The 72,089-nt window shown below is 39.7% G+C and overlaps 2 pseudogenes and 1 gene segment (V, D, J or C); all 3 read left to right on the top strand.

Annotated features, from left to right (window-relative positions):
• Positions 1-21,143: 21,143 nt before the first annotated feature.
• Positions 21,144-38,119, top strand: LOC138602570 (immunoglobulin gamma-1 heavy chain-like; annotated as a pseudogene).
• Positions 38,120-42,627: 4,508 nt separating this feature from the next.
• Positions 42,628-62,866, top strand: LOC138602568 (immunoglobulin gamma-1 heavy chain-like; annotated as a pseudogene).
• LOC138602925 (immunoglobulin gamma-1 heavy chain-like) lies at positions 46,836-52,229 on the top strand. The segment is given in 8 exon segments: positions 46,836-47,182; positions 47,930-47,990; positions 49,034-49,315; positions 49,483-49,764; positions 49,798-50,109; positions 50,217-50,513; positions 50,976-51,109; positions 51,909-52,229. Coding segments are annotated over 8 exon segments (1,722 nt in total).
• Positions 62,867-72,089: the final 9,223 nt, after the last annotated feature.

The raw sequence follows: 72,089 nt of genomic DNA, 5'->3' as shown, positions 1-72,089 counted from the left end.
CGACACATTACTGCTTATGTTGGCATTAGAGTATTTGTCAACTAGCTACCATGCATTTTGGCCTGCAGGCAGATAGCATTGTTCACTATTATAGACTCATTACACTCTATTTAAACAGTTTTACTCAGACCCTAAACATTACATGTAGAACCGTGCACATGCTCTCAGAGATGGAGAATGCAGTAAACACAGCACTGATCATTGGTCACATGACTCTTTATACATATATCAAGCCTGTAATCTTGGTTGTTGAAATAAAATCTATGAATCCAGGATCCTTTTAAGCATTTCTATGTTTTTAACATAGACACCAAAAGCAATCTCACTAGCTGGCTTTTATCAAACCAGCTAGCTTGACCCACCTGGCCTTACCTTTGTGCCCTTAAAGGTCAGCTTTGTTGCAGAAGAACAGTGGTAGAAATTCACTACAATTTGATAATGATGATGTATAATTGATGTAAACACAGTTTACACCAGAGGAGGAGCCCTCAGACCACCAATGATTTCAACATCAGTTTAGTATTATAGCAGAAAGAAAAACTTCAGACTTCTTCTGTTTTTATTTGGGAGCAGATCTTCAGTTCAAGTTAGTGAATTTAAAACAGTGAAAGAAGGAACGAGTGGTATCTTATTCAAATAGTTGTCGCCCTCCTGTGAGGAGGAGTCAATGCAAACTGTGATGTCTTCCTCCTCTACTTATGTGACTGCAGAGAGGAGGACAGAGAACAGTGGACACACAGTTTAACATGATGGACTACAGGACAGGACTGCTGCTGTTAACTGTCTGCTGGGCAGGTGAAGATCATCACTATATTCATGTTACATAGCGTATATATCTGTCAGCAGCTGATTTCACTTGATGTTTTTATCCTCTCTCCAGGTGTTGATGGTCAGACTCTGACACAATCTGGACCAGTGGTTAAACGTCCTGGAGAATCCCACAGACTGACCTGTACAGGCTCTGGATTCACACTCAGCAGCTACAGCATGAACTGGATCAGACAGGCTCCTGGAAAAGGACTGGAGTGGATCGCTACTGATGGTGGTAGCAGCAGCAAATTCTACTCTCAGTCAGTTCAAGGCCGGTTCACCGTCTCAAGAGACAACAGCAGACAGCAGCTGTATGTGCAGATGAACAGTCTGAAGACTGAAGACACTGCTGTGTATTACTGTGCCAGAGAGACACAGTCAGAGACAATAACAGGAGAGTCGTACAAAAACTACTTCCTCTATTTGCCAGCACCACATGGGACACTTGGAACACATTTTTGCAATACTGATTGTGCTTAACTGTCATGTTCATTCTAACGGTGCCCCAATTGGTCGGCCACCGATCGTGATCAGCCGATATACATACTAACTGCTTTGATCAGTGGCCTGTATTAAAGGCCGATCATAAGAGCTGATCAGATGATGCAAAAAACCAATTTCTCTAAGCGACACTAAAATGGCGTCACTGGTCTGGCGGTTTTACTTGGTGTCTGAAGAAGATAATAAATTAGTCATTTGCAAGGTGTGTTCCAAGTTAGTACCTCGTGGGGGAACGCAAACGATAACATTCAACACCACAAATCTCAGACGTTTGAGGTTGAGTCACGTCAAAGAATATGACGAGTATTCAAAGCGAGCTTGTAGCACTAAGGAGAGAGAGCAGCTGGCATCAGCAACACTGCCACGACTCACTCAAACATCTGCAGCAGAGACATTTCAATGACAGCAACCAGAGAGCAAGGTCAGAAAGAAATCCACCAAAATAATGGTATTGATCACCAGCCGCTGTCAGTTGTGAAAGATGAGGGGCTCAGATGACTCATGTCATACATGGATCTACGTTACTCTCTGCCGGGGCGTAAATATTTCACAGATGTACGCCAGCCGCAGTTATACCAAACAATCTATACGCTTATCGACAGCCTTATGAAGAACAAGATCACTTTGATAAGTTTCACAAGTGACATCTGGAGTTCGAGTGTGTGTCTCATGTCCATGTTGAGCCTAACTGGGCAGTTTATTGATCAAAACTTCAAACTAAACAAAGTTGTTCTTTATCCTCAAGAGTTCTGCAGGTCACACACCACAGTTGCATTCAGTGACATGTTACGAGCAACGGGGATACCGAAGGAAAAAGTGCACGTTATTCTAAGAGATAATGCCAAGAACATGGAAAAGGCCATGAGGGATACGGATTTACCCAGCCTGCCGTACATGGAGCGTACACTCCAGCTTCCCGTTGCCGAAGGAGTTTCGTCACAATGAAGCATCACATTTGAAGCATTTAATAGCCTCTGAAAGACGCATCGTTGGCCATTTCGAACACTCCAAGTATCCAGAAACAACTGGGTCAGCCTATCAACAGGCTTTGAAGAGCTCACACAACAGATCCGCTCATTAACGGCATCTGCTGCAGATGGGATAACATTCATCAGAGCTTTAACTCGTCTTGAGAAAAACAGCAGATTCTGACCATGAAGTAAAAACATCGAGAGCCACATTGTTGGAAGCAGTCCAGAGGAGATTTAGGGACATTGAATCTGAGCGCCTGTATACCATCGCTACAGTCCTAGATCCGAGGTGAGAAAACCTCATGAGCGCATGTGCGTTTGTGTGTGTCCAGTGCTTATGTCGCTCTGAGCGAATTAAAGAACAGGAAAGAAAGCAAGCAAAATGAGTAGGCTATTGAAAATGTTTAGATTCAGAAGCAATGTAAATTAAAACGTATTCATTGCTTTGATAAAAATATGACAAATCAAAACGAGACTTATGAACAATCTTCAAAATTCATAAAATTATTGTTTACATTTATTTTTTTAAATAAAAAGGTCTAAAGAGATATTTTCCCGACACACTAAAGCCAAAGATACGTGGGCTGTTTCCTGAAGTCCTAGCTGCCCAAACGGAGCAACAGAATAGTCAGGCGAGTTCAGAAGCAAGTGGCTCCAAGCCCCCAGAGAAAGTACCACGAGCTAGGTCCTAGCATGCTATGTATGCTGAATTGTTGGATGAAGATGGGGAACATGGTGGCGGCGGCATCGTCAGCCCAACATCATCACAGATGAACCTCTGCCTATTGGAACAAGTTATCCCACGAAGCCGGCAGCCACTTGTTTTTTGGCAGGACAATAAAAGTCGCTTCCCTGCTCTTGCACAAGCAGCACGAGCCTACCTCGGTGCACCATGCACAAGTGTAGATAGCAAAAGACTTTTCAGCACAGCAGGGGATAGTGTTGATGACAAGAGGAAGAAGCGGTCTGCCAAAAATGCAGAGATGCTTATATTTATAAAGAAACATTTGCCATTGATGTCAAATAAATAAGCTTAGAGAGACACTGATCTCCACCCCCCACCACCACCACCTTTCACCCTCTAAACATGCACCAAACTGCCTCAGCTTTACAGAACAAAAGAACAGGACTGTATTATTTACTTGTGATGCCAAAGTCATCATAATGTGGGAAACATGTTTGAAACTTTATAATCAAATGTTTTAGAGTTGAAGTTATATATCCATAAGATTTATAAATTAAATGTTTTAAAAGTTAAAGGTCTTATAGTCTAATGCCTTAAAATTAACTTTCCTATAGTCTAATGCCTTTATAGTTAAAATGTCTTAAAGTTAACTTTTCTATAGTCTAAAGCCTTAAAGTTTTACAGTCAAATGTCTTAAAGTTAAAGTTTTAAAGTCAAATGTTTTATAGTTAAGGTTTTTTTAGTCAAATGTTTTAAAATAAGTTTTTACAATCTAAAGTGTTAAAACTTTAAAAATCCTAAGCTGAGAAACTCGCTGGGCTCAGTATAAAAGCCAGGTGCAGGGTGGGCAGCTGGCCAAGAAAAACAGGTGTCCCCCCGAGCCCCCCCCCCCTTATCTGTTGTACAGTGCATGAACGTGCCTAATTTATTTATTTATTTATTTATTTATTTATTTATTCCTTCCTTCCTTTCATGAAAAATGCACAACATACCACAAAACCGGTACACAAATCCACAATACACATTTCAAATAAAAAATCCATGCCCTTCATGTCTGAAAAGGAAAGGAAAGGAAAGGAGCAGAAAGAAGAATATAATTCTTGTTATTTATCTGCCCCTTATTAGAACACAATACATCTTAGATGGTCTGTCATTTCCAATAACCTACACCATTATCTACACCCTTGGTTACAACATCATTAAACAAAATAACCTATAAAGTAAAAAAATTACAGGCACAAAAGAAATAAAGTTAAGTTTCATTTGCATATTGTCTAATTTGTAAATTTTTTTAAACTGAAAGATATTTATACAACCTTTTAAATCCTTCTATTGAGAATTCCAAAGTTTCACACCAACAACAGAAACACACATTTGTTTTAAAGTGGTCCGAGCAACTTGATGCTTAAAATCAAATCTCCTTCTGTGATGATCATCATCTGAGGCAAACACAAACAGTTTTTGCATGTTCTCTGGCAATACTCTGTTTTTAGCCTTGAACACAACTAATAATGTCTGCAATTCTATTATTTCTTTGAATTTCAATCATCTTGACTCAATAAATAATCTATTAGTGTGCTCTCTATATTCAACTTAATGCATAATTCTAAGTGCTCTTTTCTGTAATAAAAACAATGGCGTTATATTGCTTATATACGTGTTACCCCACACTTCTACACAGTAAATAAAGTAAGGCAGTATAAGTGAACAGTACAACATTGTCATTGTGTTACAATCTAAAACATGCTTAGCTTTGTTGAAAATAAAAATATTCTTAGACATTTTTTAACATATGATATATGGGATTTCCATGTCAGTTTTTCATCTACTATAACTCCCAAAAATCTAAACTCAGGTACTTTCTCAATGTTAACTCCATCAATAGATAATAAGACTTCATCCTTTCTTTTATTAGCCAAAATCATGAACTTAGTTTTTTTTTATTTAACAAGAACTTATTTTCATCAAACCAAGATTTTAGTTTAACCATTTCATTTTCAATATTTTCAGATAACATTTTTAAATTATCTCCTGAACAGAAGAAATTTGTGTCATCTGCAAATAAAACAAAATGCAATAACTTTGAAACTTCACAAATGTCATTAATATATAAAATAAAAAGTTTCGGCCCCAAAACCGAACCTTGTGGAACCCCACATTTTATTTTCATACAGTTTGACGTTTTACCAGCAAATTGCACATATTGTTGTCTGTTGTTTAAATAACTAGTTAACCAGTTTAGAGCAACCCCTCTCACACCATATGTATTTAACTTAGAGATTAAAATTGAATGATCTATTGTGTCGAATGCTTTCTTTAAATCAATGAATACCCCTATTGTAAATTTATGTCTATCAATTGCTGTTGTGATTCTTTCTAATATTTTCATTATTGCTAGACCTGTAGACCGGTTTTTCCGAAAACTATATTGACTCTCACTCAATAAATTATTGTTTTCCATAAAACTATCAAATTTTTGAACAAACAATTTTCCTAGTACTTTTGAAAATTGTGATAGCATTGATACTGGTCTATAATTGTCAAAACTGTGTTTATCTCCTGCTTTAAAAAGTGGAATGACCCTAGCTATTTTCATGCTATCCGGAAAAACACCAGTTCTAAATGAAAGATTACAAACATAACTTAATGGTTTAATTATACAATCAATAGTCTTTTTTACTATGTTCATGTCAATTCCATCACTATCAGTTGATGTCTTGTTTTTTGTTTTAGCTACCACAGATAGTATTTCACTTTCACTCACCTATCCTAGAAACATTGACTGCAGCACCTTATTTTCCCCTTTCCAACTACTTCCTGTTTGTCCATGTTTTTTTGTAATGTCATTTGCCAAGCTAGGCCCAATGTTTACAAAAAAAGAATTAAATTCATTAGCCACTTCATTCATGTTTTTAATCACCTTATTGTCTTTTACAAAATGACTGGGTAGATCTGTTGATCTAATTTTGTTCCCTATTACATTATTTAGAATGTTCCATGTACCCTTAATGTTATTTTTATTTACATGTAAAATCTTATTATAATATTCCTTTTTTCGCTTTTCTCAATATGTTGGTTAACTTATTTTTGTACAATTTGTATCGTTTTCCAGCAGTCTCTGTTCTAGATTTTATAAAGTCCCTATACAGTTTGTTTTTCTTTTTACATGCATTTTGTAAACCTTTTGTTATCCAGGGTTTTTTATTATATCTATGTTTATGCTTACATAAAACTGTTGGACACTGTTTGTCATAGAGAGCCAAATAACAATTTAAGAATGAATCATAAGCAGTATTTACCTCATCTGTATAAACCCCTCTCCAGTCTTGTTTTAAGAGGTCATTTCTGAAGGTATTAATTGCCTCATCAGTCCATACCCTTATATATCTGTGACAATCTTCTGCTTTCTTTCTCTGTAATCGATAATTAAATGTTGCAAATACAGGTAAATGGTCACTTATATCATTTATTATTAGCCCACTAGTTATACTGTTATCCAAGACATTTGTGAATATATCGTCAATTAATGTTGCACTAGTTGTGGTTACTCTACTGGACTTTGTAATTAGTGGGTACAGCCCTCTACTATATAATGCATCCAGAAAATCAGAAGTTTGTTTATGTGTAGATACCTTGAAGAGGTCGATGTTCAAATCGACACAAATTATAAGTGTTTTGTTGTCATTTAAGCTATTCATTAATTCTTCTAAAGTGTCCTTAAAAGTTTCCACATTTGACCCTGGTTTCCTGTAAACACATGTAACAACGATATTTCTCATTCTTTCTAATTGATTTCCACAGAAATACAATCCATTAGATCATCAATTACAGCTGTCATGCATTCTACTGGTCTGCCTTTTAAGTCACTGTCCACATAGATAGCCACACCCCCTCCTCTCATGTTAGCTCTACTGCTGACATATAAATCATAACCATTAATATGCAAATCAATATCTTTCTCTTCATTTATCCATGTCTCTGATAAAGCTATCAACTTAAATTTACTTTTAAACATGTCTAAATATTCATTGATTTTAGCAAAATCTTAAGGTAGGCTTCTACAATTGAAATTAATTACTGAGAATGTCTTATCAAGTTCAACAATATCATTAATTGGCCGGAGTGAGGAAGAGTCCTGCGGAAAAGTTGGAAATGGGTTGGGCAAAACTGAAAGGAAACAAACTGAGGGCAGAGAGCCAGAGCGAGGGGGGGTCTCCAACAGGTGTTGATACATGCTGAAGGCCAGCGACGGGGGGGGGGGCTTAAGAGTATATAAGACCCGAGCGGCTGAGCTGTGGGCAGTCTCATCCGGATGGACCCGGGTTTTTTTCGTTGTATTTATACGAGAATAGGAGTGCTTCTAAGAGCAGGACCAATATGTGGGGCATGTTACCTGCCTGTTTAAATAAACAGTTGGCAGTACACGGTTCTCTCTCATCTCTTAATTTTAAGACATTATATACAATGTTGTCAAATAAAAGAATAGATCATGTTAAAACAATAAATAGAGCTACACAATCCATCCAGGGCTTCAAAAAGACCCTGTGATCGGCATCGGCAGATCCTGCATCCGGTGATTGGCCTGAAAACTCAGGATCGGAGCACCCCTCTTAAATCCATACTATAGATTCAATGTTGAAGTCTTGTTTCATCTCATTCGTCTGAATGTTAAAGTCGTTTCCATCAAGAATTCAACATCATTCATTTGTCATTGCACAACAGAGTTCCACAATGATTCAATGTTTTAGCCCATTCCTGCAACACACAGAACAAAAGGACACATTTTGTAAAGTAGAATAGAAAAAGAAAAAATAAATTGTTATATCCAAGTTATTTAGATACTAATACACTGTTTCATTTGCACGCATAAAATTATAATTCTGTTGCATTCTTTTTGGATTTGCTGTTTGGGGGAATGTAAACGGCAGCAACAAGATAGTGCTGATAACTTTATGCTGAAATCTGAACTTTAAAAACTTGACATCTGGGAAATATTAACTTTTATTATTATTTATTATTATTTAACAATATTTGAGCACCAAGTATCATCGATAAAAACAGTTTCTCCCCTTGTGAACACTAACATGAAGCCACCACAGGAGGAGCCCTCAGACCACCAATGATGTCAACATCAGTTCACTGTTACAGCAGCAAGAAAAACTTGAGACTTCATGAAAGAACTCTTCTGTTTCCATCAATAGAACTGATCATTATCAGAATCATGTGAGCATTGGAAACTGAACCAGAAGTCACCTTTATTATTCAAACTACAACAAATGAAGCTTTCAATACCAATCTAAACTCTGGGCAGATACCCAGAAACAAAGGAGACAAAACCTCCCACACATGTCGACAGTGAGATCTATAATGAAAGAACATCACGGGCAGTTAACACCTGATAGAGGTTTATATGGGAGCAGATCTTCTGGTGTCAATCAAGAGAAGAACTTACTGCTTCAGTCAGATGAACTGAAAATAACAGAGATAAAAGTCAAATGATATTCCTCCCTGAGGAGGAGTCAATGCAAACTGTGATGTCTTCCTCCTCTACTTATGTGACTGCAGAGAGGAGGACAGAGAACAGTGGACACACAGTTTAACATGATGGACTACAGGACAGGACTGCTGCTGTTAACTGTCTGCTGGGCAGGTGAAGATCATCACTATATTCATGTTACATAGCGTATATATCTGTCAGCAGCTGATTTCACTTGATGTTTTTCTCCTCTCTCCAGGTGTTGATGCTCAGACTCTGACAGAATCTGAACCAGTGGTTAAACGTCCTGGAGAATCCCACAGACTGACCTGTACAGGCTCTGGATTCACATTCAGCAACTACTGGATGAACTGGATCAGACAGGCTCCTGGAAAAGGACTGGAGTGGATCGCTTACATCAGGGGTGACAGTAGCCACAAATCCTACTCTCAGTCAGTTCAAGGCCGGTTCACCATCTCCAGAGACAACAGCAGACAGCAGGTGTATCTGCAGATGAACAGTCTGAAGACTGAAGACACTGCTGTGTATTACTGTGCCAGAGAGCCACAATAACACAAACCATCAGCAGAGCTGAACAAAAACCCCTCAGTGCCTGAACACTTGTAACATGAAGCCACCAGAGGAGGAGCCCTCAGACCACTAATGATTATAACAACAGTTCACTGTTAAGAACAGAACAGACATATTTAGAAACAGGAAAAGTCAAAGATTATAATGTATAAAAAGATATTTAATATACAGTGAAGTGTCAACATGTGAAATAGTGACATTATTTCTCTTCACAACTCTGTCTCAAAAAGGTTTCCATGAAACAAATGAAACATTAAAGATGGAATTTCTGTCTTTGACTAAATAACATGGGGTTAAATGGCATCTATGTTCTGAGGGCTTACACACGTTTCCTCACTTTGTTGTTAAAGCTTCATTAATATCCACAAATGTTTTCTACACATTTATTCCTGCTGTTTTTTTCCTAATGATGTTCTGAAAAATAAAACTGATGAGAACTCAGTGAGAAAATAAACAACAGAAAGAAAAACTCTGAAGGTTTGATTTGTTGGAAAAACTCACTTTGGCAAAACTTTAAAACTGATTAATTGTTGTCAAAGTCGTCACATCATGCAGCCTGAGCTCCAGAACGTAGAGCAGGGGTGTCCAAACTACGGCCCGTGGGCCAACTGCGGCCTGTGGTCCATTTTTAATTTGCAGCAATTCCTAAACACAGAATGGAATATGGCCCGCATGAGAAAATAAAGCTTGTGCTTGACTGTATTGTACGTCTTAGTTTTGACACTAGGCGGCGCTGCTGTCTTGAACAAGGCAGCTTCTCTGTCCTCACAAAACAGGTGCAATCACTCAGAGAAGATTTTGCCACGGGTGATTAAACATGAAAACCAAAGAAACACAAATTAGCAAGTGAGTGCAGAAAGTTTCAGACACGGTGGGAAAATGAATATTTCTTCATGGAAGTCAAGGGGAAGTGTGTCTGTTGGATTTGCATTGAAACTGCTGCAGTGATGAAAGACTACAATGTTCAACGACACGATGAAACCAAGCATCAGTCCGACACGTCCTACACTGGTGCCGAGCCACAACAGAAAGTTAAGCAAATGGCAGCTAGCCTGTTAGCTCAACAACAGTATTTTTTCCATCCTAACAAAACACAAGAAGATGCCACAGTCACCAGATACGAGGTAGTTCAACTCATTGCCCGACACGGATAACCTTCCTCAGAGGGTGACTTCATGAAACAGTGCCTCACTAAAGTGGCAGGAATAATGTGACCAGAGAAAATGCAGGAATTCAACGTCAGCACGTCCAGAAACACAGTCGCCCAGCGAATCCAAGACTTGTCAGCTGACTTAAAGCATCAAGTGTCAGATGAAGCTCGTGCTTTTGATTTCTACTTGATTGCATGTGATGAGAGCACAGAGGCCACTTTGTTCTTTTTTTGTTTGCAGGAATTGACGAGAACGTTTGACAATAACTCTGTGCCAAGAAGGTCCAGCTTGGCGACGTGATGAACACTTCTGAAAACATATTTCGAGCTCGAGGGCTCTATCACAGAGAATTCCAGGCTCTCCTGAAATCGATGCTGAATACGGGGACCTAATCTTCCAATGTCCAAAGAGCAGTTTGTGCCACAGCTTTACACACACATGAAAGCCTTCTGTGTGAAGCTCCGTCTCTTTGAGACACAATGAGGCAACTTCAATGCTGCACACTTCCCCACGCTTTGTGAAATTTAATCTGCTTTTCCAAAGGCCAACTTCTCTGCTAAGAAAGGGAAATATGTGTCTGGGATCATTTTTCTGCTATTGACAAAGACATCCAGCTGTTCTCTACCTCCTTCTTGATGGATGCAGAAGAAGTGGATGAGAGTCTGCAATTAGAACTGATGGAAATGCAGTGTGAAGACTCTGAAGAATCAACATCAGCTTCTCTTTGTACCCGACTTCTACTGGATCTTGGAAGAGGCCAAGTTTCCTCTGATGAGGTGCCAAAAAGAATGATCACTCTTTTTGTCTCTTCATACAAATGTGAGCAAACTTTAACACACGAGAGGTGAGGTAAATTAAAGTGGGCCAGTTTCTCTCTGTGAGGAGGAGTCAATGCAAACTGTGATGTCTTCCTCCTCTACTTATGTGACTGCAGAGAGGAGGACAGAGAACAGTGGACACACAGTTTAACATGATGGACTACAGGACAGGACTGCTGCTGTTAACTGTCTGCTGGGCAGGTGAAGATCATCACTATATTCATGTTACATAGCGTATATATCTGTCAGCAGCTGATTTCACTTGATGTTTTTATCCTCTCTCCAGGTGTTGATGCTCAGACTCTGACACAATCTGAACCAGTGGTTAAACGTCCTGGAGAATCCCACAGACTGACCTGTACAGCCTCTGGATTCACATTCAGCAGCTTGTTTTTGAACTGGATCAGACAGGCTCCTGGAAAAGGACTGGAGTGGATCGCTCAAATTCAAACTCCCAGCATCTACTACTCTCAAACATTTCAAGGCCAGTTCACCATCTCCAGAGACAACAGCAGACAGCAGGTGTATCTGCAGATGAACATTCTGAAGACTGAAGATTCGGCTATTTATTATTGTGCTGGAGACACACACTCACACAGTGACTGGAGGAGGCTGAGCAGCTGTACAAAATCCTACATGACTCATCTTTTAAGCTGGAGCAAAAGCATGAAGGATTATTTTAAAAAAAATACATATTTTTTAATATATTGCATTTTAACATGCTTCATATTCTCTATTTTCCTTCAGAAAGATTTTTAAAATAATAAACAAAATATCCATCCATCCATCAATACATGATCTTTCGCTTGTCCAGGCTAGGTCACGAGGGTAGCAGGCTCAGCAAGGTGACCCTGGCGACCTCCCTCCAGCGAACTCTGGGTCTACCCCGGGGTCTCCTCCCAGTTTTACGTGCCTGGAAAACCTCCAAAGGAAGGGGCCCAGGAGGCATCCTAACCAGATGCCTGAACCACCCCAACTGGCTCCTTTCGATGCGAAGGAGAAGCGGCTCTACTCCGAGCTCCCCCCGGATCTCCGAGCTCCATACGCTATCTCTAAGGCTGAGCCCAGACACCCTCTGAAGGAAACTCATTTTGGCCGCTTGTATCCGCAATCTCATTCTTTCGGTCACTACCCACAGCTGATGACCATGGGTAAGGGTTGGAACGTAGATCGACTGGTAAATCGAAAGCTTTTCCCTCAGGCTCAGCTCCCTCTTCACCACAACGGTCCGGTACAACGCCCGCATTATTGCTGATGCTGCACCTATCCCCCTGTCAATCTTACGATCCATTTTACCCTCACTTGTGAACAAGACCCCAAGATACTTAAACTCCTACGCTTGAGGCAAAGACTCGCTCCCTACCCGGAGAGGGCAATCCATCGTTTTCCGGCAGAGAACCATGGCCTCAGACTTGGAGGTGCTGACTCTCATCCCAACCGTGTCACACTCGGCTACAAACCGCCCCAATGCCTGCTGGAGGTCCCAGCTTGATGAAGCCAACAGGTCAACATCATCGGCAAAAAGCAGAGATTAAATCCTGAGGTCCCCAATCTGTAAACCCTCCTCCCCCCAGCTGCGCCTTGAGATCATGTCCATGAAAATCACAAACAGCATCGGTGACAAGGGACCACCCTGGCGGAGGCCAACACGCACCGGGAACGTACTTGACTTTGTGCCAACTAGTCTACGTTGCCTGCTGCCCGGTTTGCAATGCACCCGACCCCTATGCCTATCCTTGCAGGTGGTGGGCCCACAAGGCGGCGGCTCCACTTAGCTCGTTAGGGCTGAGTCCGGCCGGGCCCCATCAAAAAAAAAGATAAAACAATGTACAATATGTTTCAATATTGAACTGTGGTCAACACAATACATTTAAGCATTAATAGTTAATATATAAAAGCAGTGAACAGACTCTTCTATTGGCTCCACTTAAACCAACACTGACACTTCATATATATGATTCTATGCAAACTCAGTGAGCTTCCTTGTTACTTGGCTATAAAAGCTTCACATCAGGCTGTCAGTGGAGTTCACAGCACGTCACTTTAACATAAAGCATGTTTTCTGTAGCTCTGCTGCTGCTGTTGGCAGCTGGATGTGAGTCTCTCTGGATTTGTCAAAGTCAACAGTTCTTCTTTTGCACTTTAACTTGATCATTTCTTACAAAACATGTTCTTTGTTTTAACAGGTGTGAAGTGTGAACAGTTGACACAGCCAGCCTCTGTGACTGTGCAGCCAGGTCAACGTCTGACCATCACCTGTCAGGTCTCTTATTCTGTTAGCGACTACTACACAGCCTGGATCAGACAGCCTGCAGGAAAAGCACTGGAGTGGATTCTAGCTGCACGTGTGGGATACACAACATACTCAACAAAGATTCACTGAAGAACAAGTTCAGTATCAACTTAGACTCTTCCAGAAACACAGCGACTCTAAACGGACAGAATGTGCAGCCTGAAGACACTGCTGTGTATTACTGTGCCAGAGAGACACAATAACACAAACCATCAGCAGAGCTGAACATAAAACCCACAGTGCCTCAGCCTCTTGATTCACACTCAGTAGCTCCACTATGGTCTTGGTCAGACAGGCTCCAGGAAAAGGACTGGAGTGGATCGCTCTCATAGGCACATCTAGTTCTCCAATTCGTTACTCGAGTTCAGTCCAGGGCAGGTACACCATCTCCAGAGATGACTCCAGCAGTAAGCTCTATCTGAAGACACTGCTGTGTATTACTGTGCAAGAGAGCCACAGTGAGAGACAATAAAAGGAGAGTCGTACAAAAACTACTTCCTCTATTTACAACCATCACTGGGGACATTCAGTTGTTTCAGCATCACTCTATTAAAACCTGATTGTGATTATCTGTCAGTGGTTAAAATTCCAAGTAGTGATTGACTGAATATTGGAATCATGAACCATGGTCAGGCTGAATACTTGACTCTGATTGGTTGCAGGTTGTCACTTAATTTCTCACTTTGGATGGTTCTGGCCTCCAAGTCATCCATAATTTCCTGATAATGGAAACATCATCAGGGGGGTGTCCCTTATTGATTTTATTCTCAGGCTTCCTTTAATAATTGGTCTGTTTTCATGTCAGAAATTCATGTTGTCTCTGTTTCAATCATCAGAAAAATACACTGATACACATTTGAACACAGAGAACATGAAAAAAAGACAAATAATAGGAGTGACTCCTGTTAAAATAAAATGTCAGTAAATATTTGATTCTAGATTAAACGCTGAGATCCATATTGTTCAACACGTAGTGAAAAATTAAGTGTTTTATATTCAGGAATAAAAGAAGGAAGCTTTCTTTTATGTTCCAGAGAATAAGAACACTAAAAAATCATTTTCTACATGAAGTTTTCTTGCTTTGCCCGACCACACTGCAGTTAGAACAGAGGAAACATGATGATCAAATATGACTAAATATGTCGAGGCCACACAAAGAAAATCTCCCACCTGCCCCCAAAACACTCCTTTTCTCTCTGTGAGGAGGAGTCAATGCAAACTGTGATGTCTTCCTCCTCTACTTATGTGACTGCAGAGAGGAGGACAGAGAACAGTGGACACACAGTTTAACATGATGGACTACAGGACAGGACTGCTGCTGTTAACTGTCTGCTGGGCAGGTGAAGATCATCACTATATTCATGTTACATAGCGTATATATCTGTCAGCAGCTGATTTCACTTGATGTTTTTATCCTCTCTCCAGGTGTTGATGCTCAGACTCTGACACAATCTGAACCAGTGGTTAAACGTCCTGGAGAATCCCACAGACTGACCTGTACAGGCTCTGGATTCACATTCAGCAGCTATCCGATGCACAGGGTCAGACAGGCTCCTGGAAAAGGACTGGAGTGGATCACTGCTATAAGCAGTGGTGGTAGCGACAAATACTACTCTCAGTCAGTTCAAGGCCGTTTCACCGTCTCCAGAGACAACAGCAGACAGCAGCTGTATCTGCAGATGAACAGTCTGAAGACTGAAGACACTGCTGTGTATTACTGTGCCAGAAGAGACACAATAACACAAACCATCAGCAGAGCTGAACAAAAACCCCTCAGTGCCTGAACACTTGTAACATGAAGCCACCAGAGGAGGAGCCCTCAGACCACTAATGATTATAACAACAGTCTCAGTGGGACAAACAGGCTTTAAGTGTATTTAGGTGTTAAACACTGCAAAATAGTTCATAGTGGTAGTATCAGACCCTCCCATCAAAATCAGAGTTTCTGCATGTATAAAATGTAAGTCATAAAATTTGCACAAATTACCATAAAAATGGTGCATGTAGTTGAAAATTGTGCTTCTGAAACATCCTTTAGCTGAATCCTTGTTCTTGTAAAACGTCTTCACTTAACCTCAGTGAGATGTGAACCAAAACTACAAGTTAACGTGTCTTCATGATTCAATAAAAATAAAAACAAAAATAAAGATTAAGTTCATGTGAATAAACTTAATCTTTATTTCGTCACCTGTCACCTGTCAACACTTGACTCTGATTGGTTGCAGGGTGTCACTTCTTTTCTCACTTTGGATTGTTCTGGCCTCTAAGTCGTCCATAAGTTCCTCATAATGGAAACATCATCAGAGAATGTCCCTTTCTTAGTTTTTTAAGAGAACAGTGTTTATTCTTTTCTCTCGATTATAAGCATTATTAACAGGCAATATAAAAAGTCTATCTCTGTTTCTAACTATGCTGATTAAATCATTTGTATTTCTGTCATGAAACAGTATAATAAACAAGTCTTACTGCAGCAAAGAAATCAGTAGCAATGAAGTTCTTATTCTCAGGCTTCCTTTAATAATTGGTCTATTTTCATGTCAGAAATTCATGTTGTCTGTGATTCAATCATCAGAAAAATACACTGATAGACATTTGAACACAGAGAACATGAAAAACAGCAGACAAGTTACAGCCGCAAGCGGCGATGAACGGGCCCTCGCACCCATGGCCACGTTGGGGAGTGTCGCGGCTACGGGGTGTGAGGCAGCCTCGGGACGTGCTGCAGCAGCAGGGTGTGCATGAGCCACAGCATGTGCTGCAGCCAGGGGCTGTTAACCAGTAGGTGGTGCTATCAGCATGACCCAAATTCCTTTGTAGATCTGTTCAGGCCGAGACTTTAATCAAGTAAATGAAATTTGAAGCTGATTGAAAATTGTATATGCGAGTTACTACTGCCTCTTTCCACTAGGTGGCGCCAAGAGTATGAGTGAAAATGTATATGCAGATCTATTCAGGGCAGTACCCCCATGAAAAATCACCAGTGCGTGGCACTATAGCTATCATGAAAAAATGACTCTGTTCAGGGCGGGACTCAAGCATATGAAATTTGATGCAGAGATGATGAAGTACAGCCACGTTATCAAAGCCTTGATGTTAGGCGACGCATCATGGCGAAGGTTATCTTCGCCACGGCACCAGGGTCACGACGTCTGTTGAAACCTCACCGTGTTTTTTCACAAACCTTGATCAAGGTCTTAAGGCTTTCCTGGCCAAAGTTTGATGTTGATGTGTCTTACCACCTTGGAGGAGAAGCTTGGAGAGTAAAACATGTAATTTCCTGTTTCCAGTAGGGGGCGCTAGGCCCGATGGGAAATGTTTTCATGTAGTTGTGTTCAGGCAGGGGCTGTTATTATACATGTAAAATATAAAGAACATTGAACATTGTGTATGGGAGTTACAATGATTTCCTGTTTTTGTCCTTTGACCCCGACGCCAAGGCCCCGCCCTTTGATGAAAACTCAACCTTGTAATAACTTTGAATGTCCAGTGTGTTGTCAATACACTGACTGAGTTTGAAAAGGATCAGATGAAGTCCCTACGAGGAATTCGTTAAAGTATGACCACTGTAAATCACCAAAAACAAGCCTTATTTTGAAATTCAAAGCAAAATGGATGACTTCCTGTTGGGTTTGAGGTATGGGTGCAAGAGGCTGTTTTGTGCATCTTGACCTGCTATATATACCTACCAAAATTCACACGTGTAGGTCAAAGTAACCTATATGGGGACCCCTTTTTTAAATTTTCTAGGGGGCGCTATGGAGCCATTTTGCCACGCCCATGTGCATAACCCACAAAATATCAAACTTTTCGTCACACCTGATGCACAATCCAAATGTGGTGAGTTTTTCGGCATGTTTAAGCTGCGAAATTTGCGCTTCATTTGGGGTAAAAAGAAAGGGTCTCTGCACCCATCGGTGCTCGGGCACCAATAATACGAGTGACTCTGGTTCAATTAAAAATGTCAGTAAATATTAGATTCTAGATCAAATTCTGAAAGCTATGTTATTCAACACAGTGAAATATGAGGTGTTTCATATTCAGGAATAAAAGAAGGAAGATTTCTTTTATGTTCCAAAGAATGAGGAAACTGTACATGATCATTTTCTACGTGAAGTTTTCTTGCTTTGCCCGACCACACTGCAGTTAGAACAGAGGAAACATGATGATCAAATATGATGAAATATGTCGAGGCCACACAAAGAAAATCTCCCACCTGCCCCCAAAACACTCCTTTTCTCCCTGTGAGGAGGAGTCAATGCAAACTGTGATGTCTTCCTCCTCTACTTATGTGACTGCAGAGAGGAGGACAGAGAACAGTGGACACACAGTTTAACATGATGGACTACAGGACAGGACTGCTGCTGTTAACTGTCTGCTGGGCAGGTGAAGATCATCACTATATTCATGTTACATAGCGTATATATCTGTCAGCAGCTGATTTCACTTGATGTTTTTATCCTCTCTCCAGGTGTTGATGGTCAGACTCTGACACAATCTGGACCAGTGGTTAAACGTCCTGGAGAATCCCACAGACTGACCTGTACAGCCTCTGGATTCACATTAAGTAGCTACCACATGGGTTGGGTCAGACAGGCTCCTGGAAAAGGACTGGAGTGGATCGCTCTCATCTTCACTGATGGTAGCAACAAATACTACTCTCAGTCAGTTCAAGGCTGGTTCACCGTCTCCAGAGACAACAGCATACAGCAGCTGTATCTGCAGATGAACAGTCTGAAGACTGAAGACACTGCTGTGTATTACTGTGCCAGAGAGACACAATAACACAAACCATCAGCAGAGCTGAACAAAAACCCCTCAGTGCCTGAACACTTGTAACATGAAGCCACCAGAGGAGGAGCCCTCAGACCACTAATGATTATAACAACAGTCTCACTGTTAAGAACAGAACAGACATATTTAGAAACAGGAAAAGTCAAAGATTATAATGTATAAAAATATATTTAAAGTGAAGTGTCAACATGTGAAATAGTGACATTATTTCTCTTCACAACTCTGTCTCAAAAAGGTTTCCATGAAACAAATGAAACATTAAAGATGGAATTTCTGTCTTTGACTAAATAACATGGGGTTAAATGGCATCTATGTTCTGAGGGCTTACACACGTTTCCTCACTTTGTTGTTAAAGCTTCATTAATATCCACAAATGTTTTCTACACATTTATTCCTGCTGTTTTTTTCCTAATGATGTTCTGAGAAATAAAACTGATGAGAACTCAGTGAGAAAATAAACAACAGAAAGAAAAACTCTGAAGGTTTGATTTGTTGGAAAAACTCACTTTGGCAAAACTTTAAAACTGATTAATTGTTGTCAAAGTCGTCACATCATGCAGCCTGAGCTCCAGAACGTGAAGTTTAGTTTAGTTCATTTCGGTCATTATCTGACTTCTAATAGTACAATGCACTGGTAGATAAATAATAAATAGACAAAACAAAAACTGAATGAGTCGATGCTCCTGGCATTGACAACATATGGTAAACAAACAAAACAGGACTGAAAAGGTGTAGGTTGAAGCCTTAGCTTATGACACCTACCCTTTTAACATTCATTATTTTTCTTGTCAGCTTCCATTAAATTCTACCAAGTAATAAAAAAAAAGTAACAAGCTAAATATAGAGCTAAGTTATGTAATCCTATTGTCTACCCAAGATCCCAAACACATTTTGGGCCGGTTTCACAGACAAGGCTTAAGCCTAGTCCCAGACTAAAATGCCTGTTTGAGCTGTCTTAACCAAAAGCGACTTGCACAGACCTATTTTAAAATAGTCATAGACTTAGCCTGTTCTGGATTAAACTAAGCTGATTGCAAGAGGGAAGGTTAGAGCTACTCTAGGCCTAAATTGAAGCTTAAATTAATCCTTCAAAGAGGCAGGTTTAACTTCTGCTTAGTCCTGTTTGTGAAGAAGCATGGACTATTTGGAATATCTAAATGAAGACCAACATGCACTACAGAGGCCAGCCAGACGAGTACTTGTGGATAAGTGTAATCGGAGTGCTGCACAACTACCTGAAAAAGCGCTACTGTCCTGATCCTCCAATGGAAAATCAGGATCAAGCAGTTGTGCCCATGGCTCAGGCCAGCAATGACAAACAAGGACTTGCATACAGAGATGCTTTTACATTGAAGCACAACCAGATGAGATGCATTTAAATATGTAGTGTATTTATTATGGCTTTTTTAATTTTATTTTTTTATTTAAATATTGTGCACGGAAAATCAAATGAGAAAATCAAGGCCGTCTTAAGATATTGTTTGCGGTGATTAAAATACTCCATTAGAAGCAATAAACTCATTTGGTCCTTGGTATGAAAAAAGAATAAAGATTGACGCAGACAGTGGAATATATTGACCAAAAACACTGACCAATTTACTTTCGGTCATCATGAGGTGTACAATTCACCAGTATTAATTCGCTCTCTTCCAATCTCTGCATTCTCTATTTGTTTACACCAGTTTAAGGTTCTTCCACAGAGTCTATAAAGGCAGATATCATTCTAAAGTGTATGTCACAAAAATAGAAATATGAGAAAAGTAAAACACTGAAAACAATAAAGATATCTCACAAGAACTTTTCTTGTTATATTTTAATTTGTGTTGGATTTACTGCAAATTGCAGCCCAACCACTCTTCTTCTCTTGCTCAGTGAAAGCAGTCTGGCTTTTACTTTCAGTTACTGGAGTGTTTGACACAGTTTTGTTTTAGTTTTTTCAGACTTTTTTCAGACTCACTAAAGTATTTTGAACAAATTATCTTTGCTTCTGCCGTTGTTTTATCTCCAGGTTCACACCAGTCATTGTGTTTTTCAATTCCATTCCGGGTTTTTATGAGCACCATTAGACCAACAGCATGTGCTCATACTTAACCCAATGAGGCTTAACCCTGGTGTTCTCTTTTAGGCTTACTTACCTTACTCCAGGACTCCATAGTCACCGACTAACTAAGCTAAACTTAGGCCACGTCCATGAAAGCCACTTAAATTTCCTGGTTTAACTAGTACACATTAAGGCCTACTCCTGGCTTAATTAAAGCCTTGTCTGTGAAACCGGCCCTATATGTTCACTCTGATACTCTAACTTCATTTTGATATTTGTTGATCATCTTGCTTTGAAATATTTTTTTAATATTACACACTTTCATTTCCATTTCTACGCCATTCCACACATTTACTCCATATACTGAAACACATCTTTGTTTTACATTTGTTCTGTTCTTGTTGTTGTGAACATACAGGTCCCTCTCAGTTCAAACTGACATTCTCTTGTTTGGAACAGCCTCCGGATACAGTCTGGTGACGTGTTATTGAATGCTTTGTACACGAGTGATGCTATTGTAAAGTCTACAAGCTCACTGAATTTAAGTGCCTGTGAATTAATAATTTATTTGTTGGTTCTCGATAATCAGCTCTGTTTATAATTCTGATCACTCTCTTCTGCAGCAAGAACATCGGTTTTTCCCCAAACCTCCACACAATATGTAACGTATGGAAGTATGAAAGAACGACACAATATATGTAATGAATTTACGTTGAGAACATCTTTTGTCTTATGTAATATTGCAATGGACTTTGATATTTTGGTTTTAATATGACTTTAGAGCAACCAATTAAAAATGCTTTAGTCAACATATCACACAAATTAAACTGAAACATGAGAGGAACGACTCATCACACTGAACATTCATTCTCCTGTTTCATTAAACAGTAACTGAGATCCAAGTTAAACCCAGTTTCTCTCTGTGAGGAGGAGTCAATGCAAACTGTGATGTCTTCCTCCTCTACTTATGTGACTGCAGAGAGGAGGACAGAGAACAGTGGACACACAGTTTAACATGATGGACTACAGGACAGGACTGCTGCTGTTAACTGTCTGCTGGGCAGGTGAAGATCATCACTATATTCATGTTACATAGCGTATATATCTGTCAGCAGCTGATTTCACTTGATGTTTTTATCCTCTCTCCAGGTGTTGATGGTCAGACTCTGACACAATCTGAACCAGTGGTTAAACGTCCTGGAGAATCCCACAGACTGACCTGTACAGGCTCTGGATTCACACTCAGCAGCCACTGGATGCACTGGGTCAGACAGGCTCCTGGAAAAGGACTAGAGTGGATCGCTCTCATCTACACTGATAGTAGCGGCAAACACTACTCTCAGTCAGTTCAAGGCCGGTTCACCGTCTCCAGAGACAACAGCAGACAGCAGCTGTATCTGCAGATGAACAGTCTGAAGACTGAAGACACTGCTGTGTATTACTGTGCCAGAGAGCCACAATAACACAAAGCATCAGCAGAGCTGAACAAAAACCCCTCAGTGCCTGAACACTTGTAACATGAAGCCACCAGAGGAGGAGCCCTCAGACCACTAATGATTATAACAACAGTTCACTGTTAAGAACAGAACAGACATATTTAGAAACAGGAAAAGTCAAAGATTATAATGTATAAAAAGATATTTAATATACAGTGAAGTGTCAACATGTGAAATAGTGACATTATTTCTCTTCACAACTCTGTCTCAAAAAGGTTTCCATGAAACAAATGAAACATTAAAGATGGAATTTCTGTCTTTGACTAAATAACATGGGGTTAAATGGCATCTATGTTCTGAGGGCTTACACACGTTTCCTCACTTTGTTGTTAAAGCTTCATTAATATCCACAAATGTTTTCTACACATTTATTCCTGCTGTTTTTTTCCTAATGATGTTCTGAGAAATAAAACTGATGAGAACTCAGTGAGAAAATAAACAACAGAAAGAAAAACTCTGAAGGTTTGATTTGTTGGAAAAACTCACTTTGGCAAAACTTTAAAACTGATTAATTGTTGTCAAAGTCGTCACATCATGCAGCCTGAGCTCCAGAACGTAGAGCAGGGGTGTCCAAACTACGGCCCGTGGGCCAACTGCGGCCTGTGGTCCATTTCTAATTTGCAGCAATTCCTAAACACAGAATGGAATATGGCCCGCATGAGAAAATAAAGCTTGTGCTTGACTGTATTGTACGTCTTAGTTTTGACACTAGGCGGCGCTGCTGTCTTGAACAAGGCAGCTTCTCCGTCCTCACAAAACAGGTGCAATCACTCAGAGAAGATTTTGCCACGGGTGATTAAACATGAAAACCAAAGAAACACAAATTAGCAAGTGAGTGCAGAAAGTTTCAGACACGGTGGGAAAATGAATATTTCTTCATGGAAGTCAAGGGGAAGTGTGTCTGTTGGATTTGCATTGAAACTGCTGCAGTGATGAAAGACTACAATGTTCAACGACACGATGAAACCAAGCATCAGTCCGACACGTCCTACACTGGTGCCGAGCCACAACAGAAAGTTAAGCAAATGGCAGCTAGCCTGTTAGCTCAACAACAGTATTTTTTCCATCCTAACAAAACACAAGAAGATGCCACAGTCACCAGATACGAGGTAGCTCAACTCATTGCCCGACACGGGAAACCTTCCTCAGAGGGTGACTTCATCAAACAGTATCTCACTAAAGTGGCAGGAATAATGTGACCAGAGAAAATGCAGGAATTCAACGTCAGCACGTCCAGAAACACAGTCGCCCAGCGAATCCAAGACTTGTCAGCTGACTTAAAGCATCAAGTGTCAGATGAAGCTCGTGCTTTTGATTTCTACTTGATTGCATGTGATGAGAGCACAGAGGCCACTTTGTTCATTGTTTGTTTGCAGGAATTGACGAGAATGTTTGACAATAACTCTGTGCCAAGAAGGTCCAGCTTGGCGACGTGATGAACACTTCTGAAAACATATTTCGAGCTCGAGGGCTCTATCACAGAGAATTTCAGGCTCTCCTGAAATCGATGCTGAATACGGGGACCTAATCTTCCAGTGTCCAAAGAGCAGTTTGTGCCACAGCTTTACACACACATGAAAGCCTTCTGTGTGAAGCTCCGTCTCTTTGAGACACAATGAGGCAACTTCAATGCTGCACACTTCCCCACGCTGTGTGAAATTAAGTCTGCTTTTCCAAAGGCCAACTTCTCTGCTAAGAAAGGGAAATATGTGTCTGGGATCATTTTTCTGCTATTGACAAAGACATGCAGCTGTTCTCTACCTCCTTCTTGATGGATGCAGAAGAAGTGGATGAGAGTCTGCAATTAGAACTGATGGAAATGCAGTGTGAAGACTCTGAAGAATCAACATCAGCTTCTCTTTGTACCCGACTTCTACTGGAGCTTAGAAGAGGCCAAGTTTCCTCTGATGAGGCGCCAAAAAGAATGATCAATCTTTTTGTCTCTTCATACAAATGTGAGCAAACTTCAATACACGAGAGGTGAGGTAAATTAAAGTGGCCCAGTTTCTCTCTGTGAGGAGGAGTCAATGCAAACTGTGATGTCTTCCTCCTCTACTTATGTGACTGCAGAGAGGAGGACAGAGAACAGTGGACACACAGTTTAACATGATGGACTACAGGACAGGACTGCTGCTGTTAACTGTCTGCTGGGCAGGTGAAGATCATCACTATATTCATGTTACATAGCGTATATATCTGTCAGCAGCTGATTTCACTTGATGTTTTTATCCTCTCTCCAGGTGTTGATGCTCAGACTCTGACACAATCTGAACCAGTGGTTAAACGTCCTGGAGAATCCCACAGACTGACCTGTACAGGCTCTGGATTCTCACTCAGCAGCTACTGGATGCACTGGGTCAGACAGGCTCCTGGAAAAGGACTGGAGTGGATCGCTGCTGATGCTGGTGGTAGCACCAAATACTACTCTCAGTCAGTTCAAGGCCGGTTCACCATCTCCAGAGACAACAGCAGACAGCAGCTGTATCTGCAGATGAACAGTCTGAAGACTGAAGACACTGCTGTGTATTACTGTGCCAGAGACCCACAGTGAGAGACAATAACAGGAGAGTCGTACAAAAACTACTTCCTCTATTTACAACCATCAACTTTCAGCTGTCTCAGCATCACTTTGTAAAAAGGCCTCTACAACTTATATTGGACCAAATGTAAAATCTAAAAGTAAATAAAAATGTAATAATGATCGCAGAGTTGAAGTTCATAGAAAAAGAAAAACAGCTGATCGGTCTGCGGCTAAGCAGCCCCATACACAACAATGTGATGCTCTGTGTGTTCTGACACCTGTCTATCAGAACCAGCATCAACTCTTTCAGCTCTTTCAGCTACAGTAGCTCTTCTGTTGGATCAGACCACACGGGCCAGCCTTATCTCCACACGAGCATCAATGAACCTCGGCTGCCCATGACCCTGTCAGCAGTTCACCTGTTTTCCTTCCTTGGACCACTTTTGGTCGGTACTGACCGCTGCAGACCGGGAACACCCCACAAGAGCTGCAGTTCTGGAGATGCTCTGACCCAGTCATCCAGCCATCACAATTTGGTCCTTGTCAAACTCGCTCACATTCTTACACTTGACCATGTTTTTCTGTTTCCATTACATCAACTTTGAGGACAAAATGTTCTCTGGCCGCCTAACATATCCCACCCACTGACAGGAGCCATTGTAACGAGATCATCAATGTTATTCACTTCACCTGTCAGTGGTCATAATGTTTTGGCTGATTGGTGAATATTAAATGACCCTTGGCTGCTTGATCTCGAGGAACTTGAGTTACAGATCAAGTCTGTTCCAGCTGTACGTTCTGGTGAGGAGGAGTCAATGCAAAACTCAGATGTATCATATGTAAAGCAGAGGTGATTTACAGTCATGCTTTCATATAGTCAGAGCAACACTGATGCTTCATATGTTTGACTCTATGCAAACTCAGTGAGCTTCCTTGTTACTCGGCTATAAAAGCTTCACATCAGGCTGTCAGTGGAGTTCACAGCACGTCACTTTAACATAAAGCATGTTTTCTGTAGCTCTGCTGCTGCTGTTGGCAGCTGGATGTGAGTCTCTCTGGATTTGTCAAAGTCAACAGTTCTTCTTTTGCACTTTAACTTGATCATTTCTTACAAAACATGTTCTTTATTTTAACAGGTGTGAAGTGTGAACAGTTGACACAGCCAGCCTCTGTGACTGTGCAGCCAGGTCAACGTCTGACCATCACCTGTCAGGTCTCTTATTCTCTTAGCAGCTACTGGACAGCCTGGATCAGACAGCCTGCAGGGAAAGGACTGGAGTGGATTGGAATGAAATACACTGGTGATTCATACTGCAAAGATTCACTGAAGAACAAGTTCAGTATCGACTCAGACTCTTCCAGCAACACAGTGGCCCTCATTTATCAAACGAACATACGGCAGAAAACTGTGCGTACGACCATTTCCACGCAAGCTTCGGCATTTATCAATTTAGACGTGAGCGGAAGCTACGATCAGATCTCACGTCAGGTCTGAGCTTGTGTACGCAAATCTGAGTCTGTGGATTTGCGGTGCAGCACAGCAAAATCTGGCTGAGTCTGAAAGTAATTATTAAACAAACCTCAGCTGTCATCTAAGCATAAGCAGCCACATATTCAGAACAGATCAAAGAGGATTCTTAAAACGAATAAAACAAAATGATTATTTTTTTAAATCCCACGTTTTTACTGATACCACTTTTTTGTAAAATAAAAAAAATATGATAGGCTAAATATCCTTAACATGACAACTAATTATTCAACATTAAAATTTGAAATAATAATAAATACAAGCAGAAATCCGTGTTTGCAAATGAACTCAAAATAGCCTTTGGTAAAATTGTGCAATTGTTTTTGAGCACAGGTTCAACAGTGCGCACACACGCACACGGGTCACAGTGGAGCACTGCTTCAGGTTGCTCAAGGGCAGGTGGCTCTGTCTTGGACCAGCGGGGGGAACGCTGCTGTATACCCCAGAGACAGTGTGCGAAATGATTTTGGCCTGTTCAGGATTGCTCAACATTGCATTGGTAAATGGAGTGCCTTTTGATGTGCCGGCGCAGCCAGAGGAGCCAATGCCCAGGGAACCGTGGCCAGCACAGCCTCCACTGGGGGCTATACGGAGGAGACAGGACCTCATCCATCGCTTTTAAAATGTAAAGTTTACCTTAAACTTTTGCAAACGTGCTGCAGTATTTAATCAGTAATGTGATGAAGTATCTTAGGTGAAATTGGCTAAAGGCATACTAAACACAGACAATGGACAACATTTAGTCATTTAAACATTTTATTAAGGCTTTTTTAGGGTTTCGTTAATTTCTTTTAATGTGTTATTTATCGCCTCAAGTGTGCCGACAACTGAGGCAGCACAGCACGGGGCGCGGAGGGCACGCGCTCGCTCTCTGCAGCCTGACTCTGTGGGTCTGGCTCAGTGGGACCGCTCTGGGGAGGAGAGCTGGCCGACATACTGCTGGTGCCTGGCTCTGAAACATTTAAACATACAATAGAAATATATACCCATGTAACATGTGTAATCCTAATTATTTGTAAGAAATTTGTAAGTTATTGAGAATTTTAATCAAACCCCAGCCAGAGTCCGTTCCTGTACGGCAACGCTGTTGACTGCCTCCGTTATCCTCTTCCACACAGCGTTTTATGAGCTCCTTTAATTCCATTTTTCAGACTGCCAAAAAGCACATCTTTGTTTTGCTCCACCTCAGATGTGAGGATGCCGATTAACATCTCGGAAAAGTTTCTTTTCTTGCCAGTGTTTCTTTTCTCCATGTTTGACCTCAGTGGGCGAGGCCTCCAAACCAGGAATATTTAAGTTGCGTAACATGTTAATGACGGTCGAATTCAGCCGCCGCATTTATCAAGACCGGATCAATCGTACGCTGGGATTGGTCAGATACGAACGTTTCATAAATCACACGTGTGTCCTGTCGTAAGACCAATTCTGCGCTCAGATCTGCACCCGTTTTCACGCAAGATTGATAAATGAGGGCCAGCGACTCTAAACGGACAGAATGTGCAGCCTGAAGACACTGCTGTGTATTACTGTGCCAGAGAGCCACAGTGAGAGACAATAACAGGAGAGTCGTACAAAAACTACTTCCTCTGTTTACAACCATCACTGGGAACATTCAGTTCTCTCAGCATCACTTCATAAAAACTGAGTGTTATTATCTGTCAGTGATTAAAATGATGGTTATTGAATGTTTTTTCTTTTCTTTTATTTGTTGGAAGGTTTAATTCAGGTCCAACTTCACAAAAACAGTGAAATCATTTCAGTTTTTACTTGTAAGAAATGTTCACAGACACTTATGAAAGATTATGTCCTGTTTCAATGCTGATTAAATTCATTTTAATTAATGTGGTTGAACTGTGTCCATGTGTATTCAACATGTTAAAGCCCTTTATTATTATTACTGCAATATCTACAGTGGAGTGGGCATTTGTGATGGAACTTCTGAGGCTTCCGTTAAAATAAGCAAAATGAAACATAATTCTACACAAAGAAAGTCAAAAACAAACAGTAACCACCTCTTTACAGCGGTTTGAAGAGACATCCAAACATCTAAACACATTTTAAAGAGTGGGAAACTGAGTTTAATTTGATGTTCAGAGAAGAAGAAAGCTGTTAATCTTCAGTTTTCACATGAACTCTTTTAACAGCAGTGTTTTTTGTGTTGATTTACTCATGGCTTTGCCCGACCATACTGCTGTTAAAACAGAGGAAAATATGATCAAATATGACTGGTCAATACAAAGAGATGTTCTCTCTGTGAGGAGGAGTCAATGCAAACTGTGATGTCTTCCTCCTCTACTTATGTGACTGCAGAGAGGAGGACAGAGAACAGTGGACACACAGTTTAACATGATGGACTACAGGACAGGACTGCTGCTGTTAACTGTCTGCTGGGCAGGTGAAGATCATCACTATATTCATGTTACATAGCGTATATATCTGTCAGCAGCTGATTTCACTTGATGTTTTTATCCTCTCTCCAGGTGTTGATGCTCAGACTCTGACAGAATCTGAACCAGTGGTTAAACGTCCTGGAGAATCCCACAGACTGACCTGTACAGCCTCTGGATTCACAATCAGTGGCTCCTGGATGAGCTGGGTCAGACAGGCTCCTGGAAAAGGACTGGAGTGGGTCGCTGCTATAAACACTGGTGGTAGCACCAAACACTACTCTCAGTCAGTTCAAGGCCGGTTCACCGTCTCCAGAGACAACAGCAGACAGCAGCTGTATCTGCAGATGAACAGTCTGAAGACTGAAGACACTGCTGTGTATTACTGTGCTCGACACACAGTGACTGGAGGAGGCTGAGCAGCTGTACAAAATCCTTCAGGACTCATCTTTACTGCACTGATCGATCAACAATAACTATAGAATTCAAAGGCTGTCTTACAGTAATGATCACTTACTCATGTAACAGACAATAACAGAAAATCCATCTGCTAAAATAATTGTCTAGATATAAATTAAATAAATACTACATGTTTACATTATTGTTGCATTATTGTTTATATTATTTGGCGTCTAAAATCAGTCTCAGTATGAGATTGAAAATAATACTGCAGTTCTCTTTATAGAAACACTAGATGGCAGTCAGTGTCCAGTCTCTCTCTGCTCTGTTACTGTAATGAGACACTCATGTCTACGGTGGCCAGCAAGGGCAAACGTGCTGCAACAGCCCAAACAATTTTGTTTCGAAGAAATGAGCTGCAAATTCAGAAACGATGTAAATTCAAAAACACAAGCAAAAGTCTAAAACAAATTCAACGACGGAAACGCGCTGCAAATGAAAAAACTGCTGCAAAAAAGCCAAAACAAATACATTAACATCAAACACGCTGCAAATACAGAAACGATGCAAAGTCAAAAACACACAAACCCAGAAAACACATGCAAAAGAAAAACGCTGCAAACACAGCCAACACAACGGAAGAGCTCCAGGCCTGTAGGGGGCGCTCTGTGTGACAGGTTAGTATTAACTGGAGAGAGAGGGAGACGAGACAGTGAATTTATTACCTCTCAGACTTTCTCATTTTAGACGCTGCTGGAGCGGAGCGTCTCTGTTGGTCATGTACTACTGACAACTTTAAAATATGAGCAAAGAAATCACACACTTTTGTTGAGACACGGCTCCCGATCAACAACTAGCTTTACTAACTTAACCGCTGCTAATTGTAGCTTCTGTTAGCCGTGCAGCTAGTGGTTCTTTATGATTACTCTGTCCGGTATCGGGCTCCGAGTACAGTTAAGTGTCCGTGTTAACTCAACTAGCAAAAGGTAGTTTGGGTGTTTGGGGTTATCTCGTCCGCAGCAGAAGTCACGGCCGGGCCGCTACCATATGGCCAGAGACCAACACTGCTCAGTTTGAGAACAGGGAAGACAGTAGCGTGGTGGTTTTCTTGCAGAGTTCGGCACCAGTGAGATTTCCCATCTGAACCCCCACTTAGGCTGTCTTCTGTGTCACGAAGCTGCCTTCTTGTTTGCTTTTGTTTTGGACTTTTGCTTGTGTTTTTGAATTTACATCGTTTCTGAATTTGCAGCTCATTTCTTCTAAACAAAATTGAAAAACTAAATTTAAAAACTAAACACTAATAAAAGCATAGACCTAACACTAACACCAGAAGCAGTGGAAGCAGACGGCACTGATTCAGCCCATATTCTAACATTAGCTGCAGCCAAATGCGTCTTGGTGTATGTGTGATGTTATAAAATATGCAGCTTTATATTCTTGTATTGCGTTCACATCGTTCACATCCTGCTTGAAAAAATAACATAAAACATCAAGAGAATTGCACTTTCATTTATTTTCATATTTTTGTAAAACAATCTCTAAACCATTTTAATTTTTATTTAAAATAAAATCCACTGATTTTCTGACCAAGTCAGAGAACTGTGTTGTCTCCTGCAGATGTGGTGAGGTTTTGTCATGTACTTTTGTCACTGTGGTAACTGATAGCAGCTGGGGTGACGACACAGTGTTACACACTGTAACCAAAACCTGTTCATACATTCATCTCTCTTTTTAATCGAAATGGCAGCAGAGCTGCTGGTGAATGACCATCAGACTGTCACAGGATTGGTTCAGTAAAAGTACTTATGTTCATTTCAACTATGGAGATTGTAGAAATATCGCAAAAAACATGTTTAAGAGAAGTGAAATCCTGTGTTTATATGCAGAGAATATTGTCTGACTTGACTCTGCATTTACTAAACTGAGTCAGCATAAACGATGTCAGCTATAAAGTCATATTTAGTTTGCTTTGCAACATAATGCTTTTGTGACTCTGTGGCTTTGCAGAAATAACTGTGGCTGTATTCTTATGTATTATTTTCCCATTGCATTGAGTTCATGTTCATTTTATGAAAACACTGTAAACATTGTTTAAACATTAATTTACCTAAAAAAATACTGAACTCTTCATCAATGATGAAGATGAAGGATGATGGTAAGACCAGGATAATAAAGTTAAATCTTTCATTTGTAATTTCAGTTGTCAGTTAAACTGTAGTAAATATTATATAGAAAAGAAAGTGGGCTACCATTAATTATAAATGGTACTGTATAGCATAGCACAAATACAATTCAGTATTGTGTCATTACTCTCGTGCACATGAGATAGTAAATCGTGGCCTCGTTTTAAATAATGGTCATAGATTCTCGAAGCTGCAGCTTCGCTCTCATCCTGATGGAGCTCAATTCTGCCACATAGGCACTTTGTACGTCTACTGCCCAAACTTTGCTGTGTTTTAGCCCAGACGCCCGGTCTACGTATAGACGGCAATTAGACTTCTATTAGCTGCAAAATGCTTGCTGGGTAATTCCGTGAGTGCAACCTTAAGAAGTCCAAACTGTGCAGTCGGCTGACGCACGGACATCTAAGTGACATAATGAAAATAGCCACTGCTCAGAAACTAGTTCCTGATGTCGACAGGCTGGTAAGAGCCAAAAGTGTCGGGTGCAAGTGAAAATGCGAGTGTACGGCATTCATCCGCGTTGTACGTCTTGTTTTGAAAGTGTGTCTGTATGTGCGGGGGGTAAGCCTTGGACAGCCTGTACTGATTTAACACCTGGTATTAACAATAATAGTAATGTCTTAATGACTTCACAGTAAACTGGTGAGAGGTGCCTCCTCCCCATCCAGCTCATCATCTGTGAGAGTGGAGGTGCGGACAGCTCCTCTCCTCAATCATACATAAACTAAGAGCAAACTGCACGGAGAAGAGAAACTTTATGCTTGTGTTTGTGCTTGATTATCATTAACACAATATGCTTTGGGAATTGGACCTTGAGACAGGCCTGACATAACCCAGCAAGCAAAAGCCGTCATTTAAACAGATGGGCTCGATATAGGCCCGATTTAGTCTGGCTATGTGTAGCAAATTTCAGCCCGAATTTTAATGAAGTAGATTAGTTAGTTAGTACTGTTATGACATCAACGTGTCAGAAACACATTTTTGTTTAATCATTTTGTTAATTTGTTCATCAAAGCAATGAAAGGGTGATGAAAGTAATGACATAGCTTCATTTCTCAAAAATCATTTGGCAGTGGTATGTGAAATACGGTCCACACAAAGATGTAATTTCAACACATTTTATTTTACATACAAAAACCATAAACACCGCGCTTTATGGGCTGTGTGATGTTAATAATTACATTCAGAGACATCATAAAGGGAACAGTTTGGAACTTTTTCCACAGAAGAAGAAAAACTTCTTTGGCTGTGCAGCTCTGACTGTGAATGCTGAACGATCCCTGGATGCTGACGTAGTTCATTAATACCTAAGGGACATGTGATTAGACAAAGTGTCCGGTAGCCGACAGGGATAAGAGCTCAGCTTGAATACATGCATGCAGTGATGGAATCCCAGTCGATCCTTTTCTGCTTAATATTTTTTGGGTTACTGTGATGCACTGCTCACTTACATAATCATTTTAGCCACTATGAGACTTGAAAGTTGCTGTAAATGTGTGTCAATGTGTGATGAATCTTGTGACAGAAGCAGGTGAAATCTGGTCCGAACACAAACGTTTAATCAAAGTCTTCAAATAGACGTCTACTGAATTATCACGGACAGCCCAAATTTTGCCGTGTATTAGCCCAGACGCCAGGTCTACGCAAAAGATATGAGAATTAAATGTGGTCTGTTAAAGCTGCAGTAGGTAGCTGTAATAATGAACTTAATCTGGCATTGTTAATACAAAGCCCTGAACAAGGACATGATACATCTCCTCTATTCCGTTGGTAAAGAAGCCTAAATAAACCCTAAAATATTACAGAAATAGAAAAGAGAACACCTTCCACTGACTGTTAAATATTTGATTATTATTACTTATGCATTGATGTAGCTGGAAGATGTGGAGTTCATTTTAAACTATTTTGTAATAGTTTTTTTATTATAGGAATGTTGTCACAATAATATAGAGTCTAGCAGGTTTGAATAAATATAAAAATGTGGGGTGCCAGTCAGAGTCAAGTCTGACAAATAACAAAAATAAAGGACAAAAATAGTTTTCTGGTAAGCTGGCGTTCCTCTCCTCCACTCAACAAACAACACATTAGCCTCTGACATACAGTATATAAAGATATGTCTGGGTTTTCCACTGCATGGTTATTTTGGGAGGGTGTGATTGGGTTATTGAATGATTGTGGCTGCTGACTGTGTGAATGAACACAAGGAATATTGGGCGGTGTTATTTGACCCAGATCGCTACAAGAGCTTAAAGGGACACCTTCCGATGTTTTGGTTTGCCCAACCTTTTGCCAAATCTGAACCATGACATGATGAATGGAGATCCTGATAATAGTTGCCAAGTTAAACAGAAAAAGCTTGTAAGCTGTTTTGACATTGCTTCTTGAAGATTCACAACCGAGAATAATTAAAAATCCTCCAGTAAGAACTGAGTCAGAATGACTAAAATCCATACGTTACCTAAACCTAAAAAGTTAATGGACTAAAACATGAGATACTTTCAGTATGGATGTTGTGGATGATTGAGTGGATATGACAGCCCGATATCATAAACCTATTTCCATGTCCAAGTAATGCAGCTAAATCAAGTATATCTGGTTATCCACGCTGCAGTAACTGAAGGTGACAGGAGGATGTGATAAAGCTGTACACCAACTGTTGGCAAACACTTAGTTTTATATAAGCCCCACCACAGGAAAGGAATACCTTTAGGGAAGTGGTTAATAAATGGTACATTGGGGATTGCTTTAGTCAGTGAAACATGTTTGCTTTTCATGGTTTTTTTCATTATAAAAATGTATGTTGGTTAAAACTGTACTCAAACTAACATTTAATCTTTAGTTAAAACATAAGATCAGAGTAAATATTACATATATACACTAATTTACTGAGTAAGTACAACAATTTAGAATATGATACAAGCTCCCAAGTATTTTCCTACTATAGTTCAATTGAAACCTCTCCTTACATTTCAAATGTCATTGATATCACATAATTTGACCTCAGTGGCGTGAAAGGCGTCTTTGAGGTGCTTGTTTTTGTATGTTGGATGTGTTGACATATCACACTGTGACAATGCTTTTGACATCTGGGGAAAAGGAACCATGGTGACCGTCACATCAGGTAAAATAATTCATTTTGGTCTTGATAATGACAATTTGGTGATTACACAGTTAAATATAAGGTATTTTGACCTCAGTGGCTTGAAGGGAGTCTTTGAGGTGCTTGTTTTTGTATGTTGGATGTGTTCACATATCACACTGTGACGGTGCTTTTGACATCTGGGGAAAAGGAACGATGGTTACAGTCACATCAGGTAAGCCAAACACTTATTTTGTCTTTTTAATTTGTTTGTTTGATTTTGAAGCAGAATTAGGAAATCCAGTTTTGACTCCGTAAGTTAATGTATATCTGGAATACTGTATGTTAAAGGTGTTAAAATCCATAGACTCAATTTAAACTGAGCGGATCCAATTTCAAAGTTGGTAATTGCAGAGGCCAATGTAACTATGTAATAGGGTAGATTATTACAAAATCACACACTATGGAACATGTAGATGCTTGAGATCCAGGTTTTTGTATGCAGCGGTTAATTATTTGTTGAACTGTGACAACTGGGCTTTTGACTACTGGGGAAAAGGCACTATGGTCACTGTCACTTCAGGTAAGTGATTTTAATATGTTTGATTAGTGAATGAAACTCCCATTGATCCCATTACTAATGCAATTTCATCTTTTTTCATGTGGTCACAAGTGTTGAACAAGGATATCATAGCCAACAGTATTTTGTAGGCTGGCATAGAATCTCTGATAATATTAAAACTCCTGGCTGGTAGTTCTATGGACAGGTTTATATCTAACTTTGGTTTTGGCAACAGTTCAAATCAAACTGTTTGATGAGAAGTTATTATTAAGGGATATTACAGTAAAAAGTAAGTTTTCGTGTTAAGTCCTTATGACTTTCTGAACTGTGACAACTGGGGTGCTTTCGACTACTGGGGAAAAGGCACTATGGTAACGGTGTCATCAGGTAAGATTTGCACTGCTAAATCCCTTTTTAAGTTACATTTAAATTGCTAAAACCTCTAAAGATTTGGAGTGTCACAAAATGAAAGTGTTTTACTATAAGGGTAAAAAAAAAAACCCATCTGTTCGCCGGTAAAAATTCTCTGAAGACACTGGTGAAGATTTATACTAAGTGTATTTTATTTCATTGGAAGAAAATATATGACAAAGCGAGCATTATTAAAAGTTAGAGTAGAGTAGAGTAGCTCTCAACGTTAGTAGACAGCCTTTTCAGACTAGTGGTTCAGTAATTTCAGCGCTGTGTTACTATGAAGCTTTTGACTACTGGGGAAAGGGTACAATGGTAACTGTTACATCAGGTAAGAATACTGTTTAATCTCAAACATATTTGCCTAATTTAAACAAAAGTTAAAGTTAACAAAATGATATGATGCCATAAACTCAGTACTGTATGTTTGTCAAATGTACAGCTACACTCCATTTACCTTTGAAAAAATAACAATGATTATCATCAAAGTTACGGACTAAAAGTTATCGACATTTATATTTTAAAAAGAGTAGACCACAAATGATATTACTGAGGGAGGCTAGTTCATCAAATAACATCTAAAGAAATGTGATAAGATAAAGATGTATGTACGGAGCGCACTTCTCTCATTCAACATATGAAAAGGTTAAGGTATTAAAATGTATCCTTGATTGCAATGCTTTGCTATGCTTTTGATGAAGTAAGCCAACTTCATTCCATTGTTAACTTATGTTTGATGAAAAATATCTTATTTTAAATGTTCACTTCACTTTTTTAACGGCATTTTTGTTTCTACTTTGTTAGCATGTGTTTCCAAGCCAACCGTGTATCCTCTGATACAATGTGATTCTGGGACTGGTGACCTGGTCACTCTTGGCTGCCTTGCCACTGGCTTCACACCGTCCTCAGTGACCTACACATGGAACAAACAGGGGTCTAACTTGCGGGAATTCACTCAGTATCCTCCAGTACTGAAAGACAATGTTTATACGGGAGTCAGTCAACTCAAAGTGAGCAGACAGGACTGGGACAACATGAAGCCCTTCCACTGTGTTGTGACAAATACAGCAGGAACAGGACAGGGGACATTCATCAATCCACGTAAGTCTTGTGTTTAGTCATATATAAATGCCTTTATAGTAGTTGATTTGAAATTTAGCAGGTTAACATGGCAGAGCTGTTAACATATTTTAGCATTGTGAAACAATTTAAAAGGTTTTCAAATTGATTGTGATGACACAAAGCGTACATGTATTGCCAGTAGATAACAGTAGAATACAGTACCAAATACATAAGATCCATTTCTTACGGTGCACTAATCAATAATAATAATACATTGATAAATGTTATTGGTGCAATGTGTCTCTACTAGTTGGTTTTATTACTGTGTTCTTTAGAGGTGTTATCAGAGGTAGACTAACCCCGTCATTGTACCTTTATCCTGAGCTGATATTTTGACGTTTGAACTAAAAGTAAAAGTGAGCCATCACTGTTGTAATTGTTTTACAATATACTCAATTATGAAGGAACGTGAACACAAAGGAGAGCACAAAAAAGAATTTAGCTATTAAAAGGTTAGAGTGTTTCTAAGGTTTCTAATGTCATAATGAGCAGACCTGACCGGTTAACCAAACAGTGTGGTGGAATGAGAAGGTTGGCACTTTCTCGTGCACATACAGCTGCTGACTCAGTCTATATTATCTATTACTAATATTCTGCATGCCCTCTGCACCTGCTGAAGAACAAATTATTGTTGTGTGCTCTGCTTCTTTCCATCTATCTGCATAATCATAGTGATGCAGATAGATTGAACCTTTATGGTGATAATTAATGTTCAAGTTAACTCCATGTTTGCTTGCCTGAGCAGTCAATGTATATGCAGAAGCGAGCATCAGAGCTCTGCTGTTCAATTGTATTTTCCTCGAGTCCTTCTGCGCACTTTAAAAACAAGCTAAAGAGATCCTTTGAGTTTTATCAAACTACATGAACCTCTGCTTCTGCATATATATATTATACACACACACAGACACACACACACACACACACACACACACACACATCCCCTGCTTGCGCATACATATATTTGTTTATATCTTTTTCTTTTTCAGATATGCCTTATCAGATACCAGATGTTAAAGTGTTTGTCTCATGTTATGAGGATCAGGAGGTTGCCTTCACCTGCATTGCCAGTGATTTTTCACCAAGTAATCAAAAAGATCAAATGGCTGAAAAATGAAGCACCAATAGCCGATGAAGCAAATGTGATGAAAAGCTCTTCTGCAGAGAAAAAGACAGCTAATGGACTGTACAGTGTTTACAGTGTTCTCAAAGTACCAGCCAGTGAATGGACTGAGAGCATTAATTATACATGCGAGTTTGAAGGGAAAGGTCAAAATGGTGCAACGTTCAATAGATCCACTGTGTCCTACAAACAGACGTCCTCTCCCTCTAGTAAGTAAATGAATACTAATTATTGAAACATTTTGTGTGAATTTCTATGGTTTATATTCTCATTGGTTTGCAGCCATTCCTGTCCAATAATGTTTCCCTTATTCCTCAGCCCCAAAGGTGACGGATGCAGTGAATTAGCTGCTGACGTAGTGATCAAAGACCCTTCACTGGAGGACTTGTTTTCAAAAGGAAAAGGAACAATAGTATGTGAAGTCAAGGTAAATACGCCATCAGTAGAAGAGGTACGTTGGGAGGACGAGGAAGGAACTGAAATCGCTAATGCCAAATCGAAGGACAAAAAAGGACGTGGAGGCCTTTACAGAGTACCACTCGAGATCACATTTGAGGACTGGACCCGGGGGATAAAACCCAGCTGTGTTGTTATTCATCCAGATTTACATGAACCGCTCAAGAAACCCTTTGAAAGGAATATTGGTAAGAAAACTGAAGGGCTGTCTTTATTTTTTCTAATCATGCCATCAAATCCAGTGATCTTTCTCAGCTGATTATGGAGCAGAGATTGTCTTCAGCACTGTATGTGTGGCAGGAGGTTTAATGTTTCTCTCATGCTTGCAGGAGGACCGACTCGGCGTCCTTCAGTGTTTATGCTGGCTCCAGTAGAACATACTAGACAAGAAATGGTGACCTTGACTTGCTATGTGAAAGACTTCTACCCTCGTGAGGTTTTGGTGTCTTGGCTTGTTGATGACGAGAAAGCAGATTCAACATACACGTTCCATACCACAGAGCCTGTAGAAAACCAAGGATCCTATTCGGCTTATGGCCAGTTATCGCTCAGCCTTGATCAGTGGAAACAGAGTGATGTAGTGTATAGCTGTGAAGTGTCCCACGAGTCTATGGCTCAACCAAACTCAACCAAAGCTATTGTCAGGTCCATTGGGTACAGAATGCATGAAGGGAACAACCTGGTCCACCTCAACATGTTTCGACACATGCCAATACTGCCTTTTTAAAATGCGTTGTTGTCTATTGAATTAACTGACCGAACAACTGTTTAAATCTGGTCTTACCTCGAAGGTTATAAAGTATATAACCCTACAAAAAATGACTCAAATACTTTTGAAATCCAAAAACCAACATTTAGCTTTGAACGTTTTACTTAAACTATGAAGGTCATAATTATGAAGATGTCAGACAAGTACTCATTGTGATATTTTATTATACAGTAATGTAGGCCTAACTGGAAAAGCAGGACTTTGATGACTTTGGTGCATTTTCACTCAACATTTGTTTTCTTTGTCTTCACAGGTTAAATGAAACAAGGTGAACTTTCTGTAAGACTTATTTTGTCTGCCTTTTTTTCATTAACTTAAGAGTCATTATTAAGAGTATTGTGTAAGTATTTTCCTTTGTTTTAATTACAAAAGCTTTATGTCTGCTGAACAAAAATGTTTAAATGTCATTAACCATTGATGTTGATCCATTTTTTGCTTTTCCATTTAATTGTTCATACTATCTATTGTCTAAATGTCTATTTCACCAAAAAATGTTTTAATACGTAACACTTATTTCTTGTTATTGACATTTTAATTGTTTTATCATGTTATTTATTGCATTACTCTGTTTATCATCTCCATTGCATCTGCAAAAGACAAAAGTTCTCGGTTCTATTATTAAGAGACTTAAACCTTCAGCAGGTCCTGACAAGCAATGCAAAAACTATAGTGCATGTACACTGACATGAGACGACATGAGATATTTAAATGTGCACTCTGTTTCTCTTACTGGCATAACCCCACCTCACACCTGGAGTCTGTGATGCTCCGTTGCTCATAACTTTGTTTCACTTCTGTAATTTGGTGCTTTACTAGGGGCGGCTGTGGCTCAGTGCTAGAGCCGGTCGTCTTTCAAACGGAAGGTCGGAGGTTCGATCCCCAGCTCCCTCACGCTCAGGTCGAAGTGTCCTAAATTGCTCCCGGTGGCATAGCCAACGGGTATGAATGTGATATCTGATTGACAGTTGGGCACTTTACGTAGCAGTCCTGCCATCAGTGTGTGTGAATGGTTGAATGTGAAATGTAGTGTAAAAGCAGCTTTGAGTGGTCGCAAAGACTAGAAAAGCACACAAGTACAGTCCATTTACTTTATTGGGAGCTGGGTGTTACTCAATGCTTCCGCCTGCTGCTTGCCCTGATCACTCTACCCTGTCATGCTGCAACATCTGTGCAACAGACTTCCAGCCTTCTCTCCACCTAACTTTTAGGACACACACCATCTAGCCTAGACACAAAGGTATTACCATTTACAATTCAGGCCCACATAATGTAAAGGTATGTACAACTGCTGATATGATATCAGCTCATTTTTTATAAATAAACATCTAATAGTTAGAAAGAAGCAAGCAAAGGTAAAATAATACTCTCTCTCTCTCTCAGGACCGCAGGTTCTATCTCCAAACATCAATAAAATCAGCAATAAAAAAAAGGTCATAACTTTCTTCAAGGATAGGCTTATACTGCAGTACATTGTTCTCACAATACCAACACCCCTGTGTTACTTAGACTGTCCACAAGAGTGAGACAAAGCTCCACGTACAGCAATGTTGAGCTGCATCCTCTGTGAAACACCAGCTGGGTAGACATTTGATGATTCTGAACTGGACTTGCTAAATGCTAAGACACAGAGGTACATTCACTTGAAGAACAGAGACTGTTTTTCTAACCATTTCTGTTCCTCCATACATACACATGCAGAGTTACTGTCAATGTGTGCACATTCTGTCTTTGAGGTAGAACTGCTTGTTTGTATTGTTTATAGATGCCGATGGTCTCTTTTCCCATTCCCAGTGGAGTGTAGTGCTTTCAGTCTCTTTTCTGCTGCGTCACCATCTGACGTCACAAACGTGCCGGGGACAGGGTTAGTAAAGGTTTTTATTGTACCTATTACTCAGTCTGTTTATCAAACTCGGCACCCACAACTTGGAACGATGTTCGAGCGCTGCTTGGAAGGAGACGGGCGGAAATTGTAGCTGAGTTGACAAGGAGTCACAGAAGTTACCGACGTAGCATGGCATTGCGCCTGAAAGGGGGCGGAGATTAGCGTGTCAACATGGTTTTTGTGTTCCCATCAATGCCGATTGGAGACGAGGCGATAATTACCCGGGTCTACTGCAGAGTCATTTGACCCGGGTCTGAATGTTGATTGTAGCCTTTCCCATTAAGAAAAAAAGATGAGTGTTCCCGGGTGTTAGAGGGTTTTTCGACCAGTGGGGAAAGGGCTTAAGAGAGAGTGTTCAAACATGGTTAGATTAACGTAAGTGGTCCATTCAGGAGACAGGGACTCATATTGGCCCCCGAGCCCACGTTGAGGCACAGATCTTATTCAACATTAAACAGAGCTGAATAAAATTCCAACAAGGTCTTCCACAACATCTATACTTTGATGTTACAAGGGTGATTCCTTTCTTCCTAAACCCTCATTTACAAAAAAACATTGAGATTTCAATTATTTTCATTTTTGGAAATAATATAGTGTAATTATAGTTAATTATAGTGTAATAGTGTGATTAAAAAGCACCTGTAAAGTGCCTTTGAGTGTCATGAAAAGCGCAATATAAATAAAATGTATCATTATTTTAAAATTAAACTGAAATTTAATAAGTGAGCCACTTGTCCTAAACAGTCAAAAAGTACATTTCTATCTGATGCTACTTCAACAGACAACCATAAAAATATTGTACCGACAAAAATTGTGACAACTTCAAATCTTCAATACAAAAACAAAAAGACACTTCACCCGTCATAGCTGCAAATGCACAGGTGTTACTCATAAAACTGATAGCTGTTTTATCAGTGTCCCAGTGAGCTGTGATAAAAGAGCCTTTGCTATGTCTTAACTTAAGGATGAGCTCTGTCTCCTCTTGGACCCTTTAACAATATAATGTGATTAAAATGTTTTTCTTGCTCTTTACTTTAATTAACGGGTTTTGCCTTTGCCGAAATTTCAACGTCATGATGCGGATTAGTAAGTAGTAAACATGAAGCTTTGTCAGGTCTGTCCTCAAGAGGAAACTACTTTTACAATGCTGGTTTGTTGAACGGAGGTCGGATTGATCATTTCTTATGCATTTGAAGAAGTCGGGAAATCTAAACGCTGAACGGCTTTTGTGACACCGTGTCAGGAAATGTAACTCAAGTTGAACCTTGATCTAGATGTATCTTTAGCTGTTAGCATGATGTCTGTTTATAGAGATTAATAAAACACTAAATCATCGCCAGACAGCCGCTGATGGGAGCCGGGATGTCATCTGCCTGCTTTTGCTCTCCACACAGACTGTTTTTCCTGCATACGCAGCAGCCTGCTGATATGTGATTGGTCACAGCCTACAGATTAATGCAAATATTAGGTCTGTGGGTAACATGAGCTTTTAAAAAGTATGACATATACATGTATATTGACAATATGTTTATACTGATGACATGTTGGCACTGCAGTAAATATTGTTTGAGAAACTGACCTTGCTTGTTTTGTTCATCTTCTCGTTCTTCGGTGGAAAAAAGCAGCCAGAGTGTTAAGTTTATTACTGCCACCAAACCATGGATGCATGTTCTTCCTGGAGTGACCTTTGTTGTTACTCACTCCTGCAGTCCTTCCAGGGTGGATCGAGCAAAGTTCCCTTCAGTTTTTCAGACAAAAGGAACTACACTTGTTGGCTGCGGGGATACCCCAACTCATGGGAGTAGACACATGAAAGGCATCTTATGTGAAGTCTGCAGAAAGTTTGCTCTGAGGCCTTCGTGGAATGGATGAAATGTGGATTTGGAGAGCATTTCTTTGTTGCAGAAGAACAGTGGTAGAAATTCACGGTGGGAAATGACGTTTTTTGTACGTTTTTGGAGTATGTTTGCTTTTTCAAACATAGAAACAAAACAAGCTCCTCAGACTGGATCAAGTTTCCATTTGTTGGTAAGCCTCAGAAAGAAATACCTTAAGCAGCATCAAGAAGCTGCAGCATCTGTTGTCCGAGCGTTTGTTAGACCTACCTGTAGGGTTGCAAGCCTTTAGGGAAGGTGGCCTGTGGGTAGGATAAGTTTGTGGCATAGACTGGCAGGTTTGTTATGTTTAGTGAATCTCACCTGTGTGTCAATTGTAATTAACTTTAATTACTCAACATGTGTGAAACATTGTCCATCAGCTTTGACTACAATTTGATAATGATGATGTATAATTGATGTAAACACAGTTTACACCAGAGGAGGAGCCCTCAGACCACCAATGATTTCAACATCAGTTTAGTATTATAGCAGAAAGAAAAACTTTAGACTTCTTCTGTTTTTATTTGGGAGCAGATCTTCAGTTCAAGTTAGTGAATTTAAAACAGTAAAAGAAGGAACGAGTGGTATCTTATTCAAATAGTTGTCGCCCTCCTGTGAGGAGGAGTCAATGCAAACTGTGATGTCTTCCTCCTCTACTTATGTGACTGCAGAGAGGAGGACAGAGAACAGTGGACACACAGTTTAACATGATGGACTACAGGACAGGACTGCTGCTGTTAACTGTCTGCTGGGCAGGTGAAGATCATCACTATATTCATGTTACATAGCGTATATATCTGTCAGCAGCTGATTTCACTTGATGTTTTTATCCTCTCTCCAGGTGTTGATGGTCAGACTCTGACACAATCTGGACCAGTGGTTAAACGTCCTGGAGAATCCCACAGACTGACCTGTACAGGCTCTGGATTCTCATTCAGCAGCTACTGGATGCACTGGGTCAGACAGGCTCCTGGAAAAGGACTGGAGTGGATCGCTGCTGATGGTGGTGGTAGCAGCAAATACTACTCTCAGTCAGTTCATGGCCGGTTCACCATCTCCAGAGACAACAGCAGACAGCAGCTGTATCTGCAGATGAACAGTCTGAAGACTGAAGACACTGCTGTGTATTACTGTGCCAGAGACACACAGTGAAAAACAATAACAGGAGAATCGTACAAAAACTACTTCCTCTATTTGCCAGCACCACATGGGACACTTGGAACACATTTTTGCAATACTGATTGTGATTAACTGTCATGTTCATTCTAACGGTGCCCCAATTGGTCGGCCACCGATCGTGATCTGCCGATATACATACTAACTGGTTTGATCAGTGGCCTGTATTAAAGGCCGATCATAAGAGCTGATCAGATGATGCAAAAAAACAATTTCTCTAAGCGACACTAAAATGGCGTCACTGGTCTGGCGGTTTTACTTGGTGTCTGAAGAAGATAATAAATTAGTCATTTGCAAGGTGTGTTCCAAGTTAGTACCTCGTGGGGGAACGCAAACGATAACATTCAACACCACAAATCTCAGACGTTTGAGGTTGAGTCACGTCAAAGAATATGACGAGTATTCAAAGCGAGCTTGTAGCACTAAGGAGAGAGAGCAGCTGGCATCAGCAACACTGCCACGACTCACTCAAACATCTGCAGCAGAGACATTTCAATGACAGCAACCAGAGAGCAAGGTCAGAAAGAAATCCACCAAAATAATGGTATTGATCACCAGCCGCTGTCAGTTGTGAAAGACGAGGGGCTCAGATGACTCATGTCATACATGGATCTACGTTACTCTCTGCCGGGGCGTAAGTATTTCACAGATGTACGCCAGCCGCAGTTATACCAAACAATCTATACGCTTATCGACAGCCTTATGAAGAACAAGATCACTTTGATAAGTTTCACAAGTGACATCTGGAGTTCGAGTGTGTGTCTCATGTCCATGTTGAGCCTAACTGGGCAGTTTATTGATCAAAACTTCAAACTAAATGTGGCAGTGACAGCGAGTGGAAGCGCATTGGAACAATATCTGTCTAATGTTATCAGATCAATTGAATATTTAGTTGCCAAACAACGCCACTCTGGGAGTTTCACCCAGAGAATTATTTAGTTTACCCACACTTAGGACACACAGATTCATATAGTCAGGAGGCCAGAGACGTGGTTCCAACACTTACAATACCAATACTTTATTTTTAAATCCGTTTTCTTTTTAAAGTACTGAAAACACATCAATCACACAAGGGGGGGGGGGAGGAAAATAAAGAAAAACCTAATCAGGTGCTGAGGCTTACCAGATGGACGAGGGACTAGTGAAGGGCGGAGGGATCCACCAAAACAAACCAAACAAATCACCCAGGCACAAGTGACACACACACGATGGTGAAGTAACTAAATCCCAGGGGAGCACAGCACACAAAGGGGGGGGATACCGCCACCTGGATCACCAGTACCACCACCGGCCCTCAGCAACTGAAAAGGAATAACACATTTAGTGAAGTTGAAACAATAAAACAAACAAACAATATAACAAAACTATACTAACTTATCGGTAGGTTACAAATTAGACAAACTATACAAATTAACTTCCCAAATGAAACAAAACAAACAACTTAAGTTCACACAAAAAGGAAACTACCTACACACCCAAAGGAAAACCCACAAACTACCCAAATTCAAATAAAGGAACTAAGGAACAGGTAATCTGACTAAATCAAAATAATCAAACAACAGGAGTACACTTCTAGAAATTAATCTAAACAAAAAGGGACATAAATCCCCACCACTCGATCACACCATTAAAATGTCCATTAAATGCCAATAAGCGGTGTGGCTGGCATCCGTCTCCCTCTGAAGGAGGAGGTGAAGCAGCCAACTCTAGCAGGTGGCCAGACGAGCAGCATGCAGGGCAAGAGACGGACAACCAAACAACTTCCAAACAGTCAGTCGGATCCTCGAACACAAAGCAGCAGTGTTTCCTCGTCAGCTGATGGTGACGTGACGTATAGCGGCGAAATATTTACAGCCACTCAGTTCAACTTCACCTGTCAGAAATATTAACATTTACCATCTAGCTGACAATGATGCGGTTGCGACCTACAGTGATGGATCTACATACCTCTCAGCAGCAGCAGACCCACACACACACGAGAGGAGGGCAGAAGAGAGAGACCCAGGCAGCTACCGGCATCTCACTTGCGACCACACTAGCATTAGCCAGCTATGAGCATGCACAATAACGCAGAGAGAGATGAGAACACTCACCACAGCAACCCGGAGAGAGACATGCACGCGCCAGGGGCACACCAGTCGCTCTGTCACAGCCGGAAGTGACAGACAGGAGCGCAAAAGAAAGAGGCAGGGGGGAAGTCGCTGCTTAAATGCTTCCCTCTAGTTCAATGATTGGCCACCAGTGGCGCTCCGTTAATTGAAGCCGCACACTGCATAGAGAAATAAATATATTTCTATGCTGCTACATAAACAAAGTTGTTCTTTATCCTCAAGAGTTCTGCAGGTCACACACCACAGTTGCATTCAGTGACATGTTACGAGCAACGGGGATACCGAAGGAAAAAGTGCACGTTATTCTAAGAGATCATGCCAAGAACATGGAAAAGGCCATGAGGGATACGGATTTACCCAGCCTGCCGTACATGGAGCGTACACTCCAGCTTCCCGTTGCCGAAGGAGTTTCGTCACAATGAAGCATCACATTTGAAGCATTTAATAGCCTCTGAAAGACGCATCGTTGGCCAACACTCCCAGCTTGCCTACTGGCGACTTCAAAGTATCCAGAAACAACTGGGTCAGTCTATCAAAAGACTTGAGCAAGACGTACCCACCCGATGGAACAGTTCGTTATTTATGCTACAGAGTCTACTTGAACAGAAACGTGCACTGTGCACTTATGGAGCTGACTACAACAGAGTTGTTACTGTTGATCTCAAATCTACTCACGGCTGAAAGGACATTAAATTAAGCTCTCATCAATTTCAAACAATCGTCATTGCATCATTTTTATTTATCAATGTTAAACATATTCGCCTTCATTTTTCACCAGTTTGATTCAGTGTGATCTGTCCTGTTTAATGATCTTTAAATGCCTTAAACCACCAAGACTTTGAAAGCTTCTAGTTTTTCTTTAATATCTTAAAAGTACTTACAAAATGTTGCTATTGTTAGAAAATAAAAAGGTGTTGTACAAAAATGTAGATGTTTAAACTAATGTAGAAGATTGTGATGCAACAGTTTATTGAATATCATAGCTGACTGAAGAATGGTAATGATGGGACTGATGTTCCACCATCTCTTTCTGTGAGATTCTGAGAAAAACAAAACATTTCATCGACACTTTGAATGATTGAATAAAGTTAGTCAGCTGATTAACTGTCCTGTGTGTGTAAATACGCCTCCTTGTGTGTTGCCTTATAAGGACATGAAGTCTCTGTTGGACATGATACATTTCATGAATTATTTTATACCTAGAAATGATTAGGCACTATTATTTTTTCCACTCAACAGGGTGGAAATTCAGTTGATAACTATAAAATACTAAAATAATGTGGCTCCCTTTCTCACACAAACAGGAACTCATTTTTCCTTTTGTAAATCATCAAGATGAAAAATAAGCTCTTTTTTTACTTTCTTGGAGATGTACAACATATAGTTAATGTATTATTTCCTCCTCTGTCATTTGCTGAGGTTTGCTGTTGAAGAGATACTCTGCTGAACTAAATGTATCTGGTTCATATTTAAATTTCCCTGTTAAACCTGCAGAGGGAGGTCCATGCAAACTCTTCCTCTCTTATAAACACACCATCAGTAACCTGTGGCAGAACACCGGGACACTTTAGTTTATTCTGTAACACTGAGATCAGAGAGAACTAAACTACAGGATGGAACTACTGGATGTTTGATAATGATCACAATTCATTTTTCTACAGGAGTTTGGAGTGAGATCAAACTGGAGCAGTCTCCCTCTGAGGTGAAAAGACCTGGAGAGACAGTGAAGATGTCATGTATCACATCAGGCTTTGATATGACGAGCTTCTTTATGCACTGGATACGACAGAGGCCAGGGAGAGCTCTGGAGTGGATTGGCATGATGAATTCAGGCTATAACTCTGCTAGCTATGCCAGCTCCTTTCAAAGCCGTTTCATCATGACTGAAGATGAGCCCAGCAGCACTCAGTACCTCCAGGTCAACAGCCTGACAGCAGAAGATTCTGCTGTTTACTTCTGTGCTCGAGAAGAAACAGTGAGTGAAGACAGTGGAGCAGCTGCACAAAAACCTCCACAGGCAAACAGCCATGTGATCTCAATGACATCTGGGTTTACATACCATAATCCTTTTTTACCAAGTCATCCGGTGAGTTTATGTAGAAACAGTTTATGTAATATCATAGATGATAAAGAATGGTAATGGACATCTAGTAGGTTGGCGTTCAATATATCAATACAAGAGTATAAAGTAATGTGATTTAAATCAAATGCTTTATACAAACTATAATGCTAAAAAGTAAATGACCTATTTAAAGCCTTAAATAGTTCTGCACTGTTTCTTCAGTGCAGGAAACTGTGTTGGGTTTTTGTACGAGGGTTTATCACAGTGTTCTATGGGATGGGGCACTGAGATACAGAGCCATACAAAAACCTTACAGCAATAATCTCAAACTCAACCATTCATGTGATGGACCAAAGAGCACAGGACGAAATATATCCCTCTAAAAACGTGGTCACTACTGTGTCGATGACTTTGATACGCAGATTTGTGGTTAGAAGTCTGATTTTTAGTCGTTTACAGCCACAGTTAGTCCACAGATGTAAATGTTACCTCTCAGTAAACCTCTACTTTAAAATAATATTTTGCATCACTCCGAGCCGACGCTTACAAGATGACACCAGGGTTTCACACTGACCGGGACTCCTGACCAGGACTTCTGTCTAATAAGGTTTTAACACATTTTTCTGGTACTTCAGGTTTTTGTTCAAGCTTTGAATGGAGGCGTATCACTGTGACTACTTTGACTACTGGGGGAAGGGGACTCAAGTCAGCGTTTATTCAGGTAAGTCACATTTAATGTAATATATTTAGAGACTAGTTTCTTTTACTTTTCTGAAAATGATCATTGATGTTTGAGAGGTTCAGCTCAGTTCATATTTAGAAAAATGATTTCACTGCAGCCGTTTCTTAGAAAGCATTTAGAAAAGTTCCTCTTTGGCATTAAAAGTTCATATTTAAGAGAAGGTTCGTTTTAATCTTTAAATCCACCCGGCCGATTGAAATCCATAGTTTTTGAGAGGTTTGTGTGTTTGAATACAAGGTCTCGATGCCCTTCAATTAAACTCTGAGTGAAGAGATTATTGAGCTCACACTTAAATAAAATGTTAAATATATATTATAAAGTTTCTTTTGAAATTCCAGGAGCATTGACTTTAATAGGACTATATAATTACACTGAACTGTTGATCAGTTTAAGTTCTGAGAAAACAATTCTCATCAAGTGTTTTATATGTCTTGTTACAATTAAACAATAGACCCACTACATTCTAATAATAAATACTTCAATACTTTATTAAAACTGATTATTATCATATACGATTATTATGGCCACAGAACAGTGCAGTGACTTCACTGGCTTCACTAGCTTCTAACATTAAGATTTAATATGCAAGTTCATTATGTAAACATTTTTATTAAATCAGTATGTTTTTCTTTATATTACGTTTTATTAAAAATTGTATTATTTAAATTCTTTTCAGGTTCATGTCTGTGAAATGCTTAAATTTTGTATAAAGATAACAAAATAATTTTAAATTTTAGACAGAAATTGTTCAGTATATCAAATAAGAATTCTTGAACAAAACATTTGGTAGTCGTAGTTTATAGTAGTTTTAGTTTTTAGTGTTTAAGTGTCAGTATCAGAGTCACATCCCTTGAAAGTGTCCACATACTTGGCCAATAAAACTGATTCTGAAATCTGCCGCAATATATTTTATAACAATAGAATAGTTGTTATTTATATATGATTCATATATGATGAGTTGTGATCATTTGTTAATTTCTATTAATTTTATTTTAACCTTATAAAATCTCTCTCTTTGAAAGGACCTCCACCGACTCTGTTCCCTTTGGTTCCATGCGATTCTGGGACTGGAGATACAATCACTGTTGGCTGTATGGCAGACGACTTCTACCCACAGGGTACTTTGCAGTGGACCGATGCCACAGGGAACAGCTTGACTTCTGTACAATATCCTGCGCTTGTCAAAGACAACAAATATATAGGAGTCAGTTTGGTCAACGTACCAAAATCTGACTGGAACTCCTTCAAGTCTTTGAACTGTTCTGCGACTCATCCTCAAGGCCCCCGAAGTGTGAAAGTTAAAAGTATGTCATTTTTTACCCTCTATCGTGGCTCTCTTATGTGTAGTCTAAACGCATGACCTTGTTTTTATGTTAGCAACTGATTTTCTATTTTAAATTTGTATCTACAAAGTCTACAATGAACAATCTTCTTAACTAATCTTCCTCTGCTTTTTCATTACTACGCATAGAGGCCTCCCCTCCAAAGATAAATCTGGTATCAGCGCCAAGAGGAGACACTCAGACTCTGGTGTGTACAATTGAGGAATTACCTAACAAAGACCTGTCAGTAAAATGGAAGAAAAATGGAATCAATGTACAAGACTTCACTTCTTGCCCCGTCCAATCATCCGGAGACCTGTATTCATCTGTCAGTGTCCTGAATGTGAAGAACACAGACTGGGACAGTAATGCTGTTTACACATGTGAGATGACGCACAGAGGCACACCATATACAAAGAAGGCCTCTAAAGGTACAGTCATTACTGTTACTCCAAGTAACCTAGCTGCTGTCACAATGACACTCAAACAACCAAGTCCCAAAGAGCTGTTCAATAACAATCAGGCACAGTTGGAGTGTATCGTTACCGGACAAGACAAGGCCATTGTAGATGTGATGAAGATAACTTGGCTAATTGACGGAAACAATGTGACTGACAACATAACAGAGAAAACAGAATCCAGAAACGGTCAACACAGCAGAACCAGCACGATGACTCGGAGTTTCTCGAAGTGGCAGGAAGTTAACAAAGTGCGCTGTTCTGCTGGAGGAGACAACAGGACACCGGTAATTCAAGAATTCACTGTCCACAAAGGAGGTATGTTACCGAGTGATGGAAACTCATTGATGAAACAGCAAGCTGTGTGTAAAATGAACATTAATCTTGTAGATGAACCTCATTGCTAAAACAAGTGTCTCTTTCAGATCAGACGAAACATACTGTGACAGTCAACATCTTCCAAGAGGATCCACTCACTGTGGTGTGTCTGGTCTCCAGTGACAAAGAGCAGGACTACTACATCACCTGGGCAGAGAATAAAGGAGACAAGACTGGCAACTATGTTGATGGCTTTGACCTCCCCCCACAGAAGACTCCAAAGGGCTACTTAGTTACAAGTATTTACTATCCAACTGAGAAGACAAATATGTTTGTGTGCAACGTCTGGCCTGCTGGCAGCGAAAGATCCTCCATGATTCCAAAATCAGTGTCTCAGACCAAGGGTAACTCGAGTGAATGCGAAACAGTTTAGATTGCATGTGGTATGTAGTGCTCACGTTTTGTTCTGTCTGTGTGTGTAATCTGTGCTGCGGTAACATGTGCACCCTGTGATGTCACCAGTCTTTGTGATTGTAAAACACAACAGTCAACATGTCAATGTAGTTTTGTTTGTCATCATATGGTGTTTCAAACTGTCTGTCACATTGTCTAACAGCTTGAGAAGCATGCTTATTGTTCCAAATAAATGTTGCATGGAGAAAAGTTTGTTACATGTTCATGAATGACTTCTACATTTTTAAACAAACTGAAAAGCTTGCACAAAGTAACTCAATAAATAGGCTTTAATATTAGATTCATTTTGTACTGTTCAACTGGAGAAACCTCCACACGTGTGATCATAGAGTTAACAATGCTTCACGTTCACACACGCTTCAAAATAACCACCTTTACCTTCCTCTTCTTAGATTGTTTTGCTCTGAACTGCATAGATGATGCCAGTGAAGAGGATGAGTTCAGCAGCCTGTGGTCTACAACCTCCTCTTTCATATTCCTCTTCATATCCTCTCTCTTCTATAGCATGATAATCAGCCTGGTCAAGGTAAACATGGAGGTATTTTCTTCATTTTAGCTTTACTGTGTTATGATCATCATAACGTAAGTTATGAAATAAAGGCCAGTGACATACACAATGGAAATGCTGATGATAAAGGAAAGACACCTCTGACCAACTCATCTTTGCATAAGTGCTCTGAGTGCCACAGTTTCCTCTGATCTTCACAGACAAATATGTGCAGGAGAAGAAAAGACTTGTTCAGAGACATCACTGTGAAAGTTAGTGTAGTCTACGTGAGCTTGTGATGAACTGCAAACTCAAATACAGTATAATAATGGTCTTACTGATTATCAACGATCTGTAAAGTTTACTGGCACCAAATCATACATTGTGATACATTATATTTTGTTGACGTTGAAGGACACAATTACACAATAAAGTGGTTAGCTCTGTTATGAAGAGTTTCAATGAAAAGCTTCTCCAAACACTTAAAATGTGCTGGTCTGTGCGTTTAAAATGCTCCACAGCACATAATAAGGATTAAACACTGTGCTGAATCAAATGCATTGCAAGTGTTGGAGTTCCTCTTGCATCAAAGCAAACCTTCAGGCAAATTATTCCAAAAGCAATAACAATGAAGGAATCGGTCCAACACTGAATACAACTGTCATTAAACATCAGTCGCCTGCAGCAAATCTGCAGGTCAGAACTGTCTTCTGTCTTGAAGACACTGGTGAACTCCAGTTTGATTAATCAGTCAAATTGTACTATTGATTAACAATCTGTATTGAATAAGTGAAAATAATCTATTGTTTGTAATTGTTTGATGTTTCTTTATTCCTAGATGAGGAGTCAATAAGGGACGAAATTGCTGCACAGCAGAAACAAGTATTTGTCTTCATTTGTTTGTCTTTTTTTTATCAAGTTTTAAAGCAAAGTACATAATGCTACTGCTGTATATCTGCTAAATAAAACTGTCATACATAATGCTTTAAATATTGTTTAAAGTGTACTTATATGTAACCTTTAAAAATATACAGAATATACAGCAGACAATTATTTTGCCATTTTATTTCTGACACTTTTACTGTCATCAAAATGTTGTGTAAGTGAGGTGTAGTGTAACTTTTCATTGGCGCATTAATAAATTGCACTGCAGTGAAAATGGATTTATTGTGATGCTTTTTAAATTTTGACTTGAAATCTTTGCTTTCTACAAACACTCACATAATAGACAAAAACATATGAGATTATGGGAGACATAAAACTAAAGGGAGAAGGAATGATGGAGTGCTCATGATTAAAAGCTTTTGAGGATTTTGTTGTCACTCGAGGCCCAACAAAGGAATTTAAGAACAGCATGTGAAGTCAACGTCCTGCAGACTTCTGTTATCAGTTAAGAGCAGAAGGGTTTTCAATTTCCTGCCGCTGCTAAACATATCATCTTTCGAGAGTCACTTCCCCTTTTCTATGCACCTCTGGGACCACACCTGTGGCAATGGAACTTTGTAGAAACTGTCAGAGCTAGAAATACACTTCCTTGAAGTGAGACACTCATCTTTCACTGCATATATTTGCAAATCAGCACGTAACCAAGCGTGAAGAGGCGAATTTGCACACAGCAGACACATCCTCACAGACAAAGATAACATTAAAAAATGTCTAGAGAAAAGTGTTGATGAAAGCTTTTTACACAAACGTGAAGCAGCAGCATAAATCAGATATATCCAATACACAGAATATTGAAAGCTCGTTAAACAGTACAACAGAACATATGTATGTGTGTAGTGTGTTTGTTTTGCTGTGTGGTGAAGAGTTCATGGTGATATAGAGAGGGATAGTTTCATATAAGCGTTCTTGGTTTGTAGAACATCATGGCAGCACACATCAGACAGAGCTGGAAGCCTCTGAGGTGGTGTTTAATGAGTCTGACCTTCTCACTGGTTCAATTGAGACCAAAGTTAAGAGGCTAGAAATGTGTGATCTTGTAACCAAATTGGCAGATATGAATGGTGATGACAGAGCCAACGAGCAGTTTGCTGCAGTTACTTATAAGGTATGTCATCCAACATTTCTAACAATGTTTAAATATATGTTTAATGAGCGTAATCAGCCTGATGACAGTAACTTTTGGAAATGAAAGCTCGCTGCATCCCACTTCCTGATGGCACACACAACCTCACGCCGTGTGTGTGCTGCAGGTGAAGCCGCTAAAGTAAACCTTTCGCAGTATGTCCACTCAGTTACCAGCCTGTATCTGTAGCACCGAGACGAGGTGCCGCTGACAAAAGCACGCACCCCAAACGTTTTAGCCCAAACTGGATGAAGATTCAGCTGAGCAATTCATGAAAAAAGCAACTGTGCTTAAAGATGGAAACAACTTCAACATTTAATAATAATAATAATACATTTTATTTATAAGCGCCTTTCAGGACACTCAAGGTCGCTGTACAAAAAAACACAAACAAGAGTAAAAACACCAGCAAAGGTAAAACAGACCAGATAAAATACATTAGGAGTGGGTGAGGGACAGTGCTTAGAGTTGGGGAGAGTAGGTGAGGCGGAACAGATGGGTTTTGAGATTTGATTTAAAGATCGGGAGGGTGGAGCAGTTTCGGAGTTCGGGTGGGAGGGAATTCCAGAGCTGGGGAGCAGAGTGGCTGAAAGCTCTGGCCCCCATGGTGCTGAGGCGGGCAGGGGGTACGGTGAGGTGGATGGAGGAGGAAGACCGGAGGGTGCGGGATGGAGTGGCAATGTGCAGGAGGTCGGAGAGGTAAGGAGGGGCGAGGTTGTGAATAGATTTGAAAGTATACAGAAGGATTTTGTAGGTGATCCGTTGGTTGATTGGGAGCCAGTGGAGTTGCTGAAGGATGGGGGTGATGTGGTGGGAAGAAGGTGTTCTGGTGATGATCCGGGCGGCAGAGTTCTGGACAAGCTGAAGTTTATGGAGGGCTTTCTGGGGGAGGCCGAAGAGAAGGGAGTTGCAGTAGTCAAGGCGGGAGGTGACGAGGCTGTGGACAAGAATAGCAGAGGTGTGGGGAGTGAGGGAGGGGCGGAGACGGTTGATATTACGTAAGTGAAAGTAAGCGGACCGGGTGACGTTATTGATGTGTGATTGGAAAGATAGAGTACTGTCGAGGATGACACCCAGACTCTTAACCTGAGGGGAGGGGGAAACAGGGGTGTCGTCAATGGAGAGTGAGAAACTGTCAACTTTAGATAAGGTGGATTTGGTGCCGATAAGAAGGATTTCGGTTTTATTGCTGTTTAATTTTAGAAAGTTTGAGGTGAACCAGGATTTTATTTCAGAAAGGCAGGAGGAGAGGGAGGGGGGTGGGAGTGTGGAATTCGGTTTGCAGGAGAGGTAGAGCTGGGTGTCATCCGCGAAGCAGTGGAAATGGATGTTAAATTTGCGGAGGATATGGCCAAGGGGGAGGAGGTAAGTGATGAAGAGGAGGGGCCCCAGGACAGAGCCCTGGGGCACACCTGTAGTGACTGGGGAGGGGACGGATGTGAAGGACTTGAGCTGAATGAACTGGGTGCGGCCTGTGAGGTAGGAGCGGAACCAGGAAAGGGGGGTGTGAGTGATGCCAATGGAGGAGAGTCTACTGAGGAGGATGGGGTGGGAGATAGTGTCGAAGGCCGCACTCAGGTCAAGGAGGATGAGGATGGAGAGTGAACCGGTGTCAGCTGCAGTGAGGAGATCGTTGGTGATTTTGATGAGGGCAGTTTCGGTGCTGTGACGGGGACGGAAACCAGATTGAAAAGGCTCGTAGAGGCTATTGTGGGTGAGATGGGCGTGAAGTTGAAAAGAGACTATTTTTTAGAAGAACTTCCTATTGCAGAAACGTGGGGTTTAAGCACATCGACGGTATCACCTTTAAGTTCATCACCTTTGTTTACTAAACAAACTCCTTTATTAAAAAGTCATACTTTACTAACCCCAGATACCATAAAAGGTTTGTCTGATATATGATCTGATAAATGCAATGTCACTTCTAACGTAGATGTCAAATTCATTTTGCACATTCAGAACCTCTTGGGCCACCAGAAGAGCCACTTTTTGTAAACTAATTCAATAAAACTAATTTTAAATCATATTTATTGGGCAGTTTACTTGTATGTTGTTTATTGAATGTTGTACTATGTTTCATTCAAACTCACTACAACAACTGTGTCCTCCTTGAGAATCATATCAAACCGTCAGATGGACAGTTTCAACCATCAAGAAATGTTTCAGTTTCAGCTTGTTGATATGCAAGAGAGATATTTTGGTTTAAATGCCAGCTCCTTACTAGAAGTGGGAAAAGTAGGTAAAAACCACCATCTAGTGGCAAAAGCATCAAGTGTTCTGTCATATTGCTGCAGCAAATGAAGGGGACACAGTTTACAACTTAAACCTCTCCTATGTGAGAAGATTTTAACATTGTATAACACTGTTAGATTTGACACATTTATGACATTTGTTGTTTAAGAAAACAAATCATTACAAAGATATAAAAAAAATACCTCTACACTACCACAACATTATTACTAATACTTTGCTGCCATCCACAGGCTTCTACTTTTACTGAACCAGCTGCCCACTCTGCCCGGTGTCACCACTTCACAACACATCATTATCTGACACGACATGCAACGCTGATTTCCATTCTTTTTTGTAATTGATCTTTTAAAAGCTCAAGTGATGAGATAGATCTGAGATGACCAGCGTCAGAAGAAGGGTCTAAATGATACTGAAATTCTCACACACAGAGAAATACATTTAAAAATATGCACTAAGGCTATAATTCATCCACCACTAAGATATTAAAAGCATAGACCTAACACTAACACCAGAAGCAGTGGAAGCAGACGGCACTGATTCAGCCCATATTCTAACATTAGCTGCAGCCAAATGCATCTTGGTGTATGTTTGATGTTATAAAATATTCAGCTTTTATATTCTTGTATTGCGTTCACATCGTTCACATCCTGCTTGAAAAAATAACATAAAACATCAAGAGAATTGCACTTTCATTTATTTTCATATTTTTGTAAAACAATCTCTAAACCATTTTAATTTTTATTTAAAATAAAATCCACTGATTTTCTGACCAAGTCAGAGAACTGTGTTGTCTCCTGCAGATGTGGTGAGGTTTTGTCATGTACTTTTGTCACTGTGGTAACTGATAGCAGCTGGGGTTACGACACAGTGTTACACACTGTAACCAAAACCCTGTTCATACATTCATCTCTCTTTTTAATTGAAATGGCAGCAGAGCTGCTGGTGAATGACCATCAGGCTGTCACAGGATTGGTTCAGTAAAAGTACTTATGTTCATTTCAACTATGGAGATTGTAGAAATATAGCAAAAAACATGTTAAGAGAAGTGAAATCCTGTGTTTATATGCAGAGAATATTGTCTGACTTGACTCTGCATTTACTAAACTAAGTCAGCATAAACGATGTCAGCTATAAAGTCATATTTAGTTTGCTTTGCAACATAATGCTTTTGTGACTCTGTGGCTTTGCAGAAATAGCTGTGGCTGTATTCTTATGTATTATTTTCCCATTGCATTGAGTTCATGTTCATTTTATGAAAACACTGTAAACATTGTTTAAACATTAATTTACCTAAAATACTGAACTCTTCATCAATGATGAAGATGAAGGATGATGGTAAGACCATGATAATAAAGTTAAATCTTTCATTTGTAATTTCAGTTGTCAGTTAAACTGTAGTAAATATTATATAGAAAAGAAAGTGGGCTACCATTAATTATAAATGGTACTGTATAGCATAGCACAAATACAATTCAGTATTGTGTCATTACTCTCGTGCACATGAGATAGTAAATCGTGGCCTCGTTTTAAATAATGGTCATAGATTCTCGAAGCTGCAGCTTCGCTCTCATCCTGATGGAGCTCAATTCTGCCACATAGGCAATTTGTACGTCTACTGCCCAAATTTTGTCGTGTATTAGCCCAGACGCCAGGTCTACGCAAAAGATATGAGAATTAAATGTGGTCTGTTAAAGCTGCAGTAGGTAGCTGTAATAATGAACTTAATCTGGCATTGTTAATACAAAGCCCTGAACAAGGACATGATACATCTCCTCTATTCCGTTGGTAAAGAAGCCTAAATAAACCCTAAAATATTACAGAAATAGAAAAGAGAACACCTTCCACTGACTGTTAAATATTTGATTATTATTACTTATGCATTGATGTAGCTGGAAGATGTGGAGTTCATTTTAAACTATTTTGTAATAGTTTTTTTATTATAGGAATGTTGTCACAATAATATAGAGTCTAGCAGGTTTGAATAAATATAAAAATGTGGGGTGCCAGTCAGAGTCAAGTCTGACAAATACCAAAAATAAAGAACAAAAATAGTTTCCTGGTAAGCTGGCGTTCCTCTCCTCCACTCAACAAACAACACATTAGCCTCTGACATACAGTATATAAAGATATGTCTGGGTTTTCCACTGCATGGTTATTTTGGGAGGGTGTGATTGGGTTATTGAATGATTGTGGCTGCTGACTGTGTGAATGAACACAAGGAATATTGGGCGGTGTTATTTGAACCAGATCGCTACAAGAGCTTAAAGGGACACCTTCCGATGTTTTGGTTTGCCCAACCTTTCGTCAAATCTGAACCATGACATGATGAATGGAGGTCCTGATAATAGTTGCCAAGTTAAACAGAAAAAGCTTGTAAGCTGTTTTGACATTGCTTCTTGAAGATTCACAACCGAGAATAATTAAAAATCCTCCAGTAAGAACTGAGTCAGAATGACTAAAATCCATACGTTACCTAAACCTAAAAAGTTAATGGACTAAAACATGAGATACTTTCAGTATGGATGTTGTGGATGATTGAGTGGATATGACAGCCCGATATCATAAACCTATATCCATGTCCAAGTAATGCAGCTAAATCAAGTATATCTGGTTATCCACGCTGCAGTAACTGAAGGTGACAGGAGGATGTGATAAAGCTGTACACCAACTGTTGGCAAACACTTAGTTTTATATAAGCCCCACCACAGGAAAGGAATACCTTTAGGGAAGTGGTTAATAAATGGTACATTGGGGATTGCTTTAGTCAGTGAAACATGTTTGCTTTTCATGGTTTTTTTCATTATAAAAATGTATGTTGGTTAAAACTGTACTCAAACTAACATTTAATCTTTAGTTAAAACATAAGATCAGAGTAAATATTACATATATACACTAATTTACTGAGTAAGTACAACAATTTAGAATATGATACAAGCTCCCAAGTATTTTCGTACTATAGTTCAATTGAAACCTCTCCTTACATTTCAAATTTCATTGATATCACATATTTTGACCTCAGTGGCGTGAAAGGCGTCTTTGAGGTGCTTGTTTTTGTATGTTGGATGTGTTGACATATCACACTGTGACAATGCTTTTGACATCTGGGGAAAAGGAACCATGGTGACCGTCACATCAGGTAAAATAATTCATTTTGGTCTTGATAATGACAATTTGGTGATTACACAGTTAAATATGAGGTATTTTGACCTCAGTGGCTCGAAGGGAGTCTTTGAGGTGCTTGTTTTTGTATGTTGGATGTGTTCACATATCACACTGTGACGGTGCTTTTGACATCTGGGGAAAAGGAACGATGGTTACAGTCACATCAGGTAAGCCAAACACTTTTTTTGTCTTTTTAATTTGTTTGTTTGATTTTGAAGCAGAATTAGGAAATCCAGTTTTGACACCGTAAGTTAATGTATATCTGGAATACTGTATGTTAAAGGTGTTAAAATCCATAGACTCAATTTAAACTGAGCGGATCCAATTTCAAAGTTGGTAATTGCAGAGGCCAATGTAACTATGTAATAGGGTAGATTATTACAAAATCACACACTATGGAACATGTAGATGCTTGAGATCCAGGTTTTTGTATGCAGCGGTTAATTATTTGTTGAACTGTGACAACTGGGCTTTTGACTACTGGGGAAAAGGCACTATGGTCACTGTCACTTCAGGTAAGTGATTTTAATATGTTTGATTAGTGAATGAAACTCCCATTGATCCCATTACTAATGCAATTTCATCTTTTTTCATGTGGTCACAAGTGTTGAACAAGGATATCATAGCCAACAGTATTTTGTAGGCTGGCATAGAATCTCTGATAATATTAAAACTCCTGGCTGGTAGTTCTATGGACAGGTTTATATCTTACTTTGGTTTTGGCAACAGTTCAAATCAAACTGTTTGATGAGAAGTTATTATTAAGGGATATTACAGTAAAAAGTAAGTTTTCGTGTTAAGTCCTTATGACTTTCTGAACTGTGACAACTGGGGTGCTTTCAACTACTGGGGAAAAGGCACTATGGTAACGGTGTCATCAGGTAAGATTTGCACTGCTAAATCCCTTTTTAAGTTACATTTAAATTGCTAAAACCTCTAAAGATTTGGAGTGTCTCAAAATGAAAGTGTTTTACTATAAGGGTAAAAAAAAAAAATCTGTTTGCCGGTAAAAATTCTCTGAAGACACTGGTGAAGATTTATACTAAGTGTATTTTATTTCATTGGAAGAAAATATATGACAAAGCGAGCATTATTAAAAGTTAGAGTAGAGTAGAGTAGCTCTCAACGTTAGTAGACAGCCTTTTCAGACTAGTGGTTCAGTAATTTCAGCGCTGTGTTACTATGAAGCTTTTGACTACTGGGGAAAGGGTACAATGGTAACTGTTACATCAGGTAAGAATACTGTTTAATCTCAAACATATTTGCCTAATTTAAACAAAAGTTAAAGTTAACAAAATGATATGATGCCATAAACTCAGTACTGTATGTTTGTCAAATGTACAGCTACACTCCATTTAACTTTGAAAAAATAACAATGATTATCATCAAAGTTACGGACTAAAAGTTATCGACATTTATATTTTAAAAAGAGTAGACCACAAATGATATTACTGAGGGAGGCTAGTTCATCAAATAACATCTAAAGAAATGTGATAAGATAAAGATGTATGTACGGAGCGCACTTCTCTCATTCAACATATGAAAAGGTTAAGGTATTAAAATGTATCCTTGATTGCAATGCTTTGCTATGCTTTTGATGAAGTAAGCCAACTTCATTCCATTGTTAACTTATGTTTGATGAAAAATATCTTATTTTAAATGTTCACTTCACTTTTTTAACGGCATTTTTGTTTCTACTTTGTTAGCATGTGTTTCCAAGCCAACCGTGTATCCTCTGATACAATGTGATTCTGGGACTGGTGACCTGGTCACTCTTGGCTGCCTTGCCACTGGCTTCACACCGTCCTCAGTGACCTACACATGGAACAAACAGGGGTCTAACTTGCGGGAATTCACTCAGTATCCTCCAGTACTGAAAGACAATGTTTATACGGGAGTCAGTCAACTCAAAGTGAGCAGACAGGACTGGGACAACATGAAGCCCTTCCACTGTGTTGTGAGAAATACAGCAGGAACAGGACAGGGGACATTCATCAAGCCACGTAAGTCTTGTGTTTAGTCATATATAAATGCCTTTATAGTAGTTGATTTGAAATTTAGCAGGTTAACATGGCAGAGCTGTTAACATATTTTAGCATTGTGAAACAATTTAAAAGGTTTTCAAATTGATTGTGATGACACAAAGCGTACATGTATTGCCAGTAGATAACAGTAGAATACAGTACCAAATACATAAGATCCATTTCTTACGGTGCACTAATCAATAATAATAATACATTGATAAATGTTATTGGTGTAATGTGTCTCTACTAGTTGGTTTTATTACTGTGTTCTTTAGAGGTGTTATCAGAGGTAGACTAACCCCGTCATTGTACCTTTATCCTGAGCTGATATTTTGACGTTTGAACTAAAAGTAAAAGTGAGCCATCACTGTTGTAATTGTTTTACAATATACTCAATTATGAAGGAACGTGAACACAAAGGAGAGCACAAAAAAGAATTTAGCTATTAAAAGGTTAGAGTGTTTCTAAGGTTTCTAATGTCATAATGAGCAGACCTGACCGGTTAACCAAACAGTGTGGTGGAATGAGAAGGTTGGCACTTTCTCGTGCACATACAGCTGCTGACTCAGTCTATATTATCTATTACTAATATTCTGCATGCCCTCTGCACCTGCTGAAGAACAAATTATTGTTGTGTGCTCTGCTTCTTTCCATCTATCTGCATAATCATAGTGATGCAGATAGATTGAACCTTTATGGTGATAATTAACGTTCAAGTTAACTCCATGTTTGCTTGCCTGAGCAGTCAATGTATATGCAGAAGCGAGCATCAGAGCTCTGCTGTTCAATTGTATTTTCCTCGAGTCCTTCTGCGCACTTTAAAAACAAGCTAAAGAGATCCTTTGAGTTTTATCAAACTACATGAACCTCTGCTTCTGCATATATATATTATACACACACACACACACACACACACACACACATCCCCTGCTTGCGCATACATATATTTGTTTATATCTTTTTTTTTTTCAGATATGCCTTATCAGATACCAGATGTTAAAGTGTTTGTCTCATGTTATGAGGATCAGGAGGTTGCCTTCACCTGCATTGCCAGTGATTTTTCACCAAGTAATCAAAAAGATCAAATGGCTGAAAAATGAAGCACCAATAGCCGATGAAGCAAATGTGATGAAAAGCTCTTCTGCAGAGAAAAAGACAGTTAATGGACTGTACAGTGTTTACAGTGTTCTCAAAGTACCAGCCAGTGAATGGACTGAGAGCATTAATTATACATGCGAGTTTGAAGGGAAAGGTCAAAATGGTGCAACGTCCAATAGATCCACTGTGTCCTACAAACAGACGTCCTGTCCCTCTAGTAAGTAAATGAATACTAATTATTGAAACATTTTGTGTGAATTTCTATGGTTTATATTCTCATTGGTTTGCAGCCATTCCTGTCCAATAATGTTTCCCTTATTCCTCAGCCCCAAAGGTGACGGATGCAGTGAATTAGCTGCTGACGTAGTGATCAAAGACCCTTCACTGGAGGACTTGTTTTCAAAAGGAAAAGGAACAATAGTATGTGAAGTCAAGGTAAATACGCCATCAGTAGAAGAGGTACGTTGGGAGGACGAGGAAGGAACTGAAATCGCTAATGCCAAATCGAAGGACAAAAAAGGACGTGGAGGCCTTTACAGAGTACCACTCGAGATCACATTTGAGGACTGGACCCGGGGGATAAAACCCAGCTGTGTTGTTATTCATCCAGATTTACATGAACCGCTCAAGAAACCCTTTGAAAGGAATATTGGTAAGAAAACTGAAGGGCTGTCTTTATTTTTTCTAATCATGCCATCAAATCCAGTGATCTTTCTCAGCTGATTATGCAGCAGAGATTTTCTTCAGCACTGTATGTGTGGCAGGAGGTTTAATGTTTCTCTCATGCTTGCAGGAGGACCGACTCGGCGTCCTTCAGTGTTTATGCTGGCTCCAGTAGAACATACTAGACAAGAAATGGTGACCTTGACTTGCTATGTGAAAGACTTCTACCCTCGTGAGGTTTTGGTGTCTTGGCTTGTTGATGACGAGAAAGCAGATTCAACATACACGTTCCATACCACAGAGCCTGTAGAAAACCAAGGATCCTATTCGGCTTATGGCCAGTTATCGCTCAGCCTTGATCAGTGGAAACAGAGTGATGTAGTGTATAGCTGTGAAGTGTCCCACGAGTCTATGGCTCAACCAAACTCAACCAAAGCTATTGTCAGGTCCATTGGGTACAGAATGCATGAAGGGAACAACCTGGTCCACCTCAACATGTTTCGACACATGCCAATACTGCCTTTTTAAAATGCGTTGTTGTCTATTGAATTAACTGACCGAACAACTGTTTAAATCTGGTCTTACCTCGAAGGTTATAAAGTATATAACCCTACAAAAAATGACTCAAATACTTTTGAAATCCAAAAACCAACATTTAGCTTTGAACGTTTTACTTAAACTATGAAGGTCATAATTATGAAGATGTCAGACAAGTACTCATTGTGATATTTTATTATACAGTAATGTAGGCCTAACTGGAAAAGCAGGACTTTGATGACTTTGGTGCATTTTCACTCAACATTTGTTTTCTTTGTCTTCACAGGTTAAATGAAACAAGGTGAACTTTCTGTAAGACTTATTTTGTCTGCCTTTTTTTCATTAACTTAAGAGTCATTATTAAGAGTATTGTGTAAGTATTTTCCTTTGTTTTAATTACAAAAGCTTTATGTCTGCTGAACAAAAATGTTTAAATGTCATTAACCATTGATGTTGATCCATTTTTTGCTTTTCCATTTAATTGTTCATACTATCTATTGTCTAAATGTCTATTTCACCAAAAAATGTTTTAATACGTAACACTTATTTCTTGTTATTGACATTTTAATTGTTTTATCATGTTATTTATTGCATTACTCTGTTTATCATCTCCATTGCATCTGCAAAAGACAAAAGTTCTCAGTTCTATTATTAAGAGACTTAAACCTTCAGCAGGTCCTGACAAGCAATGCAAAAACTATAGTGCATGTACACTGACATGAGAGGACATGAGATATTTAAATGTGCACTCTGTTTCTCTTACTGGCATAACCCCACCTCACACCTGGAGTCTGTGATGCTCCGTTGCTCATAACTTTGTTTCACTTCTGTAATTTGGTACTTTACTAGGGGCGGCTGTGGCTCAGTGCTAGAGCCGGTCGTCTTTCAAACGGAAGGTCGGAGGTTCGATCCCCAGCTCCCTCACGCTCAGGTCGAAGTGTCCTAAATTGCTCCCGGTGGCATAGCCAACGGGTATGAATGTGATATCTGATCGACAGTTGGGCACTTTACGTAGCAGTCCTGCCATCAGTGTGTGTGAATGGTTGAATGTGAAATGTAGTGTAAAAGCATCTTTGAGTGGTCGCAAAGACTAGAAAAGCACACAAGTACAGTCCATTTACTTTATTGGGAGCTGGGTGTTACTCAATGCTTCCGCCTGCTGCTTGCCCTGATCACTCTACCCTGTCATGCTGCAACATCTGTGCAACAGACTTCCAGCCTTCTCTCCACCTAACTTTTAGGACACACACCATCTAGCCTAGACACAAAGGTATTACCATTTACAATTCAGGCCCACATAATGTAAAGGTATGTACAACTGCTGATATGATATCAGCTCATTTTTATAAATAAACATCTAATAGTTAGAAAGAAGCAAGCAAAGGTAAAATAATACTCTCTCTCTCTCTCAGGACCGCAGGTTCTATCTCCAAACATCAATAAAATCAGCAATAAAAAAAGGTCATAACTTTCTTCAAGGATAGGCTTATACTGCAGTACATTGTTCTCACAATACCAACACCCCTGTGTTACTTAGACTGTCCACAAGAGTGAGACAAAGCTCCACGTACAGCAATGTTGAGCTGCATCCTCTGTGAAACACCAGTTGGGTAGACATTTGATGATTCTGAACTGGACTTGCTAAATGCTAAGACACAGAGGTACATTCACTTGAAGAACAGAGACTGTTTTTCTAACCATTTCTGTTCCTCCATACATACACATGCAGAGTTACTGTCAATGTGTGCACATTCTGTCTTTGAGGTAGAACTGCTTGTTTGTATTGTTTATAGATGCCGATGGTCTCTTTTCCCATTCCCAGTGGAGTGTAGTGCTTTCAGTCTCTTTTCTGCTGCGTCACCATCTGACGTCACAAACGTGCCGGGGACAGGGTTAGTAAAGGTTTTTATTGTACCTATTACTCAGTCTATTTATCAAACTCGGCACCCACAACTTGGAACGATGTTCGAGCGCTGCTTGGAAGGAGACGGGCGGAAATTGTAGCTGAGTTGACAAGGAGTCACAGAAGTTACCGACGTAGCATGGCATTGCGCCTGAAAGGGGGCGGAGATTAGCGTGTCAACATGGTTTTTGTGTTCCCATCAATGCCGATTGGAGACGAGGCGATAATTACCCGGGTCTACTGCAGAGTCATTTGACCCGGGTCTGAATGTTGATTGTAGCCTTTCCCATTAAGAAAAAAAGATGAGTGTTCCCGAGTGTTAGAGGGTTTTTCGACCAGTGGGGAAAGGGCTTAAGAGAGAGTGTTCAAACATGGTTAGATTAACGTAAGTGGTCCATTCAGGAGACAGGGACTCATATTGGCCCCCGAGCCCACCTTGAGGCACAGATCTTATTCAACATTAAACAGAGCTGAATAAAATTCCAACAAGGTCTTCCACAACATCTATACTTTGATGTTACAAGGGTGATTCCTTTCTTCCTAAACCCTCATTTACAAAAAAACATTGAGATTTCAATTATGTTCATTTTTGGAAATAATATAGTGTAATTATAGTTAATTATAGTGTAATAGTGTAATTAAAGAGCACCTGTAAAGTGCCTTTGAGTGTCATGAAAAGCGCAATATAAATAAAATGTATTATTATTTTAAAATTAAACTGAAATTTAATAAGTGAGCCACTTGTCCTAAACAGTCAAAAAGTACATTTCTATCTGATGCTATTCAACAGACAACCATAAAAATATTGTACCGACAAAAATTGTGACAACTTCAAATCTTCAATACAAAAACAAAAAGACACTTCACCCGTCATAGCTGCAAATGCACAGGTGTTACTCATAAAACTGATAGCTGTTTTATCAGTGTCCCAGTGAGCTGTGATAAAAGAGTCTTTGCTACGTCTTAACTTAAGGATGAGCTCTGTCTCCTCTTGGACCCTTTAACAATATAATGTGATTAAAATGTTTGAAATGCCCCACAGCATCAATGGAGGCATAGCAAATCAGTTCATGCAAATGCAATCTCGGATCCCATTGGCTACAGTCTGACGATGATATAGTCTCTGGGCACACCTGTTAACATGCCGGAGCAAGTACCCAGCGGTTAGCAATAAACAACTTCCTTTTCTGCCTGCTGCATTGTATACAGAAAAAGAAACCGTTTTTCTTGCTCTTTACTTTAATTAACGGGTTTTGCCTTTGCCGAAATTTCAGCGTCATGATGCGGATTAGTAAGTAGTAAACATGAAGCTTTGTCAGGTCTGTCCTCAAGAGGAAACTACTTTTACAATGCTGGTTTGTTGAACGGAGGTCGGATTGATCATTTCTTATGCATTTGAAGAAGTCGGGAAATCTAAACGCTGAACGGCTTTTGTGACACCGTGTCAGGAAATGTAACTCAAGTTGAATCTTGATCTAGATGTATCTTTAGCTGTTAGCATGATGTCTGTTTATAGAGATTAATAAAACACTAAATCATCGCCAGACAGCCGCTGATGGGAGCCGGGATGTCATCTGCCTGCTTTTGCTCTCCACACGGACTGTTTTTCCTGCATACGCAGCAGCCTGCTGATATGTGATTGGTCACAGCCTACAGATTAATGCAAATATTAGGTCTGTGGGTAACATGAGCTTTTAAAAAGTACGACATATACATGTATATTGACAATATGTTTATACTGATGACATGTTGGCACTGCAGTAAATATTGTTTGAGAAACTGACCTTGCTTGTTTTGTTCATCTTCTCGTTCTTCGGTGGAAAAAAGCAGCCAGAGTGTTAAGTTTATTACTGCCACCAAACCATGGATGCATGTGCTTCCTGGAGTGACCTTTGTTGTTACTCACTCCTGCAGTCCTTCCAGGGTGGATCGAGCAAAGTTCCCTTCAGTTTTTCAGACAAAAGGAACTACACTTGTTGGCTGCGGGGATACCCCAACTCATGGGAGTAGACACATGAAAGGCATCTTATGTGAAGTCTGCAGAAAGTTTGCTCTGAGGCCTTCGTGGAATGGATGAAATGTGGATTTGGAGAGCATTTCAGAATGTGTCCAAAGTGAAGAGACATTTACGAGACAGAACTGATGAATGTCATTCAGGTTTACTAAAAAAATAAATCACACCGACACATTACTGCTTATGTTGGCATTAGAGTATTTGTCAACTAGCTACCATGCATTTTGGCCTGCAGGCAGATAGCATTGTTGACTATTATAGACTCATTACACTCTATTTAAACAGTTTTACTCAGACCCTAAACATTACATGTAGAACCGTGCGCATGCTCTCATTTGAAGGACATTAAAATAAATCCAAATCAATCTCTAAATCTAATCTTGTTTTATTAACATGTTACATGATATTTTAATTGCAGGACTTCAGAGAGTTTTTCAGTGATCATCATCATTAAAGTGTTCAAACATACTTCCTGTTTCTCACTAAAGTTACTTTCTCTGTAGTTTCCTCGTGAGTGTGAAATCTAATCAAACCAGCATTACTGTGACTCACATTCATTCAATTATCTGGCAGTGATAGAAATTCCACTGATTGACTCAATGTTGGGATCTTTTTTCATCTCATTCAGCTGAATCTGAAATTCACATTCAACCTGAAAATCAACATTAATATAGAAAGTTGTTTTTTCTCTTATGAAGAAAAATAATGTGTGTGTGTTTTTACTGTGAAGCAATGTTTACAGATGATGGACAAAGACTGTTTTCTGTTTGACACTATGTTGATTAAATTCTCTGTATTTGAGGTGAAACTGTGTCCACATATCTTCAAACAGTCCTTTACTGTCCTTTGAACAACAATCACAGTGAGGCAGTCATGGCAATAAATCTAAATATTCAGGCTCCATTCATCAATGAGTTTATCACATAACAGAAATGTATTGTGTCCCTATGGCGTCAAAAACGAGGAAACAACACATTATTCTATAATTCTTCATAGACACTCAAAACAGTCATGTGATGAGTAGGAGAAACTTCTGTCCAGTTTAGTAAATATGAGGACTTAACCCTGAAATCTATGTGGTTAAAAACATTGAAAAACCTTCGACTGTCTCTGATTGCACTGAAACGTTTGTTCATTTTATAGAGTCACAAAGAAAGGAAGGGTTTCTGTTCATGTGTCAGAGAATGAGAAAACTGTAGATCTGCATTTATTACATGAAGTCTGTGGTTGTTATATTTTCTATTCAATTCTGAATAAAGTTATAAGAAGAAGAAACTGGATCAATAATGACAAAAAATGTGACAGAGAGAGAGAGAGAGAGGGAGAGAGAGAGAGAGAGAGAGAGACAGAGAGAGAGAGAGACAGAGAGAGAGAGAGACAGACAGACAGACAGAGAGAGAGAGAGAGCGAGAGAGAGAGAGAGACAGACAGAGAGAGAGAGAGAGAGAGACAGAGAGAGAGAGAAGAGAGAGAGAGAGACAGAGAGAGAGAAGAGAGAGAAGAGAGAGACAGAGAGAGAGAAGAGAGAGAAGAGAGAGACAGAGAGAGAGAAGAGAGAGAAGAGAGAGACAGAGAGAGAGAGAGAGAGAGACACCATCATCCTCTCAGAAAAGAAATTCATGCAAACTGTGATGTCTTCCTCCTCTACTTATGTGACTGCAGAGAGGAGGACAGAGAACAGTGGACACACAGTTTAACATGATGGACTACAGGACAGGACTGCTGCTGTTAACTGTCTGCTGGGCAGGTGAAGATCATCACTATATTCATGTTACATAGCGTATATATCTGTCAGCAGCTGATTTCACTTGATGTTTTTATCCTCTCTCCAGGTGTTGATGCTCAGAATCTGACACAATCTGAACCAGTGGTTAAACGTCCTGGAGAATCCCACAGTCTGACCTGTTACGCCTATGGATTAGACTTCAGCATCTACTGGATGGCCTGGGTCAGACAGGCTCCTGGAAAAGGACTGGAGTGGATCGCTGCTATAAACCCTGGTAGTAGCACCAAACACTACTCTCAGCCAGTTCAAGGCCGGTTCACTGTCTCCAGAGACGACAGCAGACGGCAGCTGCATCTGCAGATGAACAGTCTGAAGACTCAAGACACTGCTGTGTATTACTGTGCCAGAGACACACAGTGACTGGAGGAGGCTGAGCAGCTGTACAAAATCCTACAGGACTCATCTTTACTGCACTAGGAAACAATTTAATACTAATATAACATATTTCATTAAACTGGCCTTGTAGAACATCACCAACAATAACCTTTAATCTCATAACTTAAAAGCTGCTTTTGAAAAGAAACTCTGCTGTTCATTATTGTGCCACTCGTGGACTGAGTTACAGTACTGCCATTAAATATATATTGAGATCAATGTCAAAAGTAATAATAATAATATTAACTTTATTTATATAGCACCTTTAAAAACAAGAGTTTACAAAGTGCTTTGACAGCCAATCAAACAAAGTAAAGCAGAGAACAAGCAGATCATAAAACCAGCAACTCACTCAGGACCAGCAAATCACACAACAAGCAAAGCACAAAACCCAATACCCAATAGGCAGCAGGAGAACCCACACAACCAAGACCAAGGGGACGAAGCAGGAAGAAGTAGAAAGAGTTAATACAATAAAATAAAATACCTAAAAGAGATAAAGAAAGGAAATAATGCAAAAAGAAATAACAGCTGTAAAAGCAATAGGAGAGATAGAAACCAGTAAAAGGCAATAAAAAGAGCTAAAACAATACAAGCAATAAAAAGGAATCAAATCAGTCAAGCATGAAAGAGATTAAAGAAATAAAAGCAATAAAGGAGATAAAGGATCAATAAAAACAAGGAAAGAAGGAAAAGTAAGAATAAGGTGAAATAACATTTAAAAAACATAAATAAGAGCCAATAAGAAGACGTGTACATCCAATCTATTTCAAAGGATTCAGAGCTTAACTTCAGTCAACAAAGTGTTTTTAATGTAGAGAACAGAACTTCAAAGGTCACACTCGTGACACTCAGATATCTAAATCATCATCATTAATATCATCATCATTAATATCATCATCACAACATCAACAGTAATCATCTGTCCATCCATCCTTTTATTCTTCAGCTTCTTCTCCCTGTTCACTGTCAGGTCAGTTACAGTCCCTCCTTTAAAACTGTTGAGGGCAGACAAGGACTGACTGTATTCAGTGCTGATCACAGTAATGGCCTCCATGGAACGAGCTGTATGTACAAGTAATGGCCCTGAGGAAAACACTGACAGTTTAACACAGTTAACACCCTCAAACATCCTCTGAGTGTCTGTGATGCTTTCCTCATCCTGTCAACACACATGTATTTAGGTAAAATGGCTTTTGGAATCCTTTCAGGTGACAATATGTGTGAATGTGTTTGTCTCGTGTTTCAACTTGCTTGTTGAGAATGCAATGAGAAAAGTCCAGTCACCATGAAAAAGACAAAGTGGTTTGGAAGCTTGAAACAATCCTGGTACCGCTCTACAAACAAAGTTGTGTCTCACGTCAGGCTATAAAACTCATTAGTGCAACGTGTCATTAATTAATGAAAGGGGTTATATGTTGCTTCTACTGTCTGTCTGTCTGCCTGCTGAAATCTGGCACCAAAGACTCGATCCATTCAGTTTGATTTATCGTGCACGTCTTGTCCAACCAGCCCTGAAACCTCCAATAAAAAACAACATGGAAATATGAGGCTAAATCTTCATGCTTCTATTTTCAGCTCTGTGAGGCGGAGTCAATGCAAATCTACATCTCTTCCATCGTTATTAATCTCACTGCAAACTGAGGACAAACCAATCCACCAACCAGACATACAAACACATTTTCACAATGACTTTAGCTGCATGTGTGACGTTTCTCCTGCTATCATCAATGTCTGGTAAATACATACTTATCCTCTTGTCTTTGTATGTGTTGGGGTTTATGTGTGGCTCTGCTCTGATCAGTCTCTTTTTTCCACAGTTGTTTGCAGTCAGACTCTGACTGGGTCTGAACCAGTGGTAAAGCGGCGAGGAGAATCCAACAAACTCACCTGTACATACTCAGGAATATCAGATGGAGATGCTGCTATCAGCTGGATCAGACAAGCTGAAGGGAAAGGACTGGAGTGGGTTGCCCACATTTCTGCTCCGAGTGGCAGCACTAAAGCTTATTCCACATCAGTCCAGAACCGTTTCACTGTTTCCAGAGACAACGATGTGGACCAGGTGTATCTGCAGATGAACAGCCTGATGACTGAAGACTCTGCTGTTTATTATTGTGCCAGAGCCCCACAGTGATACAGGAAGCCAGAGAGCTGCACACAAACCGCTGCAGGTGTCACTGTGACAGTCTCATAGAAAGTTCTGTGAAACATCACGTTCAGGTTTTGTTTAGATACCACTCAGAATATGAAGCCTCTCCCGACACCATGCATCTGTCACTATTTGGCCTAAACTGAAGAGTTGATCACACAGCACACTGTGATCATCTGCAGTCATTAGGCTCAGCTGCACTTTAAGACTTTATCTTACTGTTGATCTCAAATCTACTGACGGCTGAAAGGACAACTTTAAATTAAGCTCTCATCAATTTCAAACAATCGACCATTTTTATTTATCAATGTTAAACATATTCACCTTCATTTTTCACCTGTTTGATTCAGTGTGATCTGTCCTGTTTAATGATCTTTAAATGCCTTAAACCACCAAGACTTTGAAAGCTTCTAGTTTTTCTTTAATATCTTAAAAGTACTTACAAAATGTTGCTATTGTTAGAAAATAAAAAGGTGTTGTACAAAAATGTAGATGTTTAAACTAATGTAGAACAGTAATGGCAGTTTACTGGTTTGGTGTTGTTATTATTTTTCATTTTGAATGATTGAATAAAGTTAGTCAGCTGATCTACTGTCCTATGGATGTAAATAAGCCTCCTTGTGTGTTGCCTTATAAGGACATAAAGTGTCTTCTCCTCTTGCTGGTTTCTAGTTTCTATTCATGGCTGCTCCTTTAGTTTCCATTAGTGCTCATCTTCATTGTTACAGCAACGCTGATTTTAATAAACACATTTTATATTGTCCGTGAATGTTAAAATTGACATTAAGAATCATAATAATGATGCTTTTGGTTGTTTGCAATTTGAACATAAATAAAATAATGTTTCAATATCAAATTTACTGGCTATAAAAGCTTCACATCAGGCTGTCAGTGGAGTTCACAGCACGTTTTACATAAAGCATGTTTTCTGTAGCTCTGCTGCTGCTGAGGAGCCCGGACCTTCTAAACCTTCCAACAAGGACT

The sequence above is a fragment of the Semicossyphus pulcher genome, unplaced genomic scaffold (genome assembly GCF_022749685.1).
Source record: "Semicossyphus pulcher isolate SPU_LCO1_2020_fin unplaced genomic scaffold, fSemPul1.0.p SCAF_23, whole genome shotgun sequence".
Classification (NCBI taxonomy): domain Eukaryota; kingdom Metazoa; phylum Chordata; class Actinopteri; order Labriformes; family Labridae; genus Semicossyphus; species Semicossyphus pulcher.
This window is presented reverse-complemented; position numbering and strand designations above follow the sequence as displayed.